Source organism: Aotus nancymaae, unplaced genomic scaffold (assembly GCF_030222135.1).
Source record: "Aotus nancymaae isolate 86718 unplaced genomic scaffold, 86718_ANA_hifiasm-v0.15.2.pri h1tg000015l_0, whole genome shotgun sequence".
Classification (NCBI taxonomy): Eukaryota; Metazoa; Chordata; class Mammalia; order Primates; family Aotidae; genus Aotus; species Aotus nancymaae.
In genome coordinates, this window is record NW_026988426.1 from 10,156,664 (window position 1) to 10,227,438 (window position 70,775).

Below are 70,775 nucleotides of genomic sequence, written 5' to 3' on the forward strand. Positions count from 1 at the left end.
TGGGGAAGTCTCCTTCTATTTCTAGTTTTTTTTTTTTTTTTAATTAAAGGATATTGTATTTGTCAAGTGTTATTTTTTTCTATGTCAGTTGAAATGATCATTTGGTTTATTCTGTTAGTTTGATGTATTGTACTGGTTGGCTTTCACATTAAACCAACCTTGCGTTCTTGGAATAAATCTCACTTTGTCATAACGTATAATCGTTTTTACAATGTTGCTTGATTGAGTTCGCTGGTATTTTATTGAGGATTTTTATAAGCACATTCATAAGGAATACTAGTCTGTCGTTTTCTTGTGATGTTATTTGTCTGGTTTGATATTACAGAATGAGGTAAGTGTTCCTCCCTTTTCAATTTTCATAAGGAATACTGGTGCGTAGTTTTCTTGTGATGTTATTTGTTTGGTTTGATATTATGGAATGAGGTAAGTGTTCCTCCCTTTTCAATTTTTTGGAAGAATTTGTGAAGGATTGGTGTTCTTTTAATATTTGGTAGAATTCATCAGATGACAGCAAAACCATCTGGTCCTAAGACTTTCCCTAATTCCTTGGATTTTTTTGGATTACTGACTCAATCTTTTTACTTTTTATAGGTCTATTCAGAGTTTCTATTTTTTCTTGAGTCAATTTTGGGAGTTTGTGCCTTTTGAATTTTTCCATTTCATCTAGGTTATCTAATTTGTTGGTATACGATTGTTCAAAATATTTCCTTCGATTCTGTAAGGTTGGTAGTAAAGTCCCCTCTTTCATTCCTGTTTTTCCTAGGTCAGTCTAACTTAAGGTTTCTGAATTTTGTTAATATTTTCAAAGGACCAACTGTTAATTTCTATGATTTTCTCTATTGTTTGTCAGTTTCATTTATTTCCCTCTAATCTTTATTATTTCCTTCCTTCTACTTGCTTTGAGTTTAGTTTGCTCTTATTTTTCTAGTTTCTTTAGGTGGAAGTTTAGGTTATTGACTTTTCTTTCTTTTTTTTCCTTTTTTTGAGACAGTCTTACCCTGCTGCCCAGACTGGAGTGCAATGGTGCGATCTTGGCTCACTGCAACCTCTGCCTCCTGGGTTCAAACGATTCTCCTGTCTCAGCCTCCTGAGTAGCTGGGATTACAGGTGCCTGCCACAACGCCAAGTTAATTTTTCTATTTTTAGTAGAGATAAGGTTTCACCATGTTGGTCAGGCTGGTCTTGAACTGCTGGCCTCAACAGCCTTCTTCCTTCAGCCTCCCAAAGTGCTGGGATTACAGGTGTGAGCCACTGCACCTGGCCTCAGAGCCTATTTTTAAAAATTGAGGCTGGGCTTGATAGCTCACACCTGTAATCCCAGCACTTTGGGAGTGGATTGCTTGAGGTCAAGAGTTCAAGACCAGCCTGGCCAACATGAGGAAACACTGTCTCTACTAAAAATACAAAAATTAGCCAGATGCAGTGGTGGGCACCTGTAATCCCAGCTACTCGGAAGGCTGAGGCAGGACAATCTCTTGAACCCAGGAGTGGAGACTGCAGTGAGTTAAGATCACACCACTGCTCTCCAGCCTGGGCGACAGTGAGATTCTGTCTCAAAAAATAAAATAAAATAAAATAAAATTGAGATATAATTCAAGTATCATCAAGTTCACTATTTAAAAGTATAAATCTATTTGGTTTTGAGTCCCATTGGTTCATGCCCCAAAATGCTGACCTATTAGTCACTAACTTTAAGCAGCTTTTGGTGACTTAGACAAACAGTGAGGATGCCAAAAATCCACATGCTTGTCAGTATTACAGAAAAAGTCACTTACATTTTCTCTTTCTCACCTGTGGTTCTCAGTGATTTCTTGTAGTCTGGAGGTTACTGGCTCCACCAGAGTTCTGCCTACCAATTCTGAGTCCACAGAGGCTCAGGTGGGGCATTTTAAATTTAAGCCACTAGTATCTTTTCTAGGGATGTTTAAAATCGGCTATTTGGCAAAATCTGTGATGAGAGTAAAGTTGCTTTCATTCAAAGCCGCACAGAGTGACATCTGCTGGCCATGAAGATTATATCTTTATTCTATTTATATTCCTTTTCAAAATTTATCAATGACCTTAAAATAAAATATAAGAAAAGTAATTATCTGAGATAGAGTCTCAAAAAAAAAAAAAAAAAAAAAAAAAATGGCATCTCCCTCTGTCGCCCAGGCTGGGGTGCAGTGGCACGATCTTGGCTCACTACAACCTCTGCCTCCTGGGTTCAAGCGATTCTCCTGCCTCAGCCTGCTGAGTAGCTGGGATTACAGGTGTGCACCACCATGCCCGGCTTATTTTTGTATTTTTAGTAAGGATGGGGTTTCCCCACGTTAGCCAGGCTGGTCTCTGATGCCTGACCTCATGATCTGCCCACCTTGGCCTCCCAAAGTGCTGGGATTACAGGCATGAGCCACCTTACCTGGCCTACATAGATTTCTATGTAGGAAATCTTGTTACGAAAGCTGGTTACGAATGAGGATCCTTGACCTTATCACAGACCTGTCAATCAGAATCTCTAGGGTAAGGCTCAGGAATCTCCTTTTCAGCAGTCTTAATAACTTGGAGTTCTGAAGTAATTTAAAGATGACAAGCAGTGACTAATATATTAGGCTATTTATTAATATTCATAACATAGGAGCTATAGGAATGGACATTGTGAGACTAACTCCAAAGAGTATATTTAAAAAACTCTTACATATGCCAGATCATTCCTTTCCCCATTATATTTCATAATTCTCTTCTGATTTCATTAGTTTCTTCATAACAAAGATGGGTGAACTCAATCTGTCATTTTGCCTTTTTGACTTCTGGGAAGTCTTCTCTTTTCTCCTGGCTCAATTTCTGGCCTATTGTACCATTTAACTGGATATTCTAGTGCTTAGGTATCTTTTTTACATACCTCATGAACAGGTTAAACAGAAACTCAGAATTAGGAAAATCTCATGATAGCAACTAAGCAGTAGTACTTAATCTTTTCTGCTATTTGTGTTTTTATTCTCAAAACACAGTTTCACGTGCCTCATTCAAAGTTAAAGTCATTAAATTTTTTCAAACATAGAATTCAGTGTATCATAAATATGAATGGAAAGAAACAGAATTACAGCTTAATTTTATGATATTAAGATTAAAATTACACATTAAAAAAGTATATCAGCTTACAGTGACTTCTGCTGTAGCTGCTGCTTTTGTTCAATGATGTCTGAAAAACGAGGAACTTTTTTTGAAATAGCCACACGGATATCATCACTCAGATTAAAGCAGCTTCTGGACTTCGTTTTGAAATGTAAAAGTGATGAAAATCCCAACTCACAAAGGTATGTAGTTGCAAATGGCATAAGGATTTCTAGAGCTGTCTTTGCCAGGTTTGGAAACACAGTGAATTGAGCACACCAGAAATCCTCAAGCTTCATTGTCTCAAATTCCATTAGGATTTGGCCACTAGCTCGTAATTCAGCAAGATCATTTTTCATTAAATAACTATCATCAACAAAATCAATATTAAAAAGAAATGGATCCAGTATCCATTTACTTGCCTCATCAAGATCTCCAACGGAAAAATAGCCATGAAAGAAGCTGCTCAATTGTTGAAGATGCAGTGTTATTTCAGCTGCAATGAATATTCCTTCATTATCTGAAACAATTATTTCTTCAAGAAAAGGAAAATTGGTAAAATTTCTTTTCTCTATTCGTTTTTGCCAAAATGGAAACTTTCTAACAAAAGCAGATAACTTCTCTCTAGCTGATACTGTGTTCATCCCAGTCCTTTGCATAGATGCACTGAGTTCATTTAAGTGTTTGAATAAATCTGCAAGGTACGCTAGGTGAATTTTAAACTCTTTATTTTCAAAGCCATCAACCAAATTACTGCTTTTGTGGTGAAGAAACTGATTTATTTCTTCATACATTTCAAAAATATGAGTAAGTATCTGGCCTCGGGAAAGCCACCTCATTTCAGTATGGAAAAGGAGGACACTATATTCTATGCCAATTTCTTCAAAGAAAGCCTGAAACAGGCGATGATTTGGAGCTCTCCCTTTGATGAAATTTATTACCCTCACCACGGTAAACAGAGCATCCCTCAGTTTTGTAGGCAATGTCTTTATGACAAGTGCATGAGGGTTCAATAAACAATGTGTGATCACGATATGAGGTAACTCTTTTTTCACATAGGCAACAAACTCAGAATTTTCTCCTAGCATAGAGGAGGCACCATCAGTACAAACAGAGCCACATACATCAAGTGCTATCTTATGCTTCAGAAAGAAGTCTCTGAAGAGATTGAACACATCTATTCCTTTCATGGATAGCTGCAATGGTTCACAGAAGAGAAATTCTTCTATGATCTCTCTTTCTTTTATATATCGCACAAATGCCATTAGCTGACTGCAGTCCTCCATGTCAGTTGTCTCAGCAAGCTGAATGCCCACTTTAAGAGGACTGGCTTTGATATCTTCTAGAACTTGCTGTAAGATATCTTGGCTCATTTCATCAATTCTAGAATGAATCACATCATCTGATAAGGGTACCTGCTGAAGCTTCTTTTGTGCATCTGGTCCCAGAACTATTTGTGCTATTTCCAGTGCACAAGGTTTCACTAACTTTTCGGCTATTGTATGAGGATTCTTCTCCTTGGCACATAAATACGCAAATTGATATGATGCTTGTAATAAAGTATCCTCATGAGATGCAACTCCAAATGCTTTCAAGGTTTCACTCTGATCAGATGGTGTGGGCATATGCTTCAGGCTATTGACATCATGCCCAGCTACACCACCATGCTGTCTGTTAAAATGGTCTGACAGTTTTGATGGTCTGAGATCAGCATTTGAAAATACTGAGTTACACAACACACACTGTGGGCGCTGAGTTCCATCAACTTCTGTTGTACAGGTGAACCAGTAGCGAACATAGTCATCATCCCATTTGCGTTTCTTCGACATGGCACACAAAAATTCTCAGGTAGTATTCCAGAGATGCCACAGAATTTTGCTTTGGGAGTAAAATACAACCCATACATTAAAAACTAGTGGCTAAGTGAATTAAAATAAAGCCACATCACATGCTATTTTGTTATCACATGCTATTTTGTACATGCCAAGATATAGCCTGCAGCATGCCAATTTGAAGTAAGCCAAGACAGGATATAGTTTAACTTAAAGCTAGCAACTCATAGCTAAAGCCTTGGAATAAATGATTTGCTAGTAAGTTATATACGGGAAATTTGAGCTTAGACAAGTTAGTTATTTATTGGTGAATTATAGGTATGGCCTAACTTGTTTTCAATAACGTATGCTACAAATAAATCTAGCGCATTTTGTAACCCTGGAAAGGGCATTTCACTACCATTACCTCCTTCCATTCAGCTCCAAATATGTATCCATACCCTCAGTTAAGAATCAGTGAATAGGCTGGGAGCAGTGGCTCACGCCTATAATCATAGCACTTTGGGAGGCCGAAGTGGGCGGACTGCCTGAGCTCAGGAGTTCGAGACCAGCCTGGGCAACATGGTGAAACCTCATCTCTCCTAAAAATACAAAAAATTAGCTGGGCATGGTGGCATACGCCTGCAGTCCCAACTACTGAGCCAAGATCGTGCCACTGCTCTCCAGCTTACGCGACAGAGCAAGTCTCTATCAAAAAAAAAAAAAAGAAAAAGAAAAAAAGAAAAAAGAAAACAACTTACTTGCTCAGGAGAAACACAACTATTCTTGCTACTGAGACTTCAGAAAAACCCCTCTCATATGAGAACATCCTTAAGTACAATAAGGAATTTCATGATGCTTTTCCATCTAAATACCTCTCAGTAAAAGCAGTTAAGAAAGAACACACACAAATACACATTAAAAATAAGCAGCATTCCTAAGGTTTTGTTTAACCCAACGATTGGATGTAGAAGGTCCTATCTGATTAGAGATTCTGAGTCTCTAGTTATGGAGTAGGGGCGTAGAATCTGTATTCTAAATTAAGTATTTTAGATAATTCTTATAAATAGTAACTAGAACAGTGATCTGTGACAAGAGATACCGTGTCATCACAATCACTGGGAACCCCTTTAAAAGTATACATGTCTCTGCACTACCTTAGAACTAATAAATCATCTTCTCCAGAAGCAGAGCAAAACAATATGAAATGATGTTGTCCAGGCGATCCTGAAACACCTCCTGGTTAAGTAGTCAGATTTAGAGGAATAAAAACATCCTTCAAACCAATCCCTAGCTAACAAATATTCTAGGTTCCCAAGTGAATGGTCCAAATGTTTTAATAGATATTTAAATTTTCTACATTTTCTGAGTTGATGACAGCCTCTTATGAAAGTTAACACCTAAAAATGAAAGCCATGTCTTTTCTGTTTCTCTTTAGAAACGAGTAAAGGCATAATCCACAGGTAGGCTCAAATATACCTTAGAAAACATTCTATCTCCAAGATAAATAAGTGATCCCAAACTTTCCAAAGTTCTGGGCCAGAGAATGTGGCTGAAATAAAGTAACAGGTACACATTTAAATCCGAATGCCTATTTCGGCCATTAAAAGAAAAATCACAAGTAAGCCAAGAATATCTACTTAAAGCATTAGCTTTCAAGTGGATCTACCAAGATGAACTAGTTGTAAAATGTACTCCAATAAAACTATTAAGTTGACCTGTTACATGGTTGTTATGAGCCTGTTAAACTGGAGGTTGTCTGTCAACCAAAAAAGACAACCTGAAGTTTAAAGAGCTGATCTTAAGCCTTCTTTTGTCAAGTAATGAGACTACATGGCTACTTTTGCTTAGAACCACTTCTAATTAATAAAATTACAATATTACCATAAAATGCTTATTTTTCTGTATTCTATTAATGCATACTTATCATGTATATTTGGGGAGGCAGAGGGAATAAAGGAAAATGTTTTTAGTCACATTAGAAATCATTACAAGAGGTGGGTGTGGTGACTCATGCCTGTAATCCAAGCACTTTGGAGGCCAAGGCCGGCGGATCACCTGAGGTCGGGAATTCAAGGCCAGCCTGACCAACATGGTAAAACCCCGTCTTTAAAAAAAAAAAAAAAAGAAATCATTACAAGAGGGGCCCCGCGTGGTGGAGAGGTACTCTGGGAGGACAAGGTAGGCAGATCACTTGAGGTCAGGAGTTCCAGACCAGACTGGCCAACATAGTGAAACCCCATCTCTACTAAAAATACAAAAATTGGCTGGGTGTGGTGGCTCAGGCCTGTAATCCAAGCACTTTGGAGGCCAAGGTGGGCGGATCACCTGAGGTCGGGAGTTCAAGACCAGCCTGACCAACATGATGAAACCCCGTCTTAAAAAAAAAAACAAAAAAACAAAAATAAGCGACATGTGGTGGCGCACGCCTGTAATCCCAGCTACTCGGGAGGCTGAGGCAGAATTGCTTGAACCCAGGAGGCAGAGGTTGCAGTCAGCTGAGATCATGCCACTGCACTCCAGCCTGGGTGAGAGAGCCATACTCAGTCTCAAAAAAAGGCCAGGCACGGTGGCTCACACCCGTAATCTCAGCACTTTGGGAGGCCGAGGTGGGTGGATCACCTGAGGTCAGGAGTACGAGACCAGCCTGGCCAACTTGACGAAACCTTGTCTTTACTAAAAATACAAAAATTAGCTGGACATGGTAGCGGGCTCCTGTAATCCCAGCTACTCGGGAGGCTGAGGCAGGAGAATCACTTGAACCTGGGAGGCGGAGGTTGCAGTGAGCCGAGATGATGCCATGGCACTCTCCAGCCTGGGTGATAGAGTAAGACGGTCTCAAAAACAAAACAAACAAAACAAAACTGGAAATCATTACAAAATTTGTTAAGAGTCCATTCCTATCCACCTTGACTATGTATCTCAAATATATTTTAATTTAAAATTTATCTGTTATGTACAAAAGAAGTTTTAGGAAAATCAATTTATAGTATTCTTCTCCAGTCCCCTCAAAATGGGAGAATAGATGGCAAGAATTTTCAAGAGCCTCAGAGATGAACTTACTGCACAAGAGGCTTGTGTTTTTAGAACCTTACAATCTGCACTTGCACTTTTGTGGTATTTAGGAATTACAATATCCTAAAAATGTAAACATTAAAAAAGCATCATCATTATAAGGAATTATTGTTAAACAGGCCTGATAATGGCATTGTGGTTGTGTTTTTAAAATACCTTATTTGTTAGATACAGACAATTATTTACAAGTGAAATGGTAAGATGTCTGGGATTTCTTTTGAAATACTGTACTTCAGCATACACTCACAAACATGCACAAAGCGGGGTGGAAATAAAAGAAATGACTGGCCTTAAGTTGGTAACTCTTGAAGGTGGATGATGGGTTACACTGTTCTATTTTTATGTATGTTGGAAACTACCAATAATAAAAAAATAAAAAGCAATATTTAAAAATAGGCATCATTCATTTTTAAGAATGATTCTTTTGAGAGATTATCTTCAGATGCTTAGAGCTGATATAACAAAGTAAAATGTTTTTGCAAGTTTATGAAGGGTAGATATGAAAAAGCATCACAATTGAGAAAAATCAGTTAAAAGTGAACACTCACAAAGCAATTAGGGAATGCTAATATATATAGAAAACACCAAAGTGCAGTTGTAAACCTAAAACTCCAAACCAAATATAATCCAACTTCTATCTAGCCACTGCGTATGCAAGACCTTGGTAGGCGCAGGTGTTCCGGGAGGCAGAGCAGTTAACCATTACGTTTTACAGTTAAAATCGATAGCCAGGAGAAAGCAGGCAGGAACTTGGTACCTAGGCAGACGCTCCAGGGGCAAACGTCTGGCTGGGATCGTGGCTTTGTCGCTTACAAGCTGGGACCTTTCCAAGCCTCAGTTCCTCCAGAGGGGATAACAGTACCTACCTTACAGGGTTGTTGGGAAGTTTAATTATAAGAATGCATGCAAACAACACGCAGCTCTTAACTGATAGGGCCTGGTGGTGTTACTGTTAAGGACGCAGATTTTTTGAGCCTCCTGGGTGAGCTAAGGAACGCCAGCGGCGAGGAAAGAAAAGACTCAGTGCGGTCTCCGCCCGCCGGTCTCCGAGCCTGAGGCGCAGGCCCAAGGGATGCTCGGGCTTCTTTCGAGCGCCCTTTCAGGCTCCAGTTCCGTTCTCCGCTCAGTCTAGGGCCCAGCCTCTCGCCGTCGGAACCAGTCTAGGCGGGCGATGGTTCCTCAGGTCCCACCCTCGTACAGGTATCTGCGGTGCGCTTGGAGACAGAAGCATCCGCAACAAACTCCTCATCAGCCAGGCCCGGGTTCCATCCGGGTTCTCCAGGTTGCTTCCCGCCCGCAAACTGGGCGAGGCGTCTCCCGTACGCAGGCGCAGGAGCAATTGGCTGTGGGACAGGCTGGCTGGCCTGAGTATTGAGCATGCGCGCTGGCCCTCCCCAATTTCTTTAGATTGTATACGTGGGACTAGAAATTGTTTGTTGTGTGTGCCAGAAAGGATGAACCGTAGAATTTCAGGAATAGAAGGAGCTGTAAAGTCCAAATAATTTTTTAACATGCAGAGCACTCAAACTTTTATATTGTGTCTGGCTTTGAGCTTGGAGATAAAACTTTTGATAATTACCACATACCATGTGGAATAAATGAGAAAAAAAGAGAAGGACGCTCATGGTAATCTCAGATTAAACATTTCAGCAGTGGAGGATGAGCTTCCATAGCTCATGTACTGTTGCCCATGCAGGGTGATCCCCTCACTTCCCATAAATGGGAACATGGGGATGAATTTCCTAGTCATCATCATCCATCTCAGAGGAAAGATTTTTATTTAAAATTCCTTCAACAACATGATTTCAAAGAAATAAACCTATTATTAGAGAGGTTTGAGAGAAAAATCCCAAGTAGAAACTAGGAAACATTGTTGAAAGAAATAAACCAGAATATAGTCCTTTCCTGTTTGGGGATATTTCTTTCCAAAATTCTTATAAACTTAATGAGTTTATTCATTTTTGTACAATCTTGTTAGAAGCATTCCATAAGGCTGGTGTGTGTGAGGAGTGGTGGTGCGTCAAAGAATGTGGGCCAGATACATCATTTTCAGGTGTTGAGTGTGAGCCTGGTAAATACTGAAGGGCTAGCTTAAGTTTTTTGTGGATGGAAGAAACTGCAAAAGACCAGCCTTGTTTAAGAAACTAGGGCCTTAAATACTAGAGAAAGGGGTAGGCTTCAGATTCAGAGACAGCTAGCTTCATGCCTGGCTCCAACACTTATAACCATTAGGATTTGTGCAGATTACTTGGGAGTAAATTCCATGTGCTTATTGTAAAATTGATATATCATCCATTACCCCATGAAGTTCTTTAGAGGAGGGAGATAATTATGCACAATTACAGTACATAGTTCTCGTGCTCAAAGGCAGCTATTATTGAGATCAAGCTGAGTAATGTCCTAGGCATTACTTTTTTCTTTTTCTTTTTCAGGAGGATTATTAGTATAAAGAATATATTTCTTCCTTGAAAACATTTGAATGCATCAATAATTTCTTGAATAGATTTTACCTTGAATGCACATTAAATTTGTGAATTTAGGAATTGAGTGAACGTACTTTTTTTTATCTTGCAAACAATTTTGGACCTGCTATAATTTTGGCATGCTTAATCCCTCTGCCTTCCGGATGAGCAATATCAGGGGTATAGCCAGTGTTTTCCAAACCCAGGATCAACAGGTGATGGAGGAGCACGTGATGATGATGAGCAAGATAATTTGCTGTGAGCATGAGTGTGTCTCACATGGTGGGGTTGGACGCTTTGTCAGGGACGTGGTGTCTGTTTGCACTCTCATAGTAACCCGTGCTTCTCTGTAGCACTTAGCCCAATTCCACTGAAATATCTGGTTGTGTGATTATTTATTCCACGTCCTTTATAGTTTTGTGTGCCCCTGAGGGCACACTTGTTCTGTCCTGTTCACCTCTATTCCTAGCTTCTTTCATGGCATCTCACACATGCAAGATGTTTAACAAATATTTGTTGACTGAGTAAATGGTTGCATGAAGGAAGAGATGTTTGCCTACTGGACTTAAAGATACACGCAGGGCCGGGTGTGGTGGCTCACACCCGCAATCCCAGCACTCCAGGAGGCCAAGGCAGGCGGATTACCCTAGGTTAGGAGTTCAAGACCAGCCTGGCTAACATGATGAAATCCCATCTCCACCAAAACATACAAAAATTAGCTGGGAATGGTGGCAGGTGCTTGCAATCCCAGCTACTCAGGAGGCCGAGGCAGGGAGAATCGCTTGAACCTAGGAGGTGGAGCCTGCGGTGAGTTGAGATTGCACCATTGCATTCCAGCCTGGGCAACAGAGTGAGACTCTCCCTCAAAAATTAAAATAAAATAAAGATATACACAGGTGGGAGCATAGAGGTAAAGTGCACAGGCCTTCATCAGTCTTGTGTTCAGCAACTGACTCTTCCATTGTATTTTATTATTTTATTTATTTTTCTTATTTTTCTTTTTTTACTTTTTTTTTTAAATAGAGATGGGGTTTCTCTATGTTAGTCAGGCTGGTCTCGAACTCCCAACCTCAGGTGATCCACTGGCTTCGGCCTCCCAAAGTGCTGGGATTACAGGTGTGAACCATCGCACCCAGCCTATTTTATTATTTTATTTGAGACAGGGTCTCTCTGTGTTGTGAAGGCTGGAGTGCAGTGGCATCATCACAGCTCACTGCAGCTTTGACCTCCCAGGCCCAAGCGATCCTCTCACCCCAGTCTCCCCAGGAGCTGGGACCACAGGCATGCACCACCACACCCAACAATCCTTTGTGTGTGTGTGTGTGTGTGTGTGTGTGTGTGTGTATATATACACTCTGTCTCTACTAGAATATATATTCTAGTAGAGTTTCACCACGTTGCCCAGGCTGATCTCGAACTCCTGGGCTCAAGCAATTCGCCTGCCACAACCCCCGAAAGTACTGAGATCTTACAGGCATGAGCCACCATGCCCAGCTGTCGTCCCATTTTTAACTATGTAATTTTGGCAACTCATTTCACCTCTCTGTGCCTTCATTTTTTCATGTATAAAATTAGATTGTAATTTCAGTCTCATAGAGTTGTGAGGATCAAATGAGTTAATCCAGGTAAAGCTCTTAGTAGAGGGCTGGCAATAATAAATGCTCAATGAATACTGAGTCCTATTATTTCTTAATTACCCATCTTTTAGCTAATGAGAGAGGTTTTTAAACTGTTCTCTTTCCATGCAGCTTTTGGGTTACTTTGGGATTCCTATGTTGATGGCTCTGTCCTGGTTTATTCTTTATGCAAGATACAGTGATCCACTTCATCGCTGTGGCTGGCTGTCTGTCTGTTGGGTGTAGGAACCATGGTTGGAGCACACATACTCGCAGGGAGGGAAGACAATTCAGGTAAGATGGTGTCACATGTTTGTGCTTTAATCACAGCAGAATTCTGTTCATGTTTTCACTTTTATTCTGTTGACAGTGTTTTGCTTCTGTGCCTTGTCTTCCTGCAGGGAGTGATGTATTGATTGGTGACATCTTGATCCTTCTTGGGGCTTCCCTCTATGCCATTTCTAATGTTTGTGAAGAATACATCGTGAAGAAGCTGAGCAGACAGGAGTTTTTAGGAATGGTGGGCAGTTCCACGCGGCTGGGGAGGCTTTCAAATCATAGTGGAAGGCGAAGGAGGAGCAAAAGCTCTTCTTACATGGAGGCAGGAGGAAGGAGAATGAGCCTTTTTTCTTTTTGAGACAGGGTCTTGTTCTGTCACCCAGGCTGGAGTGCGGGGGCATGATCTCTGCTCACTGCAACCTCCATCTCCTGAGTTCAAGCAATTCTCACGCCTCAGCCTCCTGAGTAGCTGGGATTTTAGGCCTGTGCCACCATGCCTAGCTAATTTTTGTATTTTTAGTAGAGACAAGGTTTTGCCATGTTGGCCAGGCTGGCTAGGCATTACCAATAAAACAGAAGATATGATTCTGGATATTATAGAATTCTTCCTAAATCAAAGTAAACTAGGCCTCATAGAAGAGGGGAAGAGGTCCAGAAAGGTTAGTGACAGGATGCTGAAATTTTCTTACACAAACTCACAGAAGCGAATTCAGGTTCCCTCCCTGTCCCATACAACTTTTCTGCCAAGTATTAGAAATAATGCTACAAACCACTCACAGTTAAGTATTGTCATTTATATATCTTTAACAAAAGATAAAATACAAAACAGACACAACAATGTCAGCCTTTATGTGGAACCACCTGTTTAGGTAGGAATATGAAAATTTTTTGCATTCTTTAAGAATTAAGTCTACTTGCACTGCTGTTTAATTTCATACCAATCTAAAGCTAGAAACCACGTATATCCAAAGTGCTTGACAATTTGATTCCGTTACTCTCACACTACCATTTCTGAGATTCTGCAGTATCCTACAGGTGGTTTTTGGTAGTTTAGAAAAGCCAGTGAGCTGTTAAAAGTTGATATATTTGCCAGGCGTTGTGGCTCACGCCTGTAATCCCAGCACTTTGGAAGGCCAAGGCAGGCAGATCATGAGATCAGGAGATCGAGACCATCCTGGCCAACATGATGAAACCCCATCTCTACTAAAAAATACAAAAATTAGCTGAGTGTGGTGGCACATGCCTGTAATCCCAGCTACTTGGGAGGCTGAGGCAGGAGAATCACTTGAACCTGGGAGGCGGAGATTGCAGTGAGCCGAGATTGTGCCACTATACTCCAGCCTGGCAACAGTGAGACTCTGTCTCAAAAAGAAAAAAAAAGTTGATATACTCATGTCAGAGGTTTTGTTAGGCTGTTTTCACTGATTCTACTGTGTCAGTATTATCTTCACAATGTTCTGAGAAGAGGCTTCAGGATCATAGCAATCTATTACTAATATCCCTACAAGCTATTCTAATTCTTTGAAGAAACCAACTTTAGGTTTTTTTGCAAATTTTACAAAGTAACAGCTCCTGGCTATAAATATTAGGATATTCTACAATTATAAAAACCTAATATTTATGATTGTTAAATAAAAGCAATCACAAGGAAAACAAATAGTATTGTAAACCATATCCTCTATGATAAAGGAAAGGATTTCTACATCTTAAAGGCTTATGTCCAGAATGGTAAAAGACCTACTACTGATCAGTCAGTATCAACCTAATGATGAGAAAATAGTTGTTTTCCATTAAATTAGTTTACTCCAGAGGCCAAGGAGAGAGAATCGCTTGAGCCCAAGACTGCAGTGTGTTATGATCATGTCTGTGAAAAGCCACTGCTCTCTAGCCTGGGAAACATAGCAAGATCCTATTTCTAAAAAAAATAAGAAATAAAAATAAATGTAGTCATAGAGTTGCTAGTAATTATTTTTAAAAAATGAAGCCCCTTTTTCCCCAAAACCAAAGTATGCTAATACTAAATACAGGGCACAAAAATTGAAGCAATAAAGTTTGAAGCTTAAGAAATGTAGAGAAGGAGACATTCTTAATAGGTAAAGAGCCAAGGCCTCTTTCTACATGACTCATACAACTAGAAATAAAATCTTAATCGAATTTTGAATTCTATTCCCGAAAGCAGACTTCATGTGCCTCTTCTTTTTATTCCTTCAGTATGGAAAGGAGTGAACTTACTGTGAGACATCTGAAAGATCTATTAAAGCCAGGCAGCAAGAAGAGTAGACAAGGATTTTTCTATCTACAATCATCAACAAGAAGCTGAATCTTCTCGTTGAATGTATCAGCTGCATCTATCTTGGATGGTCTTCTGACTAGTTACTACTGTCCAAGGAAAGAGGCCATGGGATCATCTGGTCTCTGACGTTTCATTCTATAGGCCTCCATTTCCTCTTCAGTAGGTTCCCGAGTTTCATATATGCTATTGTAAGGCCGCTTCCTCTCATCAATCTGCATGGTCTCCTTGACATGAAGAAGGCGGGCCTCCTCTGCATTCAGTGCCTATAGTGAGAGGAATAAAATGCATATCACAGCTCTACATCAGATCTCTTTTCTCCACAAGTGGCAGAGTACCAAAAGACTCCACTGAATATGAACTGCTCTATCAAAAACCCAGATTGCCTGAAAGAGCTTTGGAGTCAGCTCTTCCACTGTTAAGCTACAACTGATCACTATTTGGTTCATATGATATTTTTATAAAGCACAAAACATTCTATAACATTTTTAATTAATGTTGAAGAAATTTTATTTAATAACAAAAATTAAATGAGGTTCACTTTACTGATACAAGTCACAAATGACACTTCTGGTAGAGACTACAATTGTGACTTTTCTCAAAGACTTGCTGAAACTTACATATTATGGAGCTAGAAGGGAATTCTTTGTGGTCAACATGACAATAACTTAAAAACGCTTTATAAAGCATATTTCTTCTGTCCATTAGTCATAATATTAAGTACTCCAAGAAGGTAACACCTACACCCCCAAATATCTCCGTTAATATGACTTGGGCAAATCGCTCAGACTCTAGGCTTGTTTCATCATTTTAAAAATGCATTTGGAGACAGAGCTAGAGCATAGGCCTTTATAAATAAAGGCCTTCACAAATAATACTGGCCAGGAGTGGTGGCTCACACCTGCAATCCCAGCATTTTGGGAGGATGAGGTCAGTGGTTCACCTGAGCTCAAAAGTTTGAGACCAGTGTGGGCAACATGGTGAAATCCTGTCTCTATAAAAAAATACAGAAATTAGCCAGGCACAGTGGCATGTTCCTGTAATCCTAGCTACACAGGACACTGAGGCAGAACTGCGAGAGCCCAGGAGGTGGAGGTTACGCCTTTGCACTCCAGCCTGGGTGACAGGGCAAGACCCTATCTCAAAAAAATAAAAACAACCCAAAAAACAAAGAATACTGTTACTTGTCAGTTTTGCTATTTAGGCTTCGCAAATTACCTTTTTCAATTTTTCATGCTTTTTTTCTTCATCATCACTATCTGAACTGCTCTTTCGATGCTTCTTCTTTTTCTTTTTCTTCTTCTTCTTTTCTTCTTTTAGTTTTTCTTGATGCAGCTGAAAGGGAGGATTGAAATGCAGTGTTATTAATGTGAAAACAAAGCTTGGGTGCACTACGGGAGGCTGAGGCACAAGAATCACTTGAACCCAGGAGTGGAGGTTGCAGTGGGCTCAGATCGTGCCACTGCAATAGAGCTTGGGCGACAGAGTAAGACTCTGTCTCAAAAGAAAAGAAAAAAGGTCTGGTGCAAGTTTTAAAGCCCCGACTCCAGGACAAATGATTATCAACTTACCTCCATGAGGGTTTGAGGTTTTTTCACAGATTCTTCCCCAGTTACATCATTTATAATACATTCCTCAGAATTCTGTAGGGAAAAAACATGCAATTTGAGTTGAGTAATAGTTACTAATCATCTAAGAAAAAGTTAAGATTTGAAACATGAGACAGTATGTTTTAGTTTGACTTATGAGCTTTGGTTGTTTTATACCTTTAAGAACCAAAGACAATTACTTACAGCAATCTCCTTTCCAGCTTCTCCAGTACAATAGGAATACTTGAAAAAAGAGTGACAGCATTTGTATCCCCATCGGCCTTCTTTCCAGTACGATCCCCAGATATGCTGCAGAGAGAGAAATTACTTAAAAAGGAAGCTGAAATTAGAAACTTCTGTATACTGTTGATAGAAAATAATATAGCCCTTTAAAGGTAATTTGGGAGAAAAATTATGGGGATTCAAGGCTGGCTAACAGGGAGCAGGTAGTCTGACCTGAAGTGTGAGAAGCAGGTGCTGTAGTTACAAAGCTCTTAAATTCTATTCCCAAAAGCCTATAAAAAAATTTAGGATATCTGATTTCTCTTGAAAAATTAAGGACTGGGAAATTCTGGGCCTACATAATCACTTGGCAATAATCAGCTATTGCTGAACAGTGGATGCCCCTATTAGATAAGGCTTGTGAGGCTGGATGCAGTGGCTTACACCTGTAATTCCAGCACTTTGGGAAGCCAAGGCAGGAAGATCATGAGGTCAGGAGTTCAAAACCAGCCTGACCAACATGGCAAAACCCTGTCTCTACTAAAAATACAAAAATTAGCTGGGCGTAGTGGTGTGTGACTGTAATCCCAGCTACTTAGGAGGCTGAGGCAGGAGAATTGCTTTAGGCAGGGAGGCAGACGTTGCAGTGAGCCGAGATCATGCCACTGTACTCCAGCCCAGGCCACAGAGGGAGACTCTGTCTTAAAAAAAAAAAAAGAGAGGGCTGTGTTCTCCAGTATGTACAATTTGCCTGGCTCACTTCACTCATGTATGATCACTGGCCTGGCTCCTATAGGGAGTTAGGTTTTTGACCCTCAACTAAGAGAGACAATTGTAGTTTGGTTACTTTAAGAGAACAGTAAAGGACAATATATGCTTTATGATGCTTGTGATGCAATGTGAATATATATTACTTATTAAATATTCTTGTCAAAATATTTAACTTATATCCAATCAAGCGTTAGACCTGAATTTCTATTTATAAAACATACAGAGGATAGAGAAACAAGTTACATAACACTACTAGGAACCAGTCAATACAGAATATGAGACAATTCACAAATGAATTGGCCTAATCTGTTAAGTGGTCACTGTCAGGAAAATGAAGATATAAATTCTAGAAAAGAGATACAATAATAACCAAATAATGATCAAAATAAATTTGAAATGGATTCTGACTAAAACAAAAAATAGGTGTTAAAGGCATTTTTCTGTATACTTTGGAAAATGTGATTAATGACTGGATATTAGATGATATTATAGAATTAATGTTAACTTTCCAAAGTGTAATAATATCAATGTGGTTATATAGAAGAAAATCCTCATTTTTAAGGAGGTATGTGATACAGCATTTATGGATAAAATGCTATATATAATTTCCAAATGTTTCAGTCAAATAAATGTATAAACTACGTGTGTGTATATTTATGTGTATTTTACATATATATGTAAAACAGTGTGCGTATGCACACATACAACTAGACAAAGCATATAAGGCAGTATGTTAAAAATTTTGGAATTTGGTTAATGAGTATATAGATGAACATAGTATTCCTTCAAAATTTTTCTATTTTTGAAAAAATTCCATGAAGCAGAGTTAAAATGTTTTTTTTTTTAAAGCATAGAGCATATAAATGGTCAGTTAATGAAGTTGTAAAGGAAAAATGCAATACAGAGCAAAACTAACAAGAACACAAAATTGTTCCAGTTTAGCACATACTGTGTGATTGTGGATCTTCACATCCTCTTCATACTTAGAGCAGGCAACAGCCCGCTCCTGTCCTTTGATGACTGTCCCATGTCTTGAGTACTCCACATAGTCTTCAGTCTGGGCTAAAAGCAATTCAGCTGGAGGGGCATCCAAGTGTTCTTGGCCACCATACTAAAAGGACAATGGACATTATTCAATACATTTTACAACCTGATTTGCATTTAAATTTCCAGGAGAATATTTATTTCTAATCAGAAAGAAAGGGAACACTCTCTACTGGGTTTTGTTGTAGAAAGCACAGTAGGAAAAAAAAAAAGCCACCAATCTTTTCAGAGGCAAATAGATATCTCAGTTGCTATGCATCTGTTGAGTACAGTAAGTTACAAGATGGCCATAAATTCCCCTTATCCTTGTATGCATGCCCTTTTGCCACATGGCTTTGCTGTTCTTCCCATAAAGAGACAAAGTCTTTCTCTATCCCTTGAATCTGGGCTTGGCCACATTACTTGCTTTGACCAATGGGAAGTAGGCAAATGTGACCCAAGCAAAGGCATTTATGTACTACAGCATACTTTCTGCTGCCACTCTCTAGAACTCTGAGAATGCCATTTAAATAAGCTGTGCTACCCTACTAGAGGATGAAAGACCACATTGGGTGGCGATAAGCTGTCCCAGAAGAGGTCCCCTTAGGACAATTAGCCTGTTAATTGCTAAACACCAGAGTGAGGCCATCTTAGTTCATCACTGAACCTCAGCTGAGCAAGCCCAGACCAGGAGACCCGGCTGACTGTGAGAAATAATAAATGTAGATTTTAAGCTACTAAGATTTGAGGTAGTTTGTTTTGCCACAAAAGCTGATACAAAAATTGTATATACCCTCTGACTAAGACAAAGGAAGAAAAGGACTCTTCTTCATGGATTAAGGGGGACTCTACGCGTTATTTTCCAAATGTAAAACTAACGCTTATTAAAGAGTAACTTCTCTGTAACAGAAGTTCTTCTTCAGCATTTTGGTCAAAATTACCTTTTCCAGGATGCTTTCTTTCTGCTGTTCTTTGAAATCTTCTTTTTTGACTTTGAAGGACTTATACAACAGCTCTAGCTTTGTAGGATCTGCCTGTAGATGCACTTCAGATCCCTTGTCATAGGCTTCCCACGCAAACACTAGAGTAATTCAAAACATTTTAATGAATTGCCAGCTACCTTATTGTATGCTGCTTGAAAACAAGCTTTAAAAAACAATCCCCTGGTCAACATGGTGAAACCCCGTCTCTACTAAAAATACAAAAAATTAGCTGGGCATGGTGGCGCGTGCCTGTAATCCCAGCTACTCGGGAGGCTGAGACAGGAGAATTGCCTGAACCCAGGAGGCGGAGGTTGCGGTGAGTCGAGATCGTGCCATTGCGCTCCAACCTGGGTAACAAGAGCAAAACTCCATCTCAAAAAAAAAAAAACAATCCCAAACATCTTATGAGCTAATATAAAACGCCTTGACATAGAGCAAATACTTACACTGTGTCTGAGCCATTGAAATGGTATCTCCTGTGTACCTAACAAAGTTATCTCCAGCATAACTCACTCTGTAAATACAAGTAAAAAAATGTTTCAGAGATTGATTTAAGGAAAATTAATTTGTAAAACTGAATCTGAATTAAAATGACCACCATCTATGGTCAGGTCAGAAAACAATTAACTTTCCCTCATCTTGAAATCTCTACATTTAACTTGATACTTACTCATCTGGATTCTTTCCTGCATTGGCATAAGGATTCTCTCTCATCGCTCTAGTTTTTGGATCATAGTAGGCAGAATTTGGATCTAAATTCCTCAAATACTAATAAAAAAAAAATTAAAGAATAAATTAATGTTTACTCACAGGAATTTCAGCAGACTAGCTGGAGGAGTTGAACATAATCAATTAAATGTGTGTATACATTTCTGGGACACAGGTGAAGAGAAAAACAGAATGAAACCTTATCTTAGAATGACTCTGACTATATTATCCATATGCTACCCAGAGTAGATAAAATTTAGGCTAAAAAGACAAATATTTTTCAAATATGTATGTTAACAAGACTTACTTTTGCAATATCTTCTCGAATCCTGAGATTCCGGACTGTAATTCGTCTCTTGGAGTCAAAATTCTGTCCAGGCATGTCAATATCATCTGCATATTTATCTTCATCCTCATCTTCACTATTATGATCTTTTTCCTAAAAAGAGGGAGGGGGGAAAATAAAGTAAGAAGAAAGCAGCATGTAGGTTTCTTTTCTCCCCCTTTAACCAAACCCTTATTTACTTGTGTTCTTTAAAAGCTGTTAGTATTATTTATTATTAGTCATCAGAAATTTAAAAACTTAACGTATACTCAGAGACAGCAAATACGTATTACCGTCTGTGAATTTGGTTCCTCTTCTCCCCACTGGTGTTTTGGAGAATTCTGTATCATGAAAGAAGAAAAAGAATTTATGATTTCATTCTACGTAATCCAATTAACACTTAAAAAAGTTAAGACAATAAAACTTAATTCTAACTAAACAAACTCTCACATTTCTCAGTCGTAATGAGCACACAAATTCTGAATACGTGTGCCATTGTGAATAACTTCATTAGACTGTCTATAAAGCCAGCAACTTTCAAGAGAATTTTAATTGATATAAGATTACAACCACAGAACGGTAAAAGGAAGATTAAGATGATCAAAGTACCCAATAAATATAATTTCTAAATGTGTTAGTCTTCAGATATATCAGATTTATTAAACCTTCCTAGTTTCCTAGTAAGTCCAAAATGTTACTGGGTTCATGTGATCAACATTTTCAGAGCCAAAGTGAAGTTTGGGCAATGAAAAAAATCTACAAGTGACACAATACTGTAATTTAAGGAGAGGCCAAACTCCTTGTCACAAGGATACACTTTTCTTCACTAGCAATTGGTCAGAATAGTTTCTAACTCCACAGAATGCCTATAAAAACATGGTCAGTATTTCACCATGTCCCTTCACAAAGGCTTCAAAGGTTAAAAATACTTAAGAATACATTACAGCATTAGTGAGGAGATGTTGAAATACGTGGATGTATATATAGTATATAGATGGAAGCATAAATCTGCATAGCTTTTCTGAATAATGGCTAAGTGATATGTCATAAAAATTTTACAAATACAAACTCACTAAAAAATTTTGGAAATATAAACTCACTGAAATACACTTCTAGAAGGTTATCCTAGTATTATGTCAATAATATAAACATGTAAAAATGTGATGTGCAGTGCTGTATATGTGCAATGTTTTTTTCAAAACATTGGGAAAAAATCAAATTAATAATAGATCACTGGTTATATAATTTATTGCACTCCATGGAAGGCTGAACGACCATTAAAAGTAATTCTATCCAAGGTGCAGAAAAGTATGAATCATTTCCTAACTTTTTTGAATAAAAAAAGGGGAGGGGAGAGAAAGATGGGAATAAGAGTATACATTTGTATTTGCATTTTATTCAAGAAACTCTGAAAGGAGACACACACACACACACACACACACACACACACACACAAACAATAAAAAAAAAAACAAAAAAAAAACAGTTGGCCAGTGTTAGGGTGGATAGAAACAGGCATGGAGAGACTTCACTGTGTATCTTCTTAAACTGTTTTAATTTTTGAACCATGTGAATTTATACAAAAATAAATGATGCTATAGATCTAAAAACATAGACAGAAAACAAGTTCTCACTGTACTCTATGTTGTTAAAAAAAAAGAAGGTAATAAATGAATATATAAAGAATAATCCATTTAAGAAACATCTGGTATTCTGGCACACATAAACAAGTATATGTGGACAAGAGAGACCTGGAAAGGCCTACTTCAAAATTTCATAGTTTAACACAGGGTCTATTTTCTTTTTTATATAATGTTCCAATTTTTTTCACTTAATATGTGTTACTTTCAAAATCAGAAATATAAATGTTTTGTAAAAAATAATATTTTTGAGTTCCTACTATTTGCTAGTTCAACAAAGGACATTTACATACATTTCTATAGTGATAGCTAAGTCTCTAAATCTACTATATGTCATTTGTCTTAATATCCAAGCATCCAAGTGGGCAAAAATCATTAGGTCCTTACATACATAAAGTATCCTTACTGGGGAAATAAATTACACTATGTTTACAACAGAGAATATATTAGAACAAAAGAAACAGGCCCCTTTCTTTTCCCAAAGTTAGTAATAAATAAAAATAATCATGACAATAATAGCTACTAATTACCCAGTGTTTACTATGTGGTATGTATATAAGTTTCCTGGGAATAAGTGTTGTCATCTCTATTTCAGACATACTAAACTGAGGCTCACAGAGGCAAATTCACTTTTCTAAGAGCATGTTAGCTAGGCTTGTCTCGAACTCCTGATCTCAGATAATCCATCCGCCTTGGCCTCTCAAAGTGCTGGGATTATAGGTATGAGGCACCATGCCAGGCCAGAGATGGATTTTAAATACCTATCTAGTAACTTATGCTGATAATTTGCCTGATAGGTTACCTTAGTAACCTGGTAATTGCTTACTTGGTAATTATTTCAAGTTCTGTTTGCTTTGTTAGCTCATACATGGAGAGTCCCTTTTAGAAATTTAAACTAAAAAACTATAAATGTTTACAATGTATTTGTGCCTAGATTTGTTAAAAAGAAACTTGACAACTCTAATACGCATAATATACTCTATTACGTTGACAAGGATTTCAAAAAAGAAAAATTGACTGCAATAGTCCTTTCATTCATATAGAAAATGTTTTGCCCAGTTATAAAACTGATACATATTCACTGTAGAAACTGCAGAAAATACTAAAGAAAAAGGATAGGAAAAAAATTCATAAATTCCACATTAAATAAAAACTAGTGTTTTGGTCTTTCTGTGTGACAATATTATGCTATTTTTGTCATATATCATTCAAATACAAGTGTTAACAAGTGTCGTTAACAAAGCCTTGAGAAATGCCATTTTAAGAGATAAGCAGCATTATACCATGCAGATGCACTTAGCCAACTACATATTCCTGGACATTTAAGCTATTCCAATTTCTTTACTATTGTAAAAAATGCTGTACCATCTTTATGCATCATGATTTTTCTGAACTCTAGAAAATTCTTTAGAATGGATAGATCTAATAATTTAATTTGAAAAAGTAAGTGTGTATGTCTGTGTGTGTGTGTGTCTAAATAGAAATAGTGGCAATATTGTTGCCAAATTGACTGCATGAATTTGTATTACTATGAACTGTATATAAAGTATCAGTTTTATTTTTTCCCCCAATAGCATTTTTCTCTTCCTCTCTAACTGAAGATCTATAAAATGAATTCTTCTTTCAATTTCCATTTCTTTGTTTAAAAGAGTTTTAACTTTTAAAAATTGATTTTATTAATCATTTCCATTACTTACAGCCTGTTCCACTAATTTTCCTGAGGCTAATTCCTCTTGGAGTTTCTGGGCTTTCAATGTTCGTTTTGCCTTTAAAAGAAAAAAAAAAAGAAAGAAAAAGGAAACATTTAAATTTTACTTACAACATTTAAATTGTCACTTACATTTTTATATATTTAAAATAAATAACTTTAAATTAATTCATTTCAGAAAAGGTCACTGAACAAACCCATCTCTTTGGGATTCCTTGTAGCCCTAGACTTACTACTTTATAAATAACAGGAGTTACACACTGTTTGAATCAGGCATTAATGCAAACTGAACCAAATGGCATCAGTGGTAAATTGCAGAGAGCAAGCCCTGATGAAAACAACAGTTGCCATGTAACTGTAGATGACTGACTCTTACCAGGCAGGCGTGGGGTTACCATATATATTACAGTGTTCAAGAAAAGGTGAAATACAGATTTTTATATGAAATCTAATAATTTTAAAATGATATCTCTAATTTTTTTTTAAAAAAGCAGTGTGACTATGGCTTCAAAGAAGGGTGAATAGGTGAAATCATAACAGTAAAAACTGAAGTTGGGTTAAAATAAAATTTTCTGAAACAAATTATCCATTTCCCTTCTACTGCTCCCAAATGCTATGTGAGGCAACTATAATACAGGTTCAAGGACAAGCTATAGCCTGGGGGCCATACATTTCTAACCTCAAAAAACCAAAAGCTTTGGACACTAATCTGTCCTCATGCTTCCAATATCTGTTGCTACCTGAGTCAGGGAGTAAAGGACAATATAAGAATCAAAGAAGAAGAAACTGCTGGCCAATATGGCTAGCACACTATTTCCTCTATTCAACATTACAATTACAAAGGTAGCCTATACAGTAGTACTACTATTATTAAAAATGCTACCATTTTTAAAGTGCTTCAAGATTTGAAACACAGAGCTGCTAAATTAGATAGACAGCAAAAGGATGATTCTTTAAAAACAGCAGGAAAGCAAGGAATTTTGCTCACCAGATCAACTTTGGCATACTCTTCAACAATTTTCATGTGTTCTTCTGGATTGTAGCCATTCCACCGATCCCTCTTCCCATCATAGTCAAACATCAGTTGAGGCTGGACATGTTCATCTGGAGCTATATTAGTACCTGTAAATTTGGCTCCAACTCGCCTAGGTCTCTAGAAAGAGAGTAAGATTTAATCTTTTCCTAAGTGTTTATGGCCCAAAGGGAAACTTTATGCAACTTTCACAGAGTAGGCATGAATATATCATGGGACTTTATGATCTATTCAATTATCAGTTAGTCTTACAGCAAAAAATTTTGTTGGTGTTGAACCAATTCCACTCAAATTAATTTTTAATTGGTACCTAAATATAGGTGATCTCAGAAAAACTGAAGTAAGCTCTCTGACAAAGAAAAAAGAAAGACTCTGACAATCATTTTCAAAATTCTCCAGGTGACCTTACCTCAAAGCAGTCTTTCTTTTTGTGTGTCATAGCCCCACAATTTTCACATGCTCCTTTGCGGTACTTAGTAATTATGGAATTCTATAAATATATATAAAGAAAAACAAAGAAAATGTCTTAATCAAGTAAGTTAGAAATAACTTTGGCTCTCATTACTATTTTGTCTAGTGAAATGATTTTTTTGTTAAAAGGAAAATGAGTTAGAGTCTCCACACATTTATAAATATGAAAGTTTAAGGACTTCAGGAGTATAAACTTTATATAAGAAGTACAAAGATAAAGTAGTAATGCACTATGCATTTCAATACCAGATAAAGGGTTATATTATCTGTTTCTACTTTAAATAGCATTGCATTAAGAGTTCTCACATTAAGTTCTTAGACTCTCCATATCCATGAAGATATACACAGGTTGCCTGCATACCTCTTTTACACCCCTCTTGTACCATTCCCCAGATGAGCTGAATTGCTTTTGTTTCTCTGGTTGTGGTCTCTGGTGTTTTAAAGTAGGTCTTTTTGAAGGATCAATATACCACGGCACTGACGAAATATACTGAGGAATATGGGGGTTGATGTCTCTGTAATAAAATTAAATAAAAATTTTAAGAATAAAGTTGGAAAATAATCAGTATTACAGTTACGAAGGTAGTTTATACAAAATCTAAGAATAGAAATATTGTAGTGGTGGGGAAGAGCATATGTGGTTGCTATCTCTATACTATAATAAATAATAATTAAAAATAAAGAAATAATTTTATAGTAAAAATATTTCCAACTTAGAAACTAAGAATAGTGATATAACTGAAGAGGGAGAAGAGAGGAAATAAAAGAGATGTGTGTTAGTAATCTAAATCTTCTGTCACAAGAAGTTTTGGTTCGAATAATGTCTACAGTTAATTAAGATAACTGGGTAGGTATTATTATCTAGAGATGTGAAGGTAACAACCGGAAAAACTCAAACTGGAAAGATTTAACAGCAGTCACTTCTGTAGAGCAGGTCAGGGGTGGGAAGGGTGAAAACAGACTGTTGCTATTCATTATAAGCCCTTCAAGATAATTTCATTATTAAACCATATGCACGAATTTGATAAATAATAAAAACAAAAATGACATACATGATGAAGATAGGTTCCTTTCAAACAAAAGGATGAAAAATTAATAAACTAAGTGGACATGAATTTGAATTTTGAATGAACAGATCATACAAAAAATTAAGTACTTACTTTCCTTCTTCATCAACTTCTGCAGGAGCATTGCCCAATTTTCGCTGTTCTTCTAGCTCCTTCTTCTTTCTCCAGTCCTCTCTGGTCATCTTCTTTGGTTCTTCCAAACTCATTTCTTTGGACCCCGATAGGGGTGCAGCATTAACTGCATCTACAACTGTGGCTGACATGGTTACCTGGCCTCCTCTAAGAAAAAAGTCAAATTTACAGTAAAAAGTATGCCTTCATGAGTTCACTCAAACTACTAAAAATACATCCTAATAATATAGAAGGTTTCATATGTTCTTTTTTTCCCCATAGTATGTGTAAGGAAGGGTCTCTTTCCCCTCTTCAAGGTCTCTATATACTGTTAGCCCTGTTCCTCCAACAGCTCCAATTTACAGATGGAGAGAGACACACATGTGTATTTAAAATTTCACAGGACTCTTTTTCTCATATATATCCTGAATCCCTTGGTCTCAAACTTTTCTAACACAGTAACTCCTAATGAGAGAAAAGAGCATCTTATCTTTGTACCTCTTTAGGAAAGAACATCTCAAGTGTTATCTATATTCACTGTCTCCATTTCCTCATCTTCTACTTTCATCCTCACTCAAACTTAGCCCTCCACTCTAACATTCTAAAGAAAAGAGTTACATTAAGTCATCAAGGACCATTGTGCTAAATCCAATGGACATTTTTCAGTTCTGTTCCTTCCCTTTTTACATATTATTTCTTGACTTCCCTGACACTACATTCTCTTGGTTTTTCTTTTTCTGGAGACAGAGTCTCACTCTGTCACCCAGGCTGGAGTGCAATGGCGTGATCTCCGCTCACTGCAACCTCCACCTCCCAGGTTCAAGCAATTCTCCTGCCTCAGGCTCCTCAGTAGCTGGGATTACAGGTTCCCACCACCACATCTGGCTAATTTTTTTTTTTGTATCTTTCATAGTGACGGAGTTTCACCATGTTGGCCAGGCTGGTCTCAACTCCTGACCTCAGGCAATCCGCCCACCTTGGCCTCCCAAAGCGGTGGGATTACAGGTGTGAGCCAACGTGCCAGGCCCTCTTGGTTTTTCTTGTACCTCTCTTGTCATCAAATTTTGCCCAGTTATTTAATGTTGGATTCCTCAAGGCTCAGTCAGCAACTTTTAAACCACTCTAAACTCCCGCTAATGGACAAGCTCATTTACTTCTAAGGCTTCAATGGTCACAATACACCACTGCTGGCTCTCCAACTAATTTTTCTATAAAATAAAAAATAATACAGGAACAATTTACTTTTCTATTCAAGACTTTTCATCTGAGCTTCAGATATATATATCCAATTGCTTACTTGACATCTCCACTTAGAGGTCAGAGACCTTTAAACTCAATACATCTTAATTCAATTTCATGACCTCCCTTTTGAAATCTAATCTCCTTCTACTGTTCTCCCTATCTTAATGAAAGACGACACCATCCATCCCTTTACATTAAGTGCTTCAGCTTATCCCTACATCTATTTAATCACTAAGAACCGTTATTTTCACTTTTTGAATATCATTCAAACGCATCTAGTTCTTTCCGTTCTTACTGCTACCACCCTAGTGTAATTTATTACTTTTTCCTACTTACTGGTCTCCTCTGATTTCCTCCAATCAATTCTCCACATTGCAGACAGTGTTAATTTTTCAAAACACAAATCTGATCATATTATGTCTGTTATGGTTTGGCTCTGTGTCTTAAATTGTACTCCCATAATTCCCAAGTGTTGTGGGAGAGACCTGGTGAGAGATAATTGAATCACAGCGGCAGTTCCGCCCATACTGTTCTTCTGGTAGTGAATAAGTTTCACGAGCTCTGATGGTTTGATAAGAGGAAACCCATTTTTCTCGGCTTTCATTCTCTCTTGCTGCCCCTATGTTAGAAGTGCCTTTCACCATGAGTGTGAGGCCTCCCCAGCCATGTGGAACTCTAAGTCCAACAAACTTCTTTCTTTTGTAAATTGCCCAGTCTGGGGTATGTCCTCATTGGCAACATGAAAACGGACTAATACAATGTCCTACTGCCCAAGCTTAAAATCCTCCAATGCAGTACCATCCAAAAAGTCAATACAGCACCATTTAAAAGAAATACAATTCTAGCCCCATATGTAATTTTATGTTTTCCAGTAGTCACATTAAAAAAGTAAAAAGAAACAGGTAAAATTACTTTTACAAGATTTTATTTAACCTAATATACAACATATTATATTTGCAAATTTGAATTAGAAAAAGCTCTGTCTTTCAAAGTTGATATGGGTTTTACACTTATTTGGACTAGCCACATTTCCAGTCTCAATAACCGCAAGTGGCTAATAACTATCATAATGAATAGTGACAACTGGGCATGGTGGCTCACACCTGTAATCCCAGCACTTTGGGAGGCCGAGGTGGGTGGATTACCAGAGGTCAGGAGTTTGAGACCAGCTTGACCAAAATGGCAAAACCCTGTCTCTACTAAAATTACAAAAATCAGCCGGGCATGGTGGCACGCATCTGTAATCCCAACTACTCAGGAGGCTGAGACCGGAGAATCACTTGAACCCAGGAGGTGGAGGTTGCAGTGAACTGAGATCACATCATTGCACTCCAGCCTGGGCGACAGAACAAGACTACATCTCAAAAAAAAAAAAAAAAAAAAAAAAAAGTGACACTCCAAAGGATTTTATAATTCTGACTCTAAAAACTGACATCTTTCTAACACACCTACATGGTCCACCATGGTCTGGCACCTGCCTACTTTCCAGCCTCACCATTAAAACTATCCCCGCTTCCTTCTCTACCAACTACCTAGACCTTCTTGTAGTTCCTCTAACACACTGTACTCCCTGTAGACACTGGGCCTTTACACAAGCCCTTTCCCAATGGAAAGTGCTCAATGCCAGGGGTTCTACGACGCTTCTCAAAGGTGTTCGCTTCTTCTGTCTGACTTAGAGAAAACCTCCACATACACTTGTGTAACATATGAACTGATGGCCTAACTATACTGTGAAGAGAAGCAGAACAATGGTAATAATCTTCATTAAAACAGCTACCACTTACTGATTCTACTGTGCATCACCTCACCTAATCTTCACAACAAACCCAGTAGATAAGTCTGATGAACCCCATTTTACAGTGAAGAAACAGGTTCTGAGAGGTAAGATCCTCAGCCGAGGACACACTGTAGTAAGAAACAAAGACTTCAAACACAACTCTGACGCCAAAGTCAGTTCTCCAAACTAGCTTCTGGGTCTGAAATATTAAAAACTAAGACTGAATAAAGTATTTTAGTCACTAAGTTGTACTCACTAGTTTCCGTCGCTGTGGAGTGGCTTATTTTCTCCAACTAATAACAGTAACAGCTCCCACTTACTGAGGGCTTACCTTAAGACACTATTTAACGCTTTATTTACATAGATGTTTTCATTTTACACTCATGATACTTTACTGAAGTCAGATCATCCCGACTTAACAGGAAAAACAAGCTCAAGAAAATTTTTCAGGCGAGGAAATAGTCTGTAAATTGGGTACTGGAAGCAGCTTTCCTCGCTCGCAGTCTGGGGACCGCTCAAGGTCTCCGAGGCGTACTTAAAACCACCGCCACAAAGGCGACACTCTCATAGCTATCCCGACTGTTCCCCTAAAGACGCAGGCCTGGTCCTGCTGGGCACGAGTGCCATGAATGCGTCTCAGGGCCTCGCTCCCTCCACACCTGGGGGCTCATCACCCCCGTGAAGACAGATCCAGTAATTAGAGGCCTTCGACCCATCTTCTCTGGTTCCTCAACTGCCCTTCGCCCGCAAGTTCTAGCAAAATTTTCTCACCCAGTCCCGCAGAAGCTGACCCAAAGTCCATCCGACAGAAGCTCGGGTAATCTCGTAATGTTTACTTCCGGCTTTCCGCCTTATTCCGGCAGCCACTGAGACAACTTCCGGATGAACGGCACATGCGCACTAATTTCCTGGAGGGGGCGGGGGGGCCTCCGGTGCTCTCGAGCTTTCTCGCGTGTGCGTATCGCGCTTTTTCACCCGGGTTGTGCGGAGATTCAAGTTGGGCAGTTTTTGGCTTCTACTTAGGAACTTTAGTTTCTTTTAGAATCGGAGAATTTTAGGAAGTTTTTTAAAAAAAATACCCAGAACAGACTACAGCTTAAGCCTCACTAGGGGACTATGAAATGAATGGGGAAGTTGGTGACGTATCAGCTACAAAAACAAAAAACAAACAAAAAAACCAGTTAAATTTGGTACTAATTAGTAGCCAGGCTGTGTAACATGCTGGAGGTTTGGTGAACAGTGTCTTTCCTCAAATTTACATCAGAGTGCGAAAGACACCAAAACAGCTATTCAGATAATTTAGCAGTTGTAAAACGTTGCTGTGAAAGAAATACCAGGTGTTGTGAGAAAATAAGGCATGTTGTCATTAGAAAAAAATACGACGACTTCCATTTTGGAGAAACATTAGTATCTATGCTATCCCATCCCTCCTTTAAAAGTATACATGTGAAATAAAATACTGGAAAATAAACTAATTTCGGGGGTAGAATTTCTAATTTTTTTTTTAATTTGTGCTATCTATTCTAGTTGTTCTCTGCCTCTCCCCTCCATAATGTGTGTCCTTTTTGAATGTAGAAGTTAAAATAGCTACCATTCCTGCCTCAATAAAATAGCTCAACATAATAGAATCTATTTTTTTGTACTAAGAATTTGCAGGCCAGGCGCGGTGGCTCACGCCTGTAATCCCAGCACTTTGGGAGGCCGAGGTGGGTGGATCACCTGAGGTCCAGAGTTTAAGACCAGCCTGGCCAACATAGTGAAACCCTGTCTCTACTAAAAATACAAAAATTAACTGGGCGGGTTGGTGCATGCCTGTAGTCCCAGCTAGTTGGGAGGCTGAGACAGGAGAATGGCTTGAATCTGGGAGGCGGAGATTGCAGTGAGCTGAGATCACCCCATAGTAAGTACTCCAGCCTGGGCGACAAAGCAAGACTCCAACTAAAAAAAAAGAATTTGCAATACCTAGAGTTTAGGAACATAAATGTCAATTTTACGGTCGGGCACAGTGGCTCATGCCTGTAATCCCAGCACTTTGGGAGGTCGAGGTGGGCGGATCACGAGATCAGGAGATCGAGACCATCGTGGCCAGCGGGCGAAACTCCGTATCTACTAAACATACAAAAATTAGCTGTATGTGGTGGTGTGCGCCTGTAATCCCAGCTACTGGGAGGAGGAGGCAGGAGAATCACTTGAACCTGGGAGGCGGAGGCAGGAGAATCACTTGAACCTGGGAGGCGGAGATTGCACTCCAGCCCAGCACAGAGCAAGACTCCGCTTCAAAAAAAATGTTAATTTTGCTTTTATAGGGCAGTAGATGAAGAAATAGAGTCAGAGACTAGCGTAGCATGCTGGAGCTTTGGTGAACATAGTGTCTTTCCTCAAATTTACATCAGAGTGTGAAAGACACCAAAACAACTATTCAGATAATTTAGCAGTTGTAAAAAGTTGCTATGAAAGGAATACCAGGTGCTGTGAGAACATAAGGCAGTAGAGTCAATGAATCACTCAGGCTTTGCTTTTTTCCACTTAAAAACATTCCTGAAATTTGCTTAGGAATGTTAAGGCCTAATTAGCCAAAACCACCAGGAGAGCACATCTTGAAGAGGAATCAGAATGCTCAGGACAAGAGAGTTCAATCTTTCCTAAGACTTGAGGTCCCTCTGGAAGGTTCTAAGAAAGGTCTAGGAAAGCAGGGATTGGTTCTGGATGGGTTGCTGTTTGTAAAGCAGGATTAGGAGAAACTGATTAGGGACTAAGTGCTGTTATGAGTGAGGGTGGGTTAGCAATTGAGTATCTCCAGTAATAGAAATAGCAAAGCTGGTCTGGGGGCGTCATTAGTAAGAAAATAGTGGTTATTCAAAGACAGGGTGGTTTTGGTTTACAGCTGCTGCATGACCTTGGGCGAAACAATGCTTTCTGCTGTGAAAATAGAAGACACCCTAAGGAGATAAACCTTGCACTCTAAAACTTTATAGATAGAGAATCTCCACTTGGAAGCTATAGGTGTTGTACAGATTTAGTCTCAAAAACTTATAATTTGAGTGCTGATAATGTAATATGATGATGTAAAATTTAGGAGATACAGGAGGAAATAAGGGATGGGGATAAAGAAGACAGTGAAGGGACAATAAAGGTATGCTTATTTTTCTGTCTTTCCTCTTTTCTTCACTTAGGTTAGGCTCTTTTCATCTTGATACCTAGTATAATGTCCAGCATTTAATAGGTATTGAATAAATATTTGTGAATGAATGAATCATTCAATCAGTTTTGGTCCTGAAATGCCAGGGAAGAAGAGGTGATGAACTGGCATATATTGAGAACCATGTCTATGTCAGGTATAGTGTTAAACCTTTTGTGAAAGAGTAATATGGAATTAACTCCTCTCTCTCAGCTGATCTGCAGGTTAAAATGTATATATGGTGACCTGTGGGAGCAGAGTTTGAATGACACAGGTCAGCTTTGATCTTTTGAATTTGTACCTTTATCTTGTAGTTGTTCAATATATTCCAATTTACTATAGAAACAGGAAAAGGTCATCAACTTTTTCAAGCAAAATTTATTTTCATATCTGGGAAACTGGAATTCCTTTTTTATATCTTTATTATCTCTCTGATGTTCTCTTGCTCCCTGGCCAAGCCCTTCCAGGCAGCTTTGGAATATATTCTTGAGATGTTAGAGGTTTAAAATAAATCACTATTAAATGATAGGATTTTAAGGGAAGACTAAATTATGTATTCATTAGAATCATCATTTTGTTCCTAAGACAGATTTGTGATGGTATAATAGAAACAGCATCTTAGCCTGAAGTATTGAGGATAGTCCTAAGATTAGGGAATGATCAGTCTGTTCTTGATCATAACAGAATGACTCAAACGCTGCTGTTTGATCTCTCTGTACTTACATTTCTTCTTAATTTTAAATTCTTCTCTGCTAGTATTCTTTAGACCCAACACTGGTTGTTCCCCCATTTCCAAAAGTATTTCTATTTATTTTCCATCCTTTCTACAGTGTCATTTAAATAAAAATATCTTAAAGCAATAAAACATTGTTATTGAGCCAGTACCTCAGTCCATGCAGCTTAATAACAAGCAGAGCAAAACAAAGACACTCAAGTTTTTTTAAATATTATACGATCCTAGTTTGTCCCGCCTCCCCCCGCCCTTACCGAAAACGTGCCTCAAAGTTTGCAGAAAAGAGCTTTTGGGGAGGAGCCCTGGCTGCTTAGGTCCCTCCATTGGTTCTGCTTGGTGACCACGCCCCCTGCCCCGCCTCCTTGGCTGAAGAGCCAATTGGGCCGCGAGTTGTGGTTTAAACCGGGAGTGCGCGGCGTCCGTTCACTGCGATCTCAGAGGAAGGTGGCTGTTGAGAGCGGCGTGAGTGAACTGGAGGGTCGCGGATGGGTAGGGCGAACCGGGTCGGGCGGCGAAGGAGGTGGGCTGGGGCTGGGGGACTTCCCGGGGCGCAGATGGCTCCGAGCCCCTATGAGGGCGGTCTCGGGCTGAGAACTGGACCCGCGGCAATTCTCCTCTGATGAGTGCCAACTCCAAACCGCCTGCTTCCTCAGGACCTTAGAACCTCTGACTCAGGCTGGAAGATTTAAGAGCTGAATTACTTGTTGGCTGAAGCCCGTCATTGTATTGTCCCTCTGTTTAGCTCTCGTTTTTGTGTGAACATCCCTAGGATAGAAAGTTTGGACTGTTGCTGTACCTTAGCTTCTCGCACCTTCCCCAATATCTAATTTGTATTTCTCATTTTTAGAATAATCCAGAATGGCTACTCTGATCTATGTTGATAAGGAAAATGGAGAAACAGGCACCCGTGTGGCTGCTAAGGATGGGCTGAAGCTGGGGTCTGGACCTTGTAAGTATACAAGGCTGCAGTCAGATACACTCATATTGTGGACGTGGCCCGGAGCTGGACGAGACAATTTCGTGTACTTTGTGGGCAATCAGAGTCAAGTTTGTTATTGGTCATTTTTCATTTTCAGTATCTTAATGAGATGATTTAAGAGTACTGAATCTCAGCTATTAGGTGTATCATAGTCATGCCACTACCAAGAATGGGGGTTGGGTTTGGGGGTGAGAGTTAGTTAGGTCAAGTTTATATACACAGTATTCAAGTTGCACGGGTATTTTGCTGCTGGAATATTCTTACGGTAAGACTTTTTCTTCAGCAGTCAAAGCCTTAAATGGGAGATCTCAAGTTTCAACACCACGTTTTGGCAAAACGTTTGATGCTCCACCAGCGTTACCTAAAGCTACTAGAAAGGCTTTGGGAACTGTCAACAGAGCTACAGAAAAGTCAGTAAAGACTAACGGACCCTTCAATCAAAAACAGCCAAGCTTTTCTGCCAAAAAGGTGAGTGTTGGCTATAAAGACACTGTTTAAACACTTAAGCACTTTTGACTCTTAAAATGACCATTGGCGTCATCCTACCTAGCTTTTTTCCCTCTGAGTAGAAGGGAAATAGAAGTTAGCAAACAGTAGTGTAGGAGACTCATTGTCCTTGTGGCTTCTCGGTACTTTGAGAGAGGAAATCTCACGTGCAGCTAATGCATATTTTTGCCTCACCTGTTTTTAACTAATGTCTTGAAACAGATTGGTTGTTATCTACTTACAGATACATACTGAGAGAAGAGGGTATTTAGGAGGTTCTGTTGCTGCTATAATAGCACAGGTGCTGCCATTCTCCTCCTAGCCTTCCAGAGCAAGCAGCAGCTTGTTAGGTGACAATTTGCTAGCATGTTGATTTTTGTGAGTGTGGGTCACAAGCTACAGGCCTGTGTATCCCAGACCCAGAGGACTTTGCTGTGAAAGATGAAGTTAGCATGTGGATTGACACTTTATTTGAAACACTTTTTCTTTTCCAGCACAAGCGACACAGAAAAAAGTTTTTAAAAAAAATTTGCATTAGGAAACAACTAGTGAATTACATGTAGTGCAACTTAGGACGTCTTCTTTAAAAGTGAATTAAAAATATTAAATACAGGAATTGCAAAGATGTGGGAAAAGCAATAAGACACAGTACCGAAGTGTGAGAACCCCATAGGGAGTTCTAGGCATGCATATGTGAGGTGAGATAAATCAAGAACCTGCAGGCTTCCATTGTGGCACACTTCTGTAATAGATTGTAGTAGACCTGTCAACTCCAGACTAGGGGATTGTCCATGGTGTTTTTATAAAGTCTTGACAGTGTCTTGCTGCCTCTTACTCAGTGTGTGTATTTGAGGAACACAAACTTGTTTTTAATATTAACCAAGCAAATAATTAAGGTAACACGGAAAAAATCATACTCCCATAAGCCAAAAATGGTTTTGATGATTAGCTACTGTCCTGGGTGATTCATGCCCATTTTCTCTTCTGTTAGGTTGAATAGTTGTGTTGACTAGCTCTGAATTAACTCTGCATTCTTGGTAACTTATGTTGACAGGTGCTGATACTTAAATTTCAGATTTAAATTTTGAGTCATGCTACTCAAATTACATTTGAATCCTATTATTTGAAGTATATTTAGCTGTGATTAGGAAAACTAAGGATTATGGCTTCTTAGAAGGCAGCATGAAATTGACAAATTTAAAAACTAATCAGCTGATAATACTTCAACTCTCACTAACTCATTTTCTTTGGTTGTTCTAGATGACTGGGAAGACTGTTAAAGCAAAAAGCTCTGTTCCTGCCTCAGATGATGCCTATCCAGAAATAGAAAAATTTTTTCCCTTCAATCCTCTAGGTAGTATCTTTTGCAATTTTGAAAACTTGCTTTTGGCCTTTAGTTTCTTAGTATTCAGACCAGCTGTAACTTGATATGAATATGATATATGATCAAAAACTCTAATGAGACTGTCTGAATCTGGGTTGCTTTGGACAAGTGTACCTGTTGATGGAATTATTTGCAAGGTATCATCTTAGGTCAGGAGGGGAATAGGAACAAAGACGTAGAAGACATTGTTCCTGTCTGTAAAAGCTTATCACCTAGAGGAAGTAAGATGTATTCATGAACATTGAGTGAGTTACTGTGTGGACAGTCTTTCTCACAAGCTTTTTAGAAAGAGAGCTTTATGTCAAATTGAGCAATGCCTGAGAGCACTTTGGTAGGATTATTTGTTTGGTTAGAAAAATCTACGTAAGACAATGAAGACGTGTTTTTCAGATTTCTTCAACCTGTTACATGTATCTGAAGTATTTTCTGTTTCAGAAACAGCTTTTCAAGCTTCAATGTACTCAACCATTTGAGGAGAAGCTACCTTGTGCCAGGCACCATTAGATGCTAGATGCACTGTTTAACCAGATGGGCTCTGCCTATGGGAGCCCACAATTTGAAGGGAAAGTCAAATGCTGGACAAGTCAGCTCGCTGTAATTGTGAGCCAGGAAAAAGAGCATTGTAGGTCAAAGTGGTGCAAAGATCCTGAGGTAGGAAAAGGGACTGAAGTGGTTCTAGGAAAAATACAGGCAGAGTGAAGGGGAGGATACAGGTGAGGTGTGGGGCAGATCAGGCAGGGCCTTATAGATTTCTGAGCTGCATCTTTTACCCTTTTCTTTAGCCAAAGAGGTCATTTAGTTATTCTTTTACTAATATGCATTCAGATTGTTCTGGTTTTTAGAAACTAAAAACATTTCTACAATTAGTATTCTTGAAATGATCTTGTTGCAAGTTTAAGAGTACATCAGGAGGGAAACTGAGGATTGCTGAGTTCAAGGACGTGTAATTAAGTTTTAAAATGATAAAATGTGGTGCATTCATACTAATAATTACCATTCAGCCATTAAGGATCTTGAAGTAGATTTATGCATATTGATCAAGAATGAAGACCACAATATCCTGTTTGAGAAAGGAGATATTGCTAAGTGGCCCTTCAAAATAGTGTAAATTGTTTAATCCACCTACAGTGGAGGAAGATGCCTGCTTCCTCCATGTTCACTAAATATCAATGTTTTAAAACTCTAATCTTGATCAGAAAAGAAATATTTCATTATTTTAAATTTATTGTGTGTGTGATGAGCATATTTGATTATTGGCCTCTTACAGTTTTGCTTTTTTTAACTTCTTGTTTGTGTTTTTCTTTGATTAAAGAGCTCTTTGTAGATATAATTAGCTCCCCTTATATATAAAATGCAGACTTCTTTCCTCTGGAGTTTTTTGCCTGTTTATGGTTTCCTTTACAATTCAGTGATTTTAAGTAGTCACATATCATTCAATTCCTTTTTGACTTTTGGGTTTAACCAGGCTTCAAAAAGAGCAGACTAATTTTTTTTTCTTTGAGATGGGAGTCTTTCTCTGTTGCCCAGCCTGGTGTGCAGTAGCGCAATCTCGGCTCACTGCAACCTCCACCTCCTGGGTTCAAGCAATTCTCTGCCTCAGCTTCCCTAGTAGCTAGGATTACAGGCACCTGCCACCACGCCTGGCTAATTTTTGTATTTTTAGTAGAGATGGGGCTTCACCATGTTGGCTAGGCTGGTCTCAAACTCCTGACCTCAAGTGACACCCCCCCGGCACCCACACACAACCCTGGCCTCCCAGAGTGCTTGGATTACAGGCGTGGGCTACTGTGCCGGCCCAGAGCAAACTAATTCTTGAGTACTTAGGCTTTAGAGAACTTTCACACCTAAGGACAAAGATAAGGAGAACTATGATTTTCTAATCTTTTGAGAAAACACTTAATCTCCTTGAAAAGAAAATTCAGTATTAAATTATACCTTTGTTACTGTACAGAAAAATTGTTTTAAATAGTTGTTAAGATGCAGTGACTCACGCCTGTAATCCCAGCACTTTGGGAGGCTGGGGGGCAGGGGGTGGGGGTTGTCACTTGAGGTCAGGAGTTTGAGACCAGCCTGGCCAACATGGTGAAACCTCCTCTCTACTAAAAATACAAAAGTTAGCTAGGTGCAGTCACAGGTGCCTGTAATCCCAGCTACTCGGGAGCTGAGACAGGAGAATTGCTTGAACCTGGGAGGTGGAGGTTGCAATGAGCCAAGATCATGCCACTGCACTCCAGCCTGGGTAACAGAGCAAGATTCCATCTCGGGGAAAAAAAAAGTTGCTAAGAAGTAAGGTACTTGGATTTTAAGAAGGAATGTTACCTAACATAGTGGTTCTCAATTTACTTTTGGTTTTACACTCTCAGAAATTATTGAAGACCACTTTTGCTCGTGTGATCTGCTCTTTTCTGTATTAGGAATTAAAACTGAGAAACTTAAGATATTTATTCACTAAATAATCACATTACCTTAATGTAAATTTTTTAATATAAAATATTTTTTTTGTTTTGGAAAAGTTTTGAGAAGAATGGCACGGTTTATATTTTTGAAAATTTGCTTTATTTGTCTTAATACAAGACAACTGGATTCTCGTCAAATTCTGTATTCAGTCTTAATCTGTTTTGGTTAAAGTATACAAAGAAAACCTGGCCTCACACAGATATGTTTTTAAGAGTCTTTTCAGGTAAGTGTGGATGGTTTTCTTTGCCACTACACTAAAACTCACAAGTGGCTGTTTCTGAATATATAATTGCAATGGGGAATCCTAAACCATGTCAATGAACATTTCGTATTTTGACATTAATTTTGTATTTTGATAGTAAAATCCATTGGTCTATTTTGCACTTGGAATGTATCTCTTATTCTCACATCTATCTTGCATTGATCATTCAGAAATATTGATTCACTGAGATATGTAGATACCCCATGTTGAAGTGCTTTGTTATACAATATTAAAAGCATTAATATCACAACAACTGATCTCATCAGAAAAGTCTAAGGCACCTGTCAAGCTAATGACTGCAGATAAGTTTTCCAAAATTCCTTTTTTTGGCCTGACGTAGTGACTCACACCTGTAATCCCAGCACTTTGGGAGGCAAGGTGGGCAGATCACCTGAGGTCACGAGTTCAAGACCAGCCTGGCCAACGCGGTGAAACCCTGTCTCTATTAAAAAAAACAAAAATTAGCTGGGCCTGTAATCTCAGCTACTTGGGAGGCTGAGGCAGGACAATCACTTGAACCTAGGAGGTGGAGGTTCCAGTGAACGGAGATCGTTTCACCGCACTGCAGTATGGGTGAAAGAATGAGACTCCATCTCAAAAAAAAAAAAAAATTCCTTTTTTTGTTTTTGGCAAAATTTTGACATCTTATATTCTGTCATTGGCAACAAAGACTGTCAGGTTTCCTTGAGATGATAGATTTCTTTCATTCCTTTGAGAAAATGTGTGACAAGTATCCAGGTCTGAGTGACCATGGGATTTCTTGCAGTTCAGGTAAAAACACTATTCCAGGAAAAAGTTCTCTAGTTTTAGCTCGCGACTCAGATGATTGCACAAATCGTTTTGCTTTGAGATAATGGTATTTTGGTGTACAGTGGAAGTGCTTTATGGGATACTTCTCATTTTATCACACAGAACATTAAAAAGATTTTCTCAAGGATGGAGAGCTAATAAAATTAATACTTACTGCATGTGGCAAAGTGACATTAAGTGAAACTGGCGTTTTTAAACTACAAGTGAAGAGAGATGGAGAACATAGAGACTGCTAATATGCTTTATAGTCACTGCCTTGATTTGTGTTGAGGTACCAGCAGCTTTATCCACCATTGCCTTTGTGTCATCATTACAAATGTCAGCCCTGTGGGAAAAGGTGTGAATGTTGTCATGAAAATAGTTTTGACCTCATGGACTACCTGAAAGGGGTCTCAGACCACAAGGGGTCTACAGCTCACGCTAAGAACTGCTGCCCTGACAAAAACACTTTCTCTCTGTCACAGACTTTGAGAGTTTTGACCTGCCTGAAGAGCACCAGATTGCACACCTACCCTTGAGTGGAGTGCCTCTTATGATCCTTGACGAGGAGAGAGAGCTTGAAAAGCTGTTTCAGCTGGGCCCTCCTTCACCTGTGAAGATGCCCTCTCCACCATGGGAATCCAGTAAGTGAGCAAGTGCCCTTCTAGAAGGGCTGCAAACAATTTGTTTCGTAACACTTTGATTACCTTGGGAACAGCGTTGTGCGGGAAGTTAGCCTGTGAGTAATTTCTGTCCTTCAAATGACAAGGATAAGGTTCAGAAAAATAAACTATTCTCAATTGGTATTACTTTTTAGTCCCAAATGCCCCAGTGCAATTGTTATTCTGGAAACTGGATAGTTTTAGCCACAGAAAATAGATGAATTCATTTGTATCTTCTTAGGCTGTAAGTTGAAGCATATATAATAAACTTGTTTGGACTGATGATTCCATGTTATATCCAAAGCTAGTGTAAGATCAAAACACCTGTGCTGTAGCATCGACTGACAATAACTTCTTACTGCAGAAGGTTTGAGGTCTTAGTTTGAACTGTTAGTCAAAGCCATCATTATGTTTTCTGTTTGTTCTGTTGTGGGATAATTTGTGCTAATAAGTTGCATTAGTGAGATCGTTAGCTCTTTCTTTGGTCTCTAAGAACAATAGAGATTCTGATACTTCTAAAACTTCCTAATGAAAGTCAATTCTGGGGCCACAGACACATTCCAAAAAGTACATGTCAAGAGGGGGATGGAGGTGATTCATTAGGCAAAGGGAATAACATGAGTTTTTGATTGACAGCTAATGTCTATGTTGATATGAACAATGACTCAAGGATTTGCAGAAATTTAATAAGATTCCTGTTTTCTAGATCTGTTGCAGTCTCCTTCAAGCATTCTGTCGACCCTGGATGTTGAATTGCCACCTGTTTGCTGTGACATAGATATTTAAATTTCTTAGTGCTTTAGAGTTTGTATTTGTATTAATAAAGCATTCTTTAACAGATTCTTCCTAGTATTGTGATTGCTCTTCCACGGAGGTTACTTACAACAATATGATAGCTAGCTGAGGTGTTTAACCAAAGAGTCTATGATGTGACAAGAGATTTGTCTGATTTCTAAAAACTTAAATCCCTTTGGTTTGTTTTAGCAGCTTATTTTAGAAGCTACCACTGTTTTCTCTGAAAAGTATCCTCCTCAATGTGTACTTTATTGAGTTTTGTGGCCATTAACGAGTGACAGTTATTAGATCTCTTAATTAGAAGAGCTACTTCCAACTCATTAAGTATCTGTTGCTAGGCATTCTTTATTGCTGGTTCTACTTAGTTTCTAATGACTTTAATACTCAGTATTGAAAGGCTCTAAATCTTCTAAGAACTCAACCTCCTTGGGATCTTCAATTAGGTTCTTTAAAGATCACTGCAGGTAATTTACTGATAGTAAGTTCCACACTCCACCTATAGGAAACCGTATTTAGTTGTTTACCTTGTGTTGGATATTAGTATTTGAGAAACATTATGTTTAATGTTTGACACTATTTTTCAGATAAGACAATGAGGTTCAGAAGTTTATCGATTTGTCAAAGGTGTGAAGAGCTAGAAAATGATAGAGCTGGCATTTTGACCTAAATTCTGAGGTTGGAATCAAAATAGAGATTGCAAATGGTTGCTCATAGGTTTTCTTTTTGAGGGTGGGGGTAGATGATATTTTAAAAGCCTTCATCATTTCCACTGTTTATAATCCCACTATTTCACCAATCTGGCTTTAGAGATTCTAAAGAGAATCTCTAAATTCTCTTGAAAGAGAGATGTGTCCATATTTTATTCAATTCTTGCTGGGACTGGAGAGGTGGATTGCTGGCTACTGCCTTTTAGGTGGAGTGTAGGCTTTCATCTCACAGACCCTGCCTTAAATGACCTTAGTGAGAACTGAAGTGAACCTTTTACTTTTTGTGTCTCTTCTCAGACCTAGCCTACTTAACTCACTTGACTTGCTTGGGCCATGCGTGGACCTGAATTTGACCTTTGCTTGATGCTAAGTTATATAGGAAGTCTTTCCCTTGATACATCAGTAGCTTCTATGGTCAAGTTAGAATGTGAACCCTTTGCCATTATTATTGGAGGAAGCTGAAAGGTATTAGGCATGAAATACTAAGAACACCTACAACCACTTATCCTGACTTGAAAGCTTTTTACCTTCTAAATATAATTGTGAATCAGTGTGACTTTCTGGAATTAGTAGAAAGGCAGACTTCTAGGAGAAGATAATACCATAAGACAACTAGGGCACTTGGCTTTAGGAGAGAGTATTAGGTTTAGCATCCTCAGGTAAAACAGGGCCGCTAAGAAAAAGTATAGGTTGGACACAGTGGCTCATGCCAGTAATCCCAGCACTTTGAGAGTTTGAGGTGGGAGGACTGCTTCATCGAGATCACCCTGGGCCATGTAGTGACACCCTTGTCTCTAAGAAATTAAAAATAATTAGCTGGGTATGGTGACATACGCCTGTAGTCCTAGCTGCAGGAGGTTGAGGCAGGAGGATCGCTTGAGCCCAGGAGTTCAAAGTTACAACTTGAACAGCCATAATCATGCCACTGTACTCCAGCCTGGGTGGTAGAGTAAGACGGTCTAAAAAAAAAAAAGTGTGGTAATGAACAGCTTCATACTCTGCAACACAAACTGAAGCTTTGGAAAATTGTCTTTTGTGGTAGGGGGAACCAAGGGCTAGGAACAAGGGGACTAGTCAGTCCCTTACCAATTAATTGCTGTCCTCTGGGTTAGAACTGAGCATGGAGGGATCTGATCTTCTCATCTGCTGTTAATCAGATTGCAGTGTGCATAATGTGTGTTGAGACTGAGAACTTTAAGCAGATGCTCCTCCATTAATATAGATAATTTGCATCTTGTGGGGGTTGTTGCTATTTTGTTAAATTCTGACACTTTTGAAATAAGACTTTATTTGTACCTTTGTAACTAAGCTTTCTACCTTTCTCTGCACCCCTCTGAGCCTGCCTCTCAGGATTCTGTACCTCCTTAGAGTAGGAGCTAACAGTCAGGAATGCCGTTACCTTGCTACCATTTCTTCTTCCTTATCACAAGTTGTATTTTCCTACTTCTTTGCATGCCAGCCATGGATTTTTACCTTTTTTCATGCTGGGTGTTTTTACATTTCTATTAATATTCTTAACCTTTGTTCTGGAGTATGGGTAAGTTACCTAGACGCAATTTGATTCATTTGAGACTTGCCTTTAAGGTTAGGCAACAGCAGAGCAGCGTTTAGCCCAGGGTTAATTTCCCCCTACTACTGAAGTGTCAGATTCTTAGGACTCTGCTTGCTGCTCCCTGAATTATGAGGTTTTCTAGTGTAGCTATTCCTGGCCCTGTGTGAGCTCCAGGAATTCTTCCCTCTGATCCTTCCATCTAGTTTTCTCATATGCATGTATGGATCAGTGCTCTGCTGAATATTACTGGGAGACCTTCTGCAAATTTCCAGGGTTCTCTCTGTGCAACTCTCTACTCTCCAGTGCTCTGCTCTGCAAACTTGGTCTGTCTTGACCTGACTCTCTGCTGTCTTTTCAACTCAGGAAATTCACTGGGCTCTGCCTGCCTACCTTTCTTCCCTCCTCTGAGGCCTGGAAACTCAAAGTAGTCAGCGAGGACAGTTATTGGGCTCACCTCACTTATTTCACATTCCTCAGGCATCGCTGTCCTTTGTCACCTGATGTCCACTCTTTGGGAAGCCCTTGTTTCATATATTTTGTCTTGTTTTTTAGTTTTAGGCAGGAGAGTAAATCTGGTCCCTGTTACTCCATCCTGGTTGGCATTGAAAGTTTCTTCCAGGTATTATTTTTTAAATTGAGGTAACATTCACATAAAATTCACCATTTAAAAATGTACAATTTAGTGGGTTTAAATACATGCAGTATATGCAACTAAAACCACTAATTTTAGAACACTTTCATCACCCCAAAGTATAAACCCATGCCCATCAAGCACTCATACCGTATTTCATTTACTTTGTAATGTTGTCCCTGTGCCACCAGGAACAAGTCTGAGTTGTTCAGTGTGGCTCCTATGGCCTTGTGGTGGCTCCTTGGGGGTGTCATTTTTTTCTCCTGATGTGCGTGGCCCACACCTGTCCATCTCTAGTACTCCAATGAGATGCTTTTCTTACCAGAAGCCTTTTCTGATACCCCAAGATCAGGCTCTGTGTCCCCTAATTTGCTCAATTAGCCCCAGACCTTAGCTTTTTCCTTACACTGACCATGCTGTGTCTGGCCCTCTCCTCAGTTACACTGGGAGCTGGATGAGGTATGTCCTGTGCACTGTTGTATTCTCTGCCCAGCATGTGGCAGGTGCTTAGGGACTTGCTGAAATGAGTAAAGATGTTATCAGTCCCTGGGGATCCAGGTTCCTAGAGACCCAATGGCTGCACTGTACCCACTGTTAGCATCACACAGCATGAGGGCCAGAGAGCCTGCCTTCAAGGTTTCCAGAGAGAGTGGTGAGGGCAGGCACAAGTCTAGTAGGTCAGCTTCTACCCTAGACAGCTCCTGGTCACCTGTTGATCTGCACCCCGCCAAGCCCAAGTATAATCTGTTTACCACATGAACTGGTTTTCTTTCTTAACCACCACCAATTGTGTTTTGTTGACCTCTCTTCCCTTCTGGGTGTTGGGTGATGCTGAGCAGCATTCAGACAGATTTTAGAGGTTTCCAATTAATTTTGGTTAAGATTAAACTTTGCTTATTTTAAAACTTGAGGTTCAAGCCTATTTCAGGTTCTTTTCCCTCTCCCCCAGCACACGTGAGGGCTGGGCAAAAGCCCACGTGTATGCTCTGCTTGCCACACACATCCCCTCTCCCCTTCCGGCATTAGGACCCTTGTGGGGGCTTAGTCCAGCCCTAAGCATGGGAGGACAGCTGGAGGGAGAAGAGAGTCTGCTCGTGTGACAGGCCACCTGTTGTTTATGGGGAGTGTGCTGGCTTTGTTCTGGCTGTTACACTCTGCACGGTGCTGGTGGCCTCTGCTCATGGGGAGGTCCTTGTGTAGAGAATCACCCTCTCCTCCTGAGGACCCTGTCCCTCCTGAGAATGGCAGCTCTTCCCACACCTTTCCCAAATGGGTCCTCCTATTGCTTGGTCCAGGCGCTGTTCATGGCCTCTGACCTTCCATTATTAACCACTGGGGTCTTTTCCATCAGCTTTGAAGACTGCAGAACCAGGATGGGGTAAAGGTTTCCTTGCAGGCCTGGGTACTCCAGCAGGTGTCCCACCATGAGAAATCTCTGGACCAGGAGCAGGTACCAATCTTTAAGTTCAAGTCAGACTCCACGTGCCAGTGATCCTCCTTCTCCCCATAGTGCAGTGAGAAGACTGAAAAGGACACACAAATACTCGCAGAACGCTCTCTCGAGAGCCCTCGCTCTTGCTACTCTTGGTTCTGTTGGTGGCACCAGCGTGGGCTTACCTGTTTCTCCTGCATCTCAGCAGGTGTGCATCTGGGGGTGAGAGGCCATTCTCCCCTTCCTGAAGATTCCTATCTTTATATGTTCATTTAAAGGTTCTCATGGCTGCAGGAAGGACAGGAACAACTCTCCCACTATGGACACAGCTTTTCTCTGCAGACACCCCAAAAGCAGACCACTTCATTTATCAGGCCTCTTTCTGCTCTTGATGGTTGATGCTCCTAGGGCTGACATCTCTTGGCAAGCCCAGAGCTAACTTTAGAATATGCTACACTCGGTGACTTTGGGGACCTTAGCTGCATGTGCTCAAGCAATAGGAACAAACAAACAGCAGATCAGTCTCTCCAGCCAGAGTAAACTTGGATGAGGGTCTTATTTATCCTTGCAGTCTCCAAGTCCAGTGTCTTGCCTGGAGTAGACAAATGATCAGTTTGTGGAATTGAATCACGGCAGGAAGGAGTGCAAAGTGGCCCCCTTTATCTCTTTGTGCATAGGCTCCTGGGAGGATTTGTGCCTACGCTCCCTTCTGAAGAGGCCTCTTTTTCCTACAAGAGGAGTCTGGGATGGATGAGCCATTTTTCTTTTCAGAGCACATAGCGGAACAGACTGGAGGCCCCACCTTCCTCTGCTGCCCGAGGAGTGGGAGTGGGTTTCCATGGCAATAGCATGCACCAGCACTCACCTCCGCTTTGCAGCCCTGCTGCAGAGGTGAGAGCTGCCTGCCTTTGGTATGCTGCTCAGAGCCCAAGCCAGGCTGGCTTCTGGCTTCCTGCACTCTAGCAGGAAGGGACACCAGAAGGGACAGCACTATAGGGACACTAGCCCAGAGGTGTAAGTCAGGGGCAGGACGCATAACTACAAAGCATCTTCATCTTGCTGGAAAGATGAAAAGCTAGTTGAAATTGTTCTTCTGTATTATTAGTTTGAAAACTGCATGTAACTAGAGTTGTAAAACATATATTTCAGTCTTGTAGTTAGAGGCAGAGGGTGGTATGTGAGATGCTGAAGGGGAGAGAGGGAATAGCAGGCACGGATTCATATCTTGAAAAAGAGAGAAAGAAGGGAATTAAGAAAGCAGCAAACACAAAAGCACACGGTGCTTGGTGCCTCTCAGATACTGAGACATTCACTATCCAGCCAGAGTGACACACAAATACTCCCAGAACACTCTCTCAAGAGCCCTCTCTCTCGCCACTCTTGGTTCTGTTGGTGGCACCAGCATGGGCTTACCTGTTTCTCCTGCAACTCAGCAGGCGTGCATCTGAGGGTGAGAGGCCATTCTCCCCTTCCTGAAGATTCCCATCTTTATATGTTCATGTCTGCAGGACAAAGAGGAACACCTCTCCACCAAGGACACAGCTTTTCTCTGCAGACACCCCCAAAAGCAGACCACCTCATCTATCAGGCCTCTTTCTGCTCCTGATGGGGCTGTTGAGTTTTATGGGAGGGATATGTTCCTGAAGACCTTGCATAATTAGCAGAAATATATGTCATTTAAGACTAATCCTGACATGGATGTCGCATTTGTGTGCCAGGACTGCCATAACAGCACACCGCAGACTGAGGGAGCTGAAACAATGGACGTTTATTTTCTTAAATTCTGGAGGCTGGAAGTCCATGACCACGGCGTGGCACGGTTGGGTCCTTCTGAGGGCTCTCTTTTTCTCTTCTAGACGCGTTCCTGGCTTCCCACCATGTCCTCTCTCGGCCTTTCCCCTGTGTTACCTGTGTCCTAATCCCCTCTTCTAAGGACATCCATCAGATTGGATTAGGGCCCACCCTAATGACGCCGTTTTAACTTGAGTAGCTCTTTACTGGCCCTATCTCCAAATACAGCCACATTCTGAGGTCCTGGGGGTGAGGACTTCAACATAGGAGTTTTGAGGTGCGAGGAGGGACACAATTTATAATAGATATCATGTGTTTCTGTTAAAGAAGCAAAATTACATGGCAAAAGTATAAATTTTAATTTTAAACCCAATAAAAGTGAAATTAGATGATTCTTGATACATTCTAAAACATTGATAGATTTAAAATTTTATGTAGAGGTGAGATTTAGTGTTTTTTAAAATTGTTTCAGATTTGCATAATCTAATTTTCCTCATGCAAAAAGAAAGAAAAATCAATTGGCCACTATGAGCCATGTACTCTTCTAGGTACCGAGGATACTGCACTGAACAAAACAGACAAAAATCTCTGCCCTCCTCATGAAACTTACATTGTAGCCAGAAGAAACAGACTGTACAAAATAGTCAATTACATAGTATGCTAGAAAGTGATAGGTGTAGTGGAAAAAAATAAAGCGGGAAGGGAGTATGTCCTGTGGGTGAGTGGGTAGGTGGAGGAATTGCAATGTTAGAGAAGTTTAGGAGGGCCTCATTGAGAAGGTACTTTTTAACAAAGATTGGAAGAAAGAGAGACACCCAGAGGACATTCAGGGCTGTATCTATCAAGGAAAAGAGTGAACACTTGCAAAGGTGCTTATGTAGAATGGATTTAGTATGCTTGAGGAATTGCAAAAAGGTCAGCAGGGCTGGAGGGTAGTCAGTGATAGGCAGAAGGGTAGGAGACAGGGCCAGAGGAGTAGGCAGAAGATGTATCATGGAGGAACTTAGGGGCTGTGAAAATGAGTTTGGATTTTTAGTGTATGTCCCTGAAAGACCAAAAAAAGGGGGCAGAGTAATGTTGAGCTGAGAATATCGAGAGTGTGGTGCTTGAAGACCAGTAATCAGTTACAGAGAGTTAGAAGTTTTTCGTAGTGACAATGTCTAGGAGTTGACCATGGATTTGGTGGTTGAGGTAGATGGAAGACAAGCTCATTGGAGAATTATCAAGGAATTCTGAGGACAGCATCTTGGAAGAAATAGACAGAATAAAGGAGCAGTAGTAAAGAGAATGGCAGTGAGCTATGGACAAAATCTTGAAGGAGAGATGGGAATGGCCCAGGTGTTTGCAATGAGATAGGCAGTGGATGGGCCTGTTTGATGATAGAAGATTCCAAGCTGAGTTTTAGGGCTGGAGGCAACATCGAGGATCCAAGAGGACACTATCCCATCCCCCTACTGTCCTAGTGGGGGATGGGGTAGAACAGGGGTCCCCTCTTCACTGATGCTGATGGGAAGGCCACATGAGGGTTGGTGACCAGGGAGGGATGGCAGCCAGGGAAGGCCCCCTTTAGATGTGAAATATGATGTCTTTTAGGATACTGCTATTCATGACTCATTTACATATTTCAATAAAACACAATAGGGAGTATCACTTCTTGACACTGGGCTTCTTAGTCTAGGTGAAATTGAGAATTTATATATATTTTTTATTGCACTTTAGGTTCTGGGGTACATGTGCAAAACATGCAGGATTGTTGCATACATACATACGTGGCAAGGTGGTTTGCTGCCTCCATCCCCCTGCCACCTATATCTGCCATTTCTCCCCCTGTTATCCCTCCCCAACCTCCCTACCCCCCGCTGTCCCTCCCCTATTCCTCCACAACAGACCCCAGTGTGTGATGCTCCCCTCCCTGTGTCCATGTGTTCTCATTGTTCAACACCTGCCTATGAGGGAGAACATGCAGTGTTTGTTTTTCTGTTCTTGTGTCAGTTTGCTGAGAATGATGGTTTCCAGATTCATCCATGTCCCTACAAAGAACACAAACTCATCGTTTTTTATGGCTGCATAGTATGCCATGGTGTATATGTGCCACATTTTCTCTGTCCAGTCTTTCATCGATGGGCATTTGGGTTGGTTCCAGGTCTTTGCTATTGTAAACAGTACCGCAATGAACATACGTGTGCGTATGTCTTTATAAAAGAACAATTTATAATCCTTTGGATATATACCCAGTAATGGGATTGCTGGGTCAAATGGAATTTCTATTTCTAGGTCCTTGAGGAATTGCTACACTGTCTTCCAGAATGGTTGAACTAATTTACACTCCCACCAACAGTGTAAAAGTGTTCCTATTTCTCCACAGCCTCTCCAGCATCTATTGTCTCCAGATTTTTTAAATGATTGCCATTCTAACTGGCGTGAGATGGTATCTCAATGTGGTTATGATTTGCATTTCTCTAATGACCAGTGATGATGAGCATTTTTTCATATGTTTGTTGGCCTCATAAATGTCTTCTTTTGAAAAGTGTCTGTTCATGTCCTTTTTTTTTCTTGTACATCTGTTTTAGTTCTTTGTAGATTCTGGATATCAGCCCTTTGTCAGAAGGGTAGATTGCAAAATCTTTTCCCATTCTGTTGGTTGCTGGTTCACTCTAATGATTGTTTTCTTTGCTGTACAGAAGCTCTTAAGTTTAATTAGATCCCATTTGTCTATTTTGGCTTTTGTTGCCAATGCTTTTGGTGTTTTAGTCATGAAGTCCTTGCCTACGCCTATGTCCTGAATGGTTTTGCCTAGGTTTTCTTCTAGGGTTTTTATAGTGTTAGGCCTTATGTTTAAGTCTTTAATCCATCTGGAGTTAATTTTAGTGTACAGTGCAGAAAGGGGTCCAGTTTCTGCTTTCTGCACATGGCTAGCCGGTTTTCCCAACACCATTTATTAAACAGGGAATCCTTTCTCCATTGCTTGTTTTCATCAGGTTTGTCAAAGATCAGATGGTTGTAGATGTGTGGCATTGCCTCTGAGGCCTCTATTCTGTTCTGGTGGTCTATATCTCTGTTTTGGTACCAGTACCATGCTGTTTTGATTACTGTAGCCTTGTAGTATAGTTTGAAATCAGGTAGCATGATGCCTCCAGCTTTGTTCTTTTTGCTTAGGATTGTCTTGGCTATGTGGGCTCTCTTTTGGTTCCATATGAAGTTTAAGGTGGTTTCTTCTAGTTCTGTGAAGAGGGTCATAGGTATCTTGATGAGGATAGTGTTGAATCTATAAATTACTTTGGGCAGTATGGCCATTTTCACGATCTTGATTCTTCCTAACCATGAGCATGGAATGTTTTTCCATCTGTTTGTGTCCTCTCTTATTTCCTTGAGCAGTGATTTGTAGTTCTTCTTGAGGAGGTCCTTTACATCCTTTGTTAGTTGTATTCCTAGGTATTTCATTCTCTTTGTAGCAATTGTGAATGGCAGTTTGTTCTTGATTTGGCTCTCTTTAAGTCTGTTATTGGTGTATAGGAATGCTTGTGATTTCTTCACACTGATTTTGTATCCTGAGACTTTGCTGAAGTTGCTTATCAGTTTCAGGAGATTTTGGGCTGAGACGATAGGGTCTTCTAAATATACAATCATGTCGTCTGCAGATAGAGACAATTTGACTTCCTCCTTTCCTAATTGAATACTCTTTTATTTCTTTTTCTTGCCTGTTTGCTCTGACTAGAACTTCCAATACTATATTGAATAGGAGTGGTGAGAGAGGGCATCTTTGTCTAGTGCCAGATTTCAAAGGGAATGCTTCCAGTCTTTGCCCATTCAGTATGATACTGGCTGTGGGTTTGTCATAAATAGCTTTTATTATTTTCAGATATGTTCCATTGATACCTAGTTTATTGAGAGTTTTTAGCATAAAGGCCTGTTGAATTTTGTCAAAGGCCTTCTCTGCATCTATTGAGATAATCATGTGGTTTTTGTCTTCAGTTCTGTTTCTGTGGTGGATTATATTTATAGACTTGCATATGTTGAACCAGCCTTGCATCCCTGGGATGAAGCCTATTTGATCATGATGGATAAGCTTTATGATGTACTGTTGCAATTGGTTTGCCAGTATTTTATTGAAGATTTTTGCATCTATGTTCAACATGGATATTGGCCTGAAATTTTTTTGTTGTTGTTGAGTCTCTGCCGGGTTTTGGGATCAGGATGATGTTGGTCTCATAAAATGATTTGGGAAGGAGTCCCTCTTTTTGGATTGTTTGGAATAGTTTCAGAAGGAGTGGTACCAGCTCCTGTTTGTATGTCTGGTAGAATTCGTCTGTGAACCCATCTGGACCTGGGCTTTTTTTGGTGCATAGGCTATTAATTGCTGCCTCAACTTCAGCCCTTGTTATTGGTCTATTCAGGGTTTTGGCTTCTTCCTGGTTTAGGCTTGGAAGGGTGCAAGTGTTCAGGAATTTATCCATTTCTTCGAGGTTTACTGGTTTGTGTGCATAGAGTTCTCTGTAGTAATCTCTGATGGTAGTTTGTATTTTTGTAGTGTCAGTGGTGATATCCCCTTTATCATTTTTTATTGTATCGATTTGATTCTTCTTTCTTTTCTTTTTTATTAATCTGGCTGGTGGTCTGTCTATTTTGTTGATCTTTTCAAAAAACCAGATCCTGGATTTATTGATTTTTTGAAGAGTTTTTTGTGTCTCTATCTCCTTCAGTTCTGCTCTGATCTCAGTTATTTCTTGTCTTCTGCTAGCTTTTGAGTTTTTTTGATCTTGCTTCTCTAGCTCTTTCAATTTGACGATATGTGTAGGAGTCTAAGTCTCTTTGGAGGTTGTTAAGAACTTGCTTTATGTATCTGGGTGCTCCTGTGTTGGGTGCGTATATATTTAGGATTGTTAGATCTCCTTGTTGCATTAATCCTTTTATCATTATGTAATGACCTTCTTTGTCTCTTTTGATCTTTGTTGGTTTAAAGTCTATTTTATCAGAGACTAGGATTGCAACTCCTGCTTTTTTTTGCTCTCCATTTGCTTGGTAAATCTTCCTCCATCCCTTTATCTTGAGCCTATGTGTGTCCTTGCATGTTAGATGGGTTTCCTGGATACAGCACACTGATGGCTTTTGACTTTTTATCCAATTTGCTGGTGTGTGTCTTTTAATTGGGGCATTTTTAGCCCATTTACATTTAAGGTTAATATTGTTATGTGTGAATTTGATCCTGCCATTTTGATGCTAGCTGGTTGTTTTGCCTGTTAGTTGACACAGTCGCCTTTCTTCATTGTGTCAATGCTTTTTACAATTTGGTATGTTTTTGGAGTGGCTAGTACTGGTTATTCCTTTCTGTGTTTAGTACTTCTTTCAGGAGCTCTTGTAAAGCAGGCCTGGTGGTCATGAAATCTCTCAGCAATTGCTTGTTCATAAATAATTTTATTTCTCCTTTGCTTATGAAGCTTAGTTTGGCTGGATACGAAATTCTAGGTTGAAAGTTCTTTTTTTTTCTTTTTTTTTATTTTTGAGATGGAGTTTCACTCTTGTTACCCAGGCTGGAGTGCAATGGCATGATCTCGGCTCACCGCAACCTCCGCCTCCTGGGCTCAGGCAATTCTCCTGCCTCAGCCTCCTGAGTAGCTAGGATTACAGGCATGTGCCACTATGCCCAGCTAATTTTTTGTATTTTTAGTAGAGACGGGGTTTCACCATGTTGACCAGGATGGTCTCGATCTCTTGACCTCGTGATCCGCCCGCCTTGGCCTCCCAAAGTGCTGGGATTACAGAAAGTTCTTTTCTTTAAGGATGTTGAATGTTGGCCTCCACTGTCTTCTGGCTTGTAGGGTTTCTGTGGAGAGATCTGCTGTGAGTCTAATGGGCTTCCCTTTGTGGGTAACCTGACCTTTCTCTCTGGCTGCCCTTAGCATTTCTTTTCTTCATTTCAACCCTTGTGAATCTGATGATTATGTGCCTTGGAGTTGCTCTTCTTGAGGAATATCTTTGTGGTGTTCTCTATATTTCCTGGACTTGAATATTGGCCTGCCTTGCTAGGTTGGGGAAGTTCTTCTGAATAATATCCTGAAGAGTGTTTTCCAGCTTGGATTCCTTCTCTCCGTTACATTCAGGTACACCTATCAAACGTAGATTAGGTCTTTTCACATAATCCCATATTTCTTGGAGGCTTTGTTCATTTCTTTTTACTCTTTTTTCTCTAATCTCGCCTTCTTTATTTCATTGAGTTGATCTTCAACCTCTGATATCCTTTCTTCTGCTTGGTTGATTTGGCTATTGAAACTTGTGTATGCTTTATGAGGTTCTCATGTTGTGTTTTTCAGCTCCATTAAGTCATTTATATTCTTCTCTAAGCTGTTTATTCTTGTTAGCATTTCATCAAACCTTTTTTCAAGGTTCTTAGTTTCTTTGCATTGGGTTAGAACATGTTCTTTTAGCTCAGAGAAGTTTGTTTTTACCCACCTGCTGAAGCCTATTTCTGCCAATTCATCAGACTCATTCTCCATCCAGCTTGTTCCTTTGCTGGTGATGAGTTGTGATGCCTTGGAGGAGAGGCGTTCTGGTTTTGGGTGTTTTCATCCTTTTTTGTGCTGGTTTCTTCCCATCTTTGTGGATTTATCTCCCTGTGGTCTTTGTAGTTGTTGACTTTCAGATGGGGTCTCTGAGTGGACATCCTTTTTGTTGATGATGAAGTTATTTCTTTCTGTTTTTTAGTTTTCCTTCTAATAGTCAGGCCCCTCTGCTGTAGGACTGCTGGAGGTCCACTCCAGACCCTGCTTGCTGGGGGATCACCTGCAGCAGCTGCAGAACAGTAAGGGTTGCTGCCAGTTTCTTTTTCTGTTATCTTTGTCCCAGAAGGATACCTGCCAGATGTCAGCCTGAGCTCTCCTTTATGAGGTGACTCTTTGGATATACGGGGGTCAGGGAGCTTCTTGAGGAAACAGTCTGTCCCTTATAGGAGCTCAAGTGCTGAACTGTGAGCTCCATTGTTCTGTTCAGAACTGCTGGGCAGGTACATTTTTGTCTGCTGTAGTGGAACTCATAACTGCCTTTTTTCCCTGGTGCTCTGTCCTGGGAAGATGGGGCTTTATATAAGTTCCTGACATGCTGCTGCCTTTTTTCAGAGCTGCCCTGCCCAGCAAGGAGGTAGCCTAGTCACATTCTGCCAGCAGAAGCATTGCTGAGCTGCCGTGGGCTTTGCCCAGCTGCTATGTGAACTTCCTTGTGGTTTTGTTTATAGAGGTATAGTTAGAACTGCTTCAGTAATGGCAAACTGCCTCTGTAATGGCAGACTGCCTCAGTAATGGTAGACTGTCTCAGTAATGGTGGACTGCCTTGGTAGTGGTGGACTGCCTCGATAATGGCAGATGCCCTTCCCCCACCAGAGCTGGACCGTCTCAGGTCCAGCTGTGCTTGCTGTGAAACTCTCAATCCAGAGCGTTTCAGATTGCTAGTCTTTGTGGGGGTGGGATCTGCTGAGCCAGATTACCTGGCTCCCTTTTTCAGCCCCCTTTTTTTCAGTTGAATGGGTGGCTCTGTCTCCCAGGTGTTCCAGGTGCCAGTTGAAACGGCTGCCCAGATTTGTGTGAGTTTTTGTGCAGAGACCCACTGTGCTGGCTGAAACAGCCATGCTGGAAACTCATGGAGCTTTTCAGCCTGGGAATCTCTTGGTCTGTGGGCAGTAATAACTCATTTTCAAATGCGGTGTTCACTCACCCTCTGCATTGTTGGGTCTGGGAACTGCGCTCCAGAGCTGTTCCTATTCAGCCATCTTGGATCCCTCTTGCATCTTCTTTTAAAGGCTTTGTTCTTCAGGTGGAGTATTCTTTTTACTCTTCTGCTAATATTGTCCACATTCAAGTCTAGATAGCAGATGCATTGGCTTTCGATTAGAAGATTTTCAGAATTTATGCTGTATAAGCAAGAGGTTCTTTTATTTTTAATACATGTGGGTATTTCCTCATATATTATTTCAGGAAAATACGCATCACCTCCTCTTCTTTTTAGTTTCTGGAGCTGGGAGCCTGGCCTCCCTCTCTTTGCTTAACGCTACAGCTGTGCAGGCCCTGATCATCTGCCCTGAGGCCCTGGCACCACACTGCTCCCCTCATACCAGGTTAAGTCCTACTGCCTGTGAGAATTTTTAAGAAGTTCTTTTCTCTAGAAATGGAGTAATAGGAACACATAGTGATATAGTTTGCCTGTGTCCTCACCAGAATCCTATCTTGAATTGTAGTTCCCATAATCCCCACGTGTTGTAGGAGGGGCCTGGTGGGAGGTAGTTGAATCATGGGGGTGGTTAACTCCATCCTGTTCTCGTGACAGTGAGTTCTCACAAGATCTGATGGTTTTTTAAGGGGCTTTTCCCTACCTTCGCTCTGCATATCTTCCTGCCACCACATGAAGAAGGATGTGTTTGCTTCCCCTTCCTTCATGATTGTGAGTGTCCTGAGGTCTCTCCAGCCCTGAGGAACTGTGAGCCAATTAAACCTCTTTCCTTTATAACGTCTTTCCTTTAAAACTCCTTTCCTTTCCTTTCCTTTCCTCAGTCTTGGGTATTTCTTCATAGCAGCATGAGAACAGACTAATACAAATAGATTATGCTCTTTGGTCTTTACATAGAGCCATCTAGGATTATAGCAGAGCCCCTCTTTACTGCTTGAAGGATTCTGTTTTGAGGCCCATCATTACCCTGATGGCTGGCTGCATCTAGAACACAGGAAGAAAGAGTTGCCTTCAAGGACATGCAATTGCCAGGAAAAGAGCAAGAATGTAAAACATAAAGAGGTTGAAATGAGTTTGTGAAGTCACTAAGAACAATGTAATACAGGTGGAATGAATTCCCTGGAGATGTGACTCTCAGGAGGGAAGAGCCCTTTGTTCATTTGCCCTATGGACAGCATATTGTACACCCGTGCTTCTCAAAGGGTGCCTGGACATACCAGGGTTCCCCAAGACCTTTTAGGGGTATGCGACATCAAATTCACTTCGATAATAGTGCCAGGATGTTATTTGCCTTTTTAATTTTAATTATTTCACAAGTATATAGTGGAGTTTTCCAGAAGCTATTCCATATGTGGTATTAGAGCAAATTAATAAGCAGATATGAGAAATCAGCTGTCTTAAGCCAGATTGTAGAGATTCTCAGGAATATAAAACATTGTCATGTTAATCTTCTAAATGTGGGTTTTTTTTGGTTTAGGAAAAGTTATTTTTTATAAAAAATATGTGAATTATATTTAATTGGGTTATTATGGTAATGTTTAAGTAAATATATTTTAAATCCCTCAGCTTTAATTTCTAAAGCTATAAATATTGATAGGTATAATGCTTATAAACAAAAACTCTTTTTCATCCTTAATGATTTTTTAAGAATGTAAAGGAAGCCAGGCAAGGTGGCTTGCATCTATAATCCCAGTGCTTTGGGAGGCTGAAGTGGGGGGATTGCTTGAGCATAGTAAAACACCATCTCCACAAACAACATCATCAACAGCAACAACAACAACAAAACCCAGACTGTAAAGGAATCCTGAGACCAGTTTGAGAGCTGCATGTCTAGTGGGTAAGCACCCAGGCTCTGGAGTGAGCATGCTTGGTTCGAATCCTGGCTTTGTGATCTTAGGCAAGTTACTTGACTAGAGACTTAATTTCCTTATCAGTAAACTAGGCTATTTCATACAGTTATTGTGAGCAACACATGAAACAATGTATTATTCATCATTTCACAAACGATCATTTCATAAATATTATTTCATCAAGTAATTTATTGAATACTGCATCTACATATACAAAACCCTGTGGTTCCTGCTTTGAAGGATGTAAAATGACACAAGCTACAGCTCCTACTGGTAAGTGGTTTGCTGTCAAGAGCAAGATTTCTGGATTTGTAGTTAGCACCTTTGGGTTCAATTCCCAGCTCCACCCTTGATTAACTGATCTGACCTTCAGCACGTCACTTGCTGTTGGGTAAGGTCAGATCCTAAAGACCATCTTCAATGGTCCACAGAGAAGATGGTAAATTCCCACTTGCATCTTTGAAGCATCATTGCCTCCTGCTTCAGTTTAACAACTGGTTTTGGCCGTCCCTTTGAAAATGACACTACATCATCTTTCCTCCCAAGCTATTGTAACCATGCCACTAGAGGGCACCTCCTGCCTTCTCAGCCAGTCATTCACAGCTTCCTCTAATTTGGAAATGTTCTTTCAGCTGAGATGAGTGAGTGGTAAGTTGAGATTTGATGTCTTTAGGATTTCCTCAGCTTGATGGGTGTGGTAAGTTTTGCCTGAAAATCCTGATTGTTTTTTTTTCTCTCTCTCTCTCTCAATAAAACTGGGGTGGGGAGGCTGGTGGAAGGGCGAACGCTGTTATCACCACCAACTGACATTGATTAGTACTTACTTGCTGCCAGATCCGTGCTAAGTGCCTCACACGCCTAGACCTTTGGACTCTCAGAGCAACGCCGTGGGGTGTGGGTATGCATGAGCATCCATTATTGTCGGCAGGAAACTTGGGCTCTGATTGGTTAAGTAACTTTTGCAACATCCAGCTAGAAGGTACACTGGGTACCACGAAGCGGTCTCCACTGAGCTTGTCCTTCCCTGGCTGTAAGTAAAGCAGGGAGCACCGGGTCTTGCTGCTGTAGGACAGTAGTTCTCACCCTTATCAGACATAAAAGTCCCTTTATGTACGAAGCATTTTGTAACACCTCCTGTACTACCCTGAAGTGATATCCACAGGCAGCGTGTGCCTATGCTTATATGTCCGCTTACGTACAGTGCAAAGGAGACGTTTTGGAAAGGCTTGTCTATCTACACCACAGGACAAAAAGGTGCCAGGCTAATTTCCAAACTGCCCACTAGGGGGCGGCATACCCCTTTCCCTACTGAAATCTGCTCGCAGTCAGTCCCCTTCCGTGGTGGTCTTGGCTGTTTCCCCTTCCACTGGAATTGCCCCGTTAGACTCCTCCTGAGGTCCCCGGAGTGGTACAGAGGGTTGTGGTGGGGAGTGATGCGATAAAGTCAGAGAGCGTGGGGCTGACCCCCATGTTAGTGTGATAGATTTCTAGTCACATGCTTTAAAATGTTAGTTTGCTTACTGAGTAATTTGCTTACAAAGTGATTATGAAGTAGCATCTTTATTTTCACTAATATTGCTTAAAAAAATTTTGTATTATAGCCAGTGACCGGTATTCATTTAATATTTTTCTTTAAATCAACTCAATTTTTCTTTAACCTAAATACATGTATTTAAATGGAAACTTTAATGTGTCAATGGAAAACTTGCATCACTTGACATAATTGGAGGGTAGCCAAGAAAAAAAAAGAAAGCAATGGTACTAAGTTCTTGCTGATACTGATGTGGCTTTCCACCAAGGATCCATTCTCTCTCTTAAAAAGTTTCTTAAAGATTATTTAAGGAAAGCTGTTAAAGATATATTTTTACTGAACTGAGATAATCCTTAATCAGAAAGACTAAAGGAAAAGTGAAAAGGGAATAGTTTTCACATGATGTCAATCAACTATTTATTTTTATTTTTACATTTCAATAGCTTTTGGGGAACAAGGGGTATTTGGTTAAATGGATAAGGTCTTCAGTGGTGATTTCTGAGATTTTGGTGCACCCTCACTGGAGCAGTGTACACTGTACCCAATGTGCAGTCTTTTATCCCTCACCACCCCACCCTTCCCCTCAGAGTCCCCGAAGTCCTTTGTCATTCTTAGGCCTTTGCATCCTCATAGCTTAGCTCCCACTTATGAGTGAGAACACAGAATGTTTGGTTTTCCATTCCTGAGTTACTTCACTTAGAATAATGGTCTCCAATTTCATCCAGGTTTCTGCGAATGCCATTATTTTGTTCCTTTTTATGGCTGAGTACTATTCCATGGGGTATACATACCACATTTTCTTTATCCACTCGTTGGTTGATGGGCATTTAGGTTGGTTCCATATTCTTGTAATTGTGAACTGTGATGCTATAAACATGAGTGTGCAAGTGTCTCTTTCATATAATGACTTCTTTTCCTTTGGCTGGATACCCAGTAATGTGATTGCTGGATAGAATGGCAGATCCGCTTTTAGGATCAACACTATTTAAAGTTTTATCTGTGTATCCCTAAAATCATCTCCTGTATACCAGTGGACACAGTGTCTCTCCCCATGGAGACAGTGGCATGGTGGACGGCTTCCTGGGCTGGAGTCGAGGAACCGCTTGCTAGCTGTGTGCCCTGCACTGGTTGCTTGCCCTCCCTGGGCCTCGCAGTCCTCGTCTGTAAAACGAAGAGGTTGGAGGAGATAATCTCTGTAACTCTTCGGGATCTAATGATCTAAGACCATTAGAAGTACTGATTCTTATTGGAAGGAGATATAGTACTTAGCAGGACATCCTCTTTTTTGTATGCCTACAACCTTTGAAGGGGACAGGGAAAGCTGCAGATTCTCCAAAATCCCAACTAACACCCCGTCCCTTAGAGGCGATTCAACCTCTAGGAAGAGCCAGCCGCTTAGACCCTGGAGTCCAAGAGATGTGGGTTTAAATCATTGCTCTGCCTTCTAGTTTTGTAACTTTCAACAGATCACTCACCCTCTTTGACTTCAGTTCCCTTGTCTATAAAATAGGAACAATACTGCTATATTTCTGTATTGTGATCAAACTATTACATGCATGCTAATTGTTTACCATAGTGTCTGGACCGTAATTTATATGTTACTATGGTAATTCCTAAGGTTTTTCAAAAACGAAACAGACTTCCTGGAAGTAATCCACTGGGGAAGTTATTTGGTGGCCCTGCCCCCAATATTTTAAACCGATGAGATGAAATGAATATCATAAGCAACCAAGAAACGGAAGCCTTATTTGAGAAAGGTGAATGTGAATGTACAAGGCTGCCTACTCCCATGTGGCCTTGGCTGTTTTATTTGTGTGGGACTTTAAAAAATATTTTTTGTTTTAAAATACTAGCTGAGCAACTTGTGGCTTTCCAGCCCACAGGCTTCCTGAGTCTCTGCTTGGCCCCTGTGTGCAGGTGCTTACAAGCAGCGGGGGACAGGGAAGTAAGTGTCAGGGGAACAGTAGAGGGGTGGGGTTTATCCCTGGTGGCCCTTGATCGACTCCACCACCACTACAGGCCTGTTCTAGCCTGGCCAGGGCTGGGCGAGGTGGCTGGGGCAGTGGAAACCTGATGTTTAGAAAAGCTGCTTTGCTCATGCTGGGAAACGCCTTCCTGTGAGGTCTTTGCTGACAGTTCTGGGACACTCCTTACCAGATAGAATTCTCCTTATGGGCCGGGCGCAGTGGCTCATGCCTTTAATCCTAGCACTTTGGGAGGCTGAGGTGGGAGGATCATGAGGTCAGGAGTTTGAAACCAATCTGGCCAACATAGTGAAACCCCATCTCAACGAAAAATAATAATAATAATGAAAAAGCCAGAGTGGTGATGTGTGCCTGTAATCCCAGCTACTTGGGAGGCTGAGGCAGAAGAATCGCATAAGCCTGGGAGGTGGAGGTTGCAGTGAGCCAAGATTGTATCACTGCACTCTGGCCCAGGTGACAGAGTGAGACTCCATCTCAAAAAAAAAAAAAAGAAAAAAAAAGGAATTCTCTTGATGAAGATATCTCATTGAGATGATAATATGAGTGCTACCTAAAGCACAGAGAGTTATAGTATTCGAGCTGTGGACCTGGATTTTCATCCTGACTTGACCACTCATTAGCTCTGTGACCTTGGGAAAGATACTGAACACCTCTGTTTTCTTCCTTTCCTTATCTGTAAAATGAAAGCAAGTACCATGCCAGTGTTTGCGAGTCTCTGTGTGTGTGTGGTTGATAGATCACAAAGCCTTTTGAAAAGCTAATGAGAGTTACAGACCCTCTCTCCAGAAAAGTATAGGTCCCTGTTACATTTTATATATAATTCCAGGGTTCTAAAAGACTCCCTGTCCCCCAAACCTATCCATAGATTCCAGATTGCGAACAGTGATTCTATGCCTCATTCAGCTCATAAGCTTCTATGAAGCCCATGGCTTCCAATTTGGCTTCCGTACTCAACCCAGACCAAATGTAGATTCTGTTCATTTGTAAACTTGCGTTTAATATATTCTCCCTGAAATACCAACTCAGCCCAACAGCGCCTTGGAAAAGATGTGCTACCAAGGCCTTTGTGTATGAAAGTGCAGGTATTCCCTGCACGGGGCACCCCCCGCTGCTTACCAGGCCTTTTCCTAATTGACACATAGGTGGGTCTGGGCCAGCAGCAGCTTTTGCAACCCATATGTGGGCACCACATGTATGATCCTGCAGGAGATTCTCCATCTAAAGGCTCAACCTGCATCTGGTTCTCTCTCTGAACCAGTGGCTGAGGAGTGGGGTCATCGAGAACTAGAAATACACACTCAAAAAAGACTCAGCCAAGGCTGAGCTCCTTGAACTAGTTGGGACTCTTTTATGGGAAGAAACTGGAGTTTCTTAGTTGCCACTGGGGTTCTTAGTTGCCGACAACAGAAACCAATCCCGACTGATTTAAGCAGAAAAGGAATCGATTGAGAGCATGACAGGTGATTCAGAGATATGCCAGGAAAACGATAGAAGGGCCCCAGATAAAGGGAGGTAACAAGGAAGTTCAGGCATCAGCCAGGGTAGCAGTCTGGGTGATGATGACACAGCACCCATGGGGCGTGGATGCCACTGCCACTGGAAACCCTAGCTTACACTGCCAGCACAGGTGACACAGGATGGAGGATGCTGCTGCTATTGCCACCACTATTGCAATGGATTCATGGCAGATGCATATCTAATTGGTTGAACCTGGGTCATGTCTTCAACCATCCCTGACACTTTCGACTTCCATGGTGGGAGGTGCTCTCTGCTTCCCACCAACACTTTTAAGTAGGGGAATTCCTCCAACAATCAAAGGCAACCCTCCAAAATCAACAAGTAGTCAGTAGGAACAGAAACCAGCTCGAGTTAGCTTCAGTAAAAAAGACTCAGGCTATTGGGTGTTTCATGAAACCAAGAACAGGAGGGAGGCCAGGCCTTTGGGAGGGCTTGGAGCCAAGTACTTGAAAGTCAGAGAACTCTTTCTTCAGCTCTTGCCTCTGCTTCTCTGTGCTCCTTCTTCACTTCTTTCTCTCTGCATTATGACATTATATTTCCTGAGTCCAGGAGATGGGATCAGGTGGTCTTTAGAAAGGCTTCCTCCCATGACTCAAAGGACACCTCCTAGAAAAGCGAGGCAGGCATTCACTGCAGAGGTGGCTTCCAGGCCCCTTCGCACCTTCATTCTGGTCACTCAGCTTGGGTGTCTGCTGTTTGATACTGTTTTCTCCTGTACCCTCTGCTGAGGTCCCTTTAGATAACCTGAGTATCCCCCTTCGTATCTCTCTGAGGCTGCAGGTAGAGGCTCATATATTCCTAGAATGTTAGGTCTTTGTTTTACAGATGCATAGTCTGAGGTCTAAGTGACTTAGTCCAGATTCTGACTGTCCCATGAATGGTTTGGAACATGGTGCTTAACATGTCAAAAGCTCTCAATAGACTTTAGTTATGTCATTCAGATTTCTTTTAATTCAAAGCACATTTCTTTCCTTTTCTCTTTTTCACTGTCTTGGCTCTCTTTCTCTATTATTTATTTGTCCTTTCCAAAAATATATACTGAAGGCCTTCTGTGTGCCTGGTAATATTCTAGATGCTGGAAACTCATCTGTGAACAGACAAGATTCCTGCCCTCCCAGGGCTTTTATTTCAATGGAAATCAAATACACGAACAAGATTATTTCTGATGGTTATAGTCCTCTGAAGGAAGTAAGCAGAGAAATGACAAGGTTTGGCTCTGGGGTGGGCTGCTTTTGACAGTGGGTTCAGGGAAGATGCCTCTGAGTTGGCAATTGGGAACGGAAGTCTGAAGGATGGGAGCTAAGGAAGAGGATACAGCAAATGCAACAGCCTTGAAGTGAGAAGAAGCTGGAGCTTATTAGCAAAACAAAGAAAGCCTGGAACATGATGGGGCAGAGAGTGATAGGAGAGGAAGGCAGAGGTCAGCTTAGGAGTGGCTTTGTAATGGTGTTATTAAGTGTAAAGAGAAAAGAGTGATGTAAGGAGGAAAATGTCATGATCATATTTACATTAAAAAATGATTTTTATCAGACAATTCCAAATTGAGAGGCATCCTATAATCAAACCAAGCAACAATGACAATAACCCAGCTGGCTCGTACTCTTCAAAAATGTCAAGATCATTCAGGTGCTTTGCTCATTTTTAAGTAGGATATATTTTTTTTCTGTGGAGTTGAGTTTCTTGTGTATTCTGGATGTTAGTCCCTTGTCAGATGTATAGTTTGCAATTATTTTCTCCCATTCAACAGGTTGTCTCTTAACTCTTATTGTTTCCTTTGCTGTGCGGATATAGTTTTAGTTGGATGTAGTCCCATTTGTTTGTTTTCATTCTTATTGTCTGTTCTTTTGAAGTCTTACCTGGAAAATCTTTGCTTAGACCAGTGTCCGGAAGTGATCCCCGCCACTTTTGAATAGACATATCTCAAAAGAAGACATTCAAATGGCCAACAGACATATGAAAAAATGCTCAACATTGTTAATCATTAGGAAAATAAAAATCAAAACCACAAAGAGATATTTCTTCACACTTATTACGATGGCTATTATCAAAAAGACAAAAAATTAACAAATACTGGTAAGGATGCAGAGAAAAGTGAACTCATACACTTTTGATGTAAATATAAGTTAGTATAACCATTATGGGAAATAGTAGGGAGGTTTCTCAAAAAAACTGAAAATAGAAGTACCATATATGATCCTGCAATCCCATTACTTGGTATTTATCCAAAGGAAATCAATTTATCAAAGAGATAGATACCTACATTCCCATGTTTATTGCAAGTCTATTCATAATAGCTAAGGCATCAACCTGAATGTCCATTAACAGATGAATGGATAAAGAAAATACTGTATATGTACACAATAGAATACTATTCAGCCATAAAAAAGAATGAAATCCTGTGGTTTGCAGCAACATGGATGAACCTGTAGGACATTATGTTAAGTGAACTACGTTAGACATAGAAAGATAAATACCACATATTCTCACTCGTGTGGAAACTAAAAAAATGAGCTCATAGAGTCAGAGAGTAGAATTGTGGTTATTAAAAGCCAGAAAGGTGCAGGAGGGCAGGATAGGGAGAGGTTGGTTGATGAATACAAAGTTACACCCAAAAAAGAGGAACAAGTTCTAGTGTCCTGTAGCACAGTAGGGTGAATATGGTTAGGGTATATTTTCAATACTCAAAAGAGGAGATTTTGAGTGTTCACAAAACAAAGAAATGATTACTATTTGAGATGATGGATATGGTAATTACCCTAATTTGATCATTATACCTTGTATACATGCATCAGAATATCACTCCTTATCCCATAAATCTGTATAGTTATGTATCAACTGAAAGTAAAAGGAAAAAGAAGTCAAGCTCATGAAAAACAAGAGCTGAGGAACAGTTCTACATTAAAGAGACATGACAATTAAATGCAGTGTATAATTGTGGGATGAATCTGGGACTGAGAAATAAGTTGGTATAAAGGACATTACTGGGGGAACTGATGAAAATTGAGTAGACTGTTTTTTGAAAAGAGGATTATATCATTTTTAAATTTCCTAAATTTGATAACTTGAAGGTTAGGCAAGAGAATGTCCTTGTTCTTAGGAAATACATGTGAAAATGTACAGGGGTAAAAGGGCATGATATCTGCAATATACTTTCAAATTATGAAAAAAATGTATGCATAGGGCAAGCAATAAAGCAAATGTGGACTAACAATAAAAGTTGGTGAATCTGCATGAAAACTATAGTTGAGTTCTTTGTACTATCCTTGCAACTTTTCCATAGCTTTGATTCTTGATATGGCTGGGTTTAAGTCTGTTTAACCTCACTATTTGTTTTTTATTTGCCCACCTGATTCTTTTCTTTCTTTCTTTCTTTCTTTTTTTTTTTTTTTTTTGAGACAGAGTCTTGATCTGTTGCCCAAGCTGGAGTACAGTGATGCAATCTCGGCTCACTGCAACCTTTGCCTTCTGAGTTCAAGTGATTTTCCTGCCTCAGCCCCCCAAGTAGCTGGGATTACAGGCATGTACCAACAAGCCCAGCTAATTTTTGCATTTTTAGTAGAGATGGGTTTTCACCATGTTGGCCAGGCTGGTCTCGAACTCCTGATCTCAGGTGATTTGACCACCTCAACCTCTGAAAGTGCTGGGATTATAGGCATAAGCCACCACGCCTGGCCTGTCCGTCTGTTCTTTGTTCTCTTTTTTCTCTTTTTCGGTTTTCCTTTAGATTAAATATTTTGAAAATGATCTTTTTTATTGACTGATTAGTTAGAATGTTTTTTAGTGGTTGCTTTTGAGTTTATAGTATGCATTTGTACCTTATCATAGTATACTTTCAAATGTTATTGTATCACTTTGTATATAGTATAGGAATCTTCCAACAATATGCTTCAATTCTCCCCTCCTCGTCTTTGAGCTATTATTGGCATACATTTTTACTTTTTAATATGTTATGTTATAAATCCTATATTGTCATTATTTTTGTTTCAATGGTAAGTTATCTTTTAAAGATATTTGAATAATAACACAACCTCTTCTATATTTTTTAGTATACTATTTATTCCTTTGTGTATATACAGATTTCTTTCTGGTATCTTTCTCCCTCTGTTTGAAAAACTTCCTTCAACATTTGTTGTAATGATGTTGGAAAAGTCTTTAATATAGAATTCTAGGTTCCCTTTTAGGTTCCTTCCCTCCCTCCCTCTCTCCCTCCTTTTCTTTCCTTCACCCAGGCTGAAGTGCAGTGGTGTGATCTTGGCTCACTGCGACCTTTGCCTCCTGGGTTCAAGCAATTCTCCTCTTTCAGCCTCCCAAGTAGCTGGGATTACAGGCATACATCACCAAACCCAGCTAATTTTTGTATTTTTAGTAGAGACGGGGTTTCACCATGTTGGCCAGGCTGGCCTTGAACTCCTGACCTCAAGTGATCCACCCACCTTGACCTCCCAAAGTGCTGGGATTATAGGTATGAGCCGCCAAGCCCAGTTTAATCTTTTCAGATTAGTTTAATCCTTTTAAGATTTATTTAGCAGGATCAGAGCAGCACCTAGTCTAGGGCTAATTGTTTCCCTCTACTAGGGCAAGACCCTTCTTACTACTCTAGCCAATACCCCATGGATGATGAGGTTTTCGAGTCTGGTTGGAGTGAACAGGCACTATTTCTGGCCCAGAGTGAATGACAGGTGCTCTTCCCTGTAATCCTTTCAGGTGGTTCTTTCTTAGCTGATAAGGTTTGGATGTTTTGTCCCCTCCAAATCTCATGTTGAAATGTGATCCTCAATGTTGAAGGTAGGGCTGAGTGGAAGGTGTTGGTTTGTTGGTTTATAGGGGTGGATACCTCATGAATAGCTTAGTGCCATCTCCTTGTTGATGAATGAGTTCTTGCTCTTAGTTCACATAAGAGCTGGTCGTTGAAAAGAGTCTGGCATCTTTCTTGCTACCTCTGTTGCCCCATGATATGCCAGGTCCCGCTTTGCCATCCATCATGATTGTAAACTTCCTGAGGCCTAACCAGAAACTGAGTAGACGTTGGTGCCGTGCTTATATGTCATGCAGAACTGTGAGCCAAAATAAACCTCTTTTCTTTATAAATACACCCAGTTTCAGGTATTCCTTTATACCAGTGCAAACAGACTAACACCAGCCTTGGTTAGTTTTTTTAGTTTTTTTTTTTTTTTAAACATACATTCGATGAATGCATTAATTATTTTCCTGAATACTCAAGGGAGACTTCCAGGTTCTGCGGTTCTTGTTCTGTACCTTCTTCTCTCTGGCACTCTCTCTTGTGAATTCTAGCCCCCGTGGCCTTCAAGGACTCTCTACGCTGCCTTCTCAACTCAAAGAGCTTGCTGGGCTCTATGTGGGTTGCGCCTCTCTTTGCCCAGGCTTGCAAGGTCTCATAATGAAGTAAACTGGGGCAATCGAGGGCTTGCCTGCTTTGTTTCCATTTCTCAGTATCACTGTTTTTCATTGTCTTCTGTTTAGTGTCATAGAACCTTTGTTTCATGTATTTTGTTTGGTTTTTCAGTTGATTCAAGTGAGAGGGTAAATCTATTACTCCATCTTGGCCAGAAGTACATATTCTTCTTTAGGCTTGACATTATTGAAAATAAGAAGTTTAAAAAATAATTCTGGTTGTTGTGTGTAGGGGAAGAATAGAAACAGGAGGCCGCTGGTCCATGGAGAGAGGATGGGCACTAGGAACTGGCTGGTGACAGTGGGTTGTATTTTGAAAATTGTTATCAGTTGGCTTGGGCTGCTATAACAAAATGCCATAGACTGGGTGGCTTAAATAACAAAAAATTATTTCTCACAGTTCTGGAAACTAAGAAGTCCAAGAGGAAAGTGCCCGATGATTCAGTTCCTGGTGAGGATCCTGTTTGTGGTTTGCAGACGACTGCCTTCTTGCTGTATCCTCACGTGGAAGAGACAGTTTTCTCATGTCTCTTCTTAAAATGGCACCAATCCCATCATGACAGTCCTTCACTCTTGACCTCATACAAACCTAATCATCCCCCAAAGACCTTACCTCCAAATACCGTCACACTGGAGGATAGGGCTTCAACTGAGGATTTTTGGGGGTGTGGATAAAATTCATTCTATTAAAGAAATACATTTATAAGAGTGGCTGTTTAAGAGTTGGGCAGGAGTGGGGGTAAGTCTTGGTTTGAGGGAAATGAAGAAATCCACACTTTCATACCCCACCTTCCTGTTTACCTCTTAGGCCTTGACTTAAAAATACCCAGCAATATGGTATTTCAAGATTGTGCTTCTTAAAGCTAAATCACATCATTCAGATAATATTTCCTTATTGGAAAGCCAGATGTTCATAAAGCCTTGATAAATAGGTCAGCCACTTGCATTACATAGTGTGTGACTACATAATAAAACCATTGTCCTTACTTTCAAGTCATCTAGAGACTTTCCAAGTTTCTGCTTTTCAAAGACTGTGTCTGAATTGCACAAAACCTCCTCCATTACCTCCAATTTTCAGGGGTCAATATTCTTATTAGGGAAGAAAACACATGGTGTCTGCTGAAAGAAAGCTTTGCTATGGAAATCTTTATGAAGAATATTGTATTAGGTGAATCAGTGGCATGATATTTCTTCTTATCACTCTTTTAAAGGTGAATCTAGTCCAGCCAGAAGAGGCATCCCTAAGAGGACCAAGGGACCCTGATTCTCAGCCAATGATGTTGGACCTGCCACCTGACCCCCAAGGCAGCCAACAAATGGGTCTGTAGCAGCATGAGAAGGGGCCTGGCATCCAAGATAGACTGGGCCATTGGAGCCTTTCTTTACTGAGAATTTTGATCTAAGAAATACCTCAGAGGGCTGAAGTTGTGAGAAATCTGGAGCGGTCCTGACACGATAGGTGAAAGTGTAGCTTGTTAGTGCACATAGAAGTCACCTGAGATGCTTATTTCACACGCCAATTCCTAGAACTCAGCCCCAGAGATGCAGATTCCATTGTTCTGGCATGGGGCTCAGGCACAGGTACAGTGTTTTAAACCAGTCTCTGAGTGATTCTGATGCATCTGGTCCAAGACCACATTTTTGGCCTTTAAAAAAATTAATTTTGTTTTCTATAATCTCGTTTGTTAACTTAATATTTTCAAGGCTGAGCACACTGGCTAAGATTACTGGCTCATGCCTGTAATCTTAGGACTTTGGGAGGCTGAGGCAGGAGGATCGCTTGAGGCCAAGAGTTCAAGACCAGCCTTGGCAACATAGCAAGACCCCATCTCTACAAAAAAATTTAAAAAAAATTAGCGTGGTGGTGCATACCTGTGGTTCCAGCTACTAGGGAAGGTGAGGTGGGAGGATTGCTTGAGCCCAGGAATTCGAAGCTGCAGTGAGGTAGGATCAGGCCACTGCACTCCAGCCTGGGCAATACAGTGAGACTCTCTCTCTCTCTCGTGTGTGTGTGTGTGTGTATGTGTATGTGTGTGGTGTGTGTGTGTGTATGGAGAGAGAGAGAGTTGCAAGAACAAGAACTTCTGAATGCTTTTAAACCAGATTCACCAACTGTAAACATTTTGCCACATTTGCTTCTCTGTCTCATTACACACACACCGTACAATTTTTTTCTGAACTATCTGAAAGCAGTTTGCACATGTCAAGCCCCTTTATTCCTAAATCCTCTAGTATATATTTCCTGAGAATAAGGCTATTCTCTTACACAATCAAATATAGTGATCAAATTCAGGAAATGTAACAATACTATTGTCTAATCTTCAGTCTGATATCGACATTTATCCTGATAATGTCCTTTATGTAGCCCATGGCCCTATTTCAAGAGGAGGGAGACTCAAACTCCCTGAAAACAGCTGAATCACAGAGACTCAAGGCAGAAACTCAAGGGCAAGGACCTCCTGCTACATGTCCCTGGGGTCTCCTTGGATTGAGGGCCAATGTCTCCAAGACTGACCTCTGGGATATTTCTGTTCCTACTGATGCCCCACTGAGGGTCTTGGGTTCCTGTACATATCTGCCTTATTATTTCCCTAGCACATTCTCCGCCATCTCCATTGATTAAGGCAAGCACACAAGTCTTTATTGTTTACAACTGACAGTAGGAAAGGAAAAAGAAAATGAATGGAGGGGAGAGTGGGAGAAGTAAGTAGTGAAACAGCAAACCAAGTTATTTTGCCCTTATAAACCTGGAAATTGCTAGATGACCTTGGACAAGATATATAACATTTACAAGCATCAGAACCAACATCAAGAGAAAACTGACTCTTACTGTGTCCTAAGGGTGAGACAATGGTTTTAAGAGCTGAACCTTGGGATCTATAACATTGTAATTGAAAGGATGGGGAAAAATCTGCAGACAAGGTTCTGTACTTAAGAATGTTCCACTTTGTCATACCAGTATATCTACCTTCACGTGGATATTTGCACAAGGGCTTTTTTTTTTTTTTCTTTTAGAGGGGGTGAAAGGAGGAACTCAGTGCACATGACATTGGCGGGGCTGAAATAAAAAAACCCTGATTTAGAAATCTGATACAAAAGCAAAGTCATCGTTTTCAAATCAAAACTTGGCTCTGCTTCATTGGCTTGCCTCGTGCTTCTGCACAGGCTTTACAAGGAGGTTCCCAGGCCCATGTGCCTAGAGGCCATCCTTTCAAGTGTACAAACTGGAGCTGTAAGGGCAGGGGTGGTTGCTACCTCACGCTGGCACTGAGAAATATCCAGAGAGTGACTCCTTTGCATGAGGTCCAAACACCTTATGCGGTGATCTGGTCCCACTTAGCCCACTCCTCATCCATCCTCCATCCAGACACATTCTGCCTCTGCAGCTCCCCCACCTCTCAAGGGCTATCGTGCTTGCTCTTTTCTCTCTGCTTGAAAAATATTCTTTCCGATCTTTGTCTTCTAAAAACCGACTTCCTGTCACTTCCTTTCTGTTCTCAGCTTTGAAATAACTTCCTAAGTTTCCAAGGAAACCCAAACTTGGGGTTTCCTTGCATGAAGAAGTGGGGTAGGTTCCCCTATTTGAAATCCCAATATTCCATGAATTCTCCTGTCTAAGCATGACTGTGATTGTC

At 40.3% G+C, this 70,775-nt stretch overlaps 3 protein-coding genes across 8 annotated transcripts; 1 reads left to right on the forward strand and 2 right to left on the reverse strand.

The window, feature by feature from the left end:
- Positions 1-2,117: 2,117 nt before the first annotated feature.
- On the reverse strand, positions 2,118-9,259 carry FAM200C (family with sequence similarity 200 member C). 3 transcript variants are annotated; one of them, XM_012461069.2, is made up of 2 exons: positions 8,846-9,259; positions 2,118-4,971 (listed from the first exon to the last, which is right to left on the reverse strand). In XM_012461069.2, the coding sequence occupies exon 2, from the start codon at positions 4,920-4,922 to the stop codon at positions 3,138-3,140; it is 1,785 nt and encodes a 594-aa protein (XP_012316492.2). In that variant the 5' UTR covers positions 4,923-4,971; positions 8,846-9,259; the 3' UTR covers positions 2,118-3,137. The 3 variants fall into 3 exon arrangements, with proteins under 3 accessions (XP_012316492.2, XP_012316493.2, XP_012316494.2); XM_012461070.2 differs by having other exon boundaries at positions 8,737-9,257; XM_012461071.2 differs by lacking the exon at positions 8,846-9,259 and adding an exon at positions 6,384-7,495.
- Positions 9,260-13,109: 3,850 nt separating this feature from the next.
- Positions 13,110-30,169, reverse strand: SLU7 (SLU7 homolog, splicing factor). Of its 2 annotated transcripts, XM_021672212.2 has the most exons (17): positions 30,068-30,162; positions 27,856-28,004; positions 26,260-26,445; positions 25,461-25,614; positions 25,038-25,118; positions 24,584-24,748; positions 23,585-23,653; positions 20,541-20,588; positions 20,230-20,361; positions 19,885-19,982; positions 19,661-19,728; positions 19,173-19,312; positions 18,158-18,319; positions 16,420-16,524; positions 16,198-16,269; positions 15,845-15,961; positions 13,110-14,892 (listed from the first exon to the last, which is right to left on the reverse strand). In XM_021672212.2, the coding sequence occupies exons 3-17, from the start codon at positions 26,427-26,429 to the stop codon at positions 14,713-14,715; spliced, it is 1,761 nt and encodes a 586-aa protein (XP_021527887.1). In that variant the 5' UTR covers positions 26,430-26,445; positions 27,856-28,004; positions 30,068-30,162; the 3' UTR covers positions 13,110-14,712. The 2 variants fall into 2 exon arrangements, with proteins under 2 accessions (XP_021527887.1, XP_021527886.1); XM_021672211.2 differs by lacking the exon at positions 27,856-28,004 and having other exon boundaries at positions 30,068-30,169.
- A 3,429-nt stretch (positions 30,170-33,598) lies between these two features.
- PTTG1 (PTTG1 regulator of sister chromatid separation, securin) lies at positions 33,599-41,066 on the forward strand. 3 transcript variants are annotated; one of them, XM_012461073.2, is made up of 6 exons: positions 33,599-33,669; positions 34,055-34,156; positions 34,470-34,654; positions 35,933-36,026; positions 40,050-40,208; positions 40,933-41,066. In XM_012461073.2, exons 2-6 carry the CDS (start codon positions 34,066-34,068, stop codon positions 41,010-41,012), a joined length of 609 nt encoding a protein of 202 aa, XP_012316496.1. In that variant the 5' UTR covers positions 33,599-33,669; positions 34,055-34,065; the 3' UTR covers positions 41,013-41,066. The 3 variants fall into 3 exon arrangements, with proteins under 3 accessions (XP_012316496.1, XP_012316498.1, XP_012316497.1); XM_012461075.2 differs by having other exon boundaries at positions 34,473-34,654; XM_012461074.2 differs by having other exon boundaries at positions 33,636-33,696.
- Positions 41,067-70,775: the final 29,709 nt, after the last annotated feature.

What these genes read in the sequence shown, in the direction of transcription:
- FAM200C (XM_012461069.2), bottom strand. Translation starts at nt 4,922, where the DNA reads ATGTCGAAGAAACGCAAATGGGATGATGACTATGTTCGCTACTGGTTC.
- SLU7 (XM_021672211.2), bottom strand. Translation starts at nt 26,429, where the DNA reads ATGTCAGCCACAGTTGTAGATGCAGTTAATGCTGCACCCCTATCGGGG. An exon ending in ACAAGAGGGGTGTAAAAGAG is followed by an intron (nt 25,119 to 25,460) that starts GTATGCAGGCAA and finishes ATATATTTATAG; the next exon opens with AATTCCATAATTACTAAGTA. An exon ending in TTCAATGGCTCAGACACAGT is followed by an intron (nt 19,313 to 19,660) that starts GTAAGTATTTGC and finishes GAATTACTCTAG; the next exon opens with TGTTTGCGTGGGAAGCCTAT.
- PTTG1 (XM_012461073.2), top strand. Translation starts at nt 34,066, where the DNA reads ATGGCTACTCTGATCTATGTTGATAAGGAAAATGGAGAAACAGGCACC. An exon ending in CAAGCTTTTCTGCCAAAAAG is followed by an intron (nt 34,655 to 35,932) that starts GTGAGTGTTGGC and finishes TGGTTGTTCTAG; the next exon opens with ATGACTGGGAAGACTGTTAA. An exon ending in TTTTCCCTTCAATCCTCTAG is followed by an intron (nt 36,027 to 40,049) that starts GTAGTATCTTTT and finishes TCTCTGTCACAG; the next exon opens with ACTTTGAGAGTTTTGACCTG.